This window comes from Poecilia reticulata, linkage group LG14 (assembly GCF_000633615.1).
Source record: "Poecilia reticulata strain Guanapo linkage group LG14, Guppy_female_1.0+MT, whole genome shotgun sequence".
Classification (NCBI taxonomy): Eukaryota; Metazoa; Chordata; class Actinopteri; order Cyprinodontiformes; family Poeciliidae; genus Poecilia; species Poecilia reticulata.
The window spans coordinates 10,478,873-10,549,954 of NC_024344.1; the positions used below are offsets into that span (position 1 = coordinate 10,478,873).

General features: G+C 39.6%; 4 protein-coding genes across 15 annotated transcripts in view; 1 reads left to right on the forward strand and 3 right to left on the reverse strand.

Moving 5' to 3' along the window:
- Positions 1-15,751: 15,751 nt before the first annotated feature.
- adamts15a (ADAM metallopeptidase with thrombospondin type 1 motif, 15a) lies at positions 15,752-32,425 on the reverse strand. The gene is made up of 8 exons (XM_008427675.2): positions 31,485-32,425; positions 25,414-25,546; positions 24,395-24,562; positions 21,780-22,063; positions 21,527-21,704; positions 21,230-21,402; positions 19,038-19,213; positions 15,752-18,904 (listed from the first exon to the last, which is right to left on the reverse strand). The coding sequence occupies exons 1-8, from the start codon at positions 32,397-32,399 to the stop codon at positions 18,109-18,111; spliced, it is 2,823 nt and encodes a 940-aa protein (XP_008425897.1). The 5' UTR covers positions 32,400-32,425; the 3' UTR covers positions 15,752-18,108.
- Positions 32,426-32,646: 221 nt separating this feature from the next.
- On the forward strand, positions 32,647-41,553 carry stk36 (serine/threonine kinase 36 (fused homolog, Drosophila)). Of its 4 annotated transcripts, XM_008427679.2 has the most exons (21): positions 33,530-34,164; positions 34,262-34,360; positions 34,444-34,584; positions 34,725-34,802; positions 35,327-35,457; positions 35,539-35,788; positions 35,972-36,065; positions 36,731-36,891; positions 37,003-37,160; positions 37,239-37,341; positions 37,551-37,682; positions 37,768-37,944; positions 38,041-38,132; positions 38,219-38,282; positions 38,509-38,607; positions 38,688-38,762; positions 38,843-38,960; positions 39,052-39,178; positions 40,300-40,480; positions 40,673-41,039; positions 41,147-41,292. In XM_008427679.2, exons 1-21 carry the CDS (start codon positions 34,018-34,020, stop codon positions 41,206-41,208), a joined length of 2,856 nt encoding a protein of 951 aa, XP_008425901.1. In that variant the 5' UTR covers positions 33,530-34,017; the 3' UTR covers positions 41,209-41,292. The 4 variants fall into 4 exon arrangements, with proteins under 4 accessions (XP_008425899.1, XP_008425901.1, XP_008425900.1 ...); XM_008427677.2 differs by lacking the exon at positions 33,530-34,164 and adding an exon at positions 32,647-32,766 and having other exon boundaries at positions 40,673-41,553; XM_008427678.2 differs by having other exon boundaries at positions 34,258-34,360; positions 40,673-41,552.
- Positions 41,554-43,530: 1,977 nt separating this feature from the next.
- On the reverse strand, positions 43,531-48,777 carry atf5a (activating transcription factor 5a). The gene is made up of 4 exons (XM_008427681.2): positions 48,098-48,777; positions 46,955-47,203; positions 45,485-46,673; positions 43,531-45,362 (listed from the first exon to the last, which is right to left on the reverse strand). The coding sequence occupies exons 2-4, from the start codon at positions 47,094-47,096 to the stop codon at positions 45,176-45,178; spliced, it is 1,518 nt and encodes a 505-aa protein (XP_008425903.1). The 5' UTR covers positions 47,097-47,203; positions 48,098-48,777; the 3' UTR covers positions 43,531-45,175.
- A 6,084-nt stretch (positions 48,778-54,861) lies between these two features.
- The window catches only part of phldb1a (pleckstrin homology-like domain, family B, member 1a), a 34,628-nt gene continuing 18,407 nt past the window's right edge, over positions 54,862-71,082 (reverse strand). For 3 of the 9 annotated variants that reach the window (XM_008427684.2, XM_008427682.2, XM_008427689.2), the window contains 16 exons: positions 70,478-70,606; positions 69,142-69,297; positions 68,234-68,344; positions 68,013-68,102; positions 67,785-67,901; positions 66,128-66,238; positions 65,816-65,974; positions 65,531-65,671; positions 64,143-64,262; positions 63,990-64,056; positions 62,775-62,919; positions 62,340-62,430; positions 61,532-61,678; positions 60,067-60,286; positions 56,584-56,669; positions 54,862-55,672 (listed from right to left, as the gene is read on the reverse strand). In XM_008427684.2, the coding sequence (XP_008425906.1) occupies positions 55,532-55,672; positions 56,584-56,669; positions 60,067-60,286; positions 61,532-61,678; positions 62,340-62,430; positions 62,775-62,919; positions 63,990-64,056; positions 64,143-64,262; positions 65,531-65,671; positions 65,816-65,974; positions 66,128-66,238; positions 67,785-67,901; positions 68,013-68,102; positions 68,234-68,344; positions 69,142-69,297; positions 70,478-70,606 (2,031 nt within the window). In that variant the 3' untranslated portion in view covers positions 54,862-55,531. The remainder of the gene's footprint in view (positions 55,673-56,583; positions 56,670-60,066; positions 60,287-61,531; positions 61,679-62,339; positions 62,431-62,774; positions 62,920-63,989; positions 64,057-64,142; positions 64,263-65,530; positions 65,672-65,815; positions 65,975-66,127; positions 66,239-67,784; positions 67,902-68,012; positions 68,103-68,233; positions 68,345-69,141; positions 69,298-70,477; positions 70,607-71,082) is intronic. The other 6 variants (XM_008427686.2, XM_008427685.2, XM_008427683.2 and 3 more) reach the window with 6 other exon arrangements.

The following is a 71,082-nucleotide window of genomic DNA, read 5'->3' on the forward strand; positions in this document are numbered from 1 at the left end:
GAGTTGTGTCCAAATGTATTTGTGTATACATTTGGTTTAGAAAAAGATATTTCACACTTTGTGATAAAAAGAGCTAGATTTACGGGTAAATAGGAGCACAGGACTTTGGGAGCATGAGAAGTCCAAGACCTTCTTGAGAAAGATTTTTTTCATTTATTCAAAAATCCACAAAGCTGTAAAATAGTCCTTAGCTGACCCCTASTCCACATATGATTGGTCACTGGGATGCTTCTCACTGAGGAGTGGAAATATTGTTCACATGTCCTTGATTTACCTTGGAGACACACGTTAGGGTAATTCAGCAAGTGATTATGAATAGCGTTTTCTTCATCATAGTCATGTTTTGGTGATCCAAAGTTAAGTTCATCYRCACATTCAAAACCCAGGGCCATAAGGAACAGCCTGTTCTGTCCCTGAGTGACCTCAGCTGTTTGTGCAGAGACTTCTCCATCTTCCAAGCTGAGAGGTTAGTATCAAGAGTTAGACATTCACAGAGATTCAGGCAGGTTCTGAGATGCGAAACAGCACATTTTATACCTAAAATAAGATGCATCAGAAAGTTATTATTCAGATTGTAGCAATAAAACCCTTTTTTTCTTAATTTTCTAAGAGCCTAATAATCTCCTGGTGCCTTTTGAACTTTTCTGCAAAGCGTTTCTTCCTGGTCATTAACTCTTCAATAGTAAGTATGTACATTAGAATTAGGTTTACTTTGTATGTCAATTGTTACAGTTGTTTTGTTTTTTTTAGTCTTGTGTGAAGGTGCTTTTGTTGTTCATTTTTATTTTAGAAACTGTTTCTCGGGTTCTTAACTTACATTTAACAGTGCTGAAACTGTTTTATTGCATGTGTAATATAATCCCACGAGCGCTCATAAGCGTGATCGTCACAGTAACTAGCCAGACCATGAGGCAGGAATGTTGTTCAGCGGAAGACAAGCAGAATTTGTTCTACAAAATTGTTTCCCAATGCACTGTGTCACGACCTTCACTCCAGGGACCATTCATAAATCCCCAGCCTGAACCTGGACATCAGTTATAATTTATTCTTTAAAAGAAAGTGTCGTGGACTGAAGGAACTCTGGCTTYGGTTGTGGGTTTTCTGACCACTAAACCTGCTTCTCCTGGGACATGTATCAACCTGAAAAACAGTAAAAACTCCCAGGGAAGCTTGCCAGCAAAGGCAAAGCTCCAAACCATGCCGTAGCTCTGAGTGTGCGGCTGGGAAGTACCGTATCAGTTCCCTCACAACTGTGCAATGAACATAAGCAATGGATTTTATTTAGAGGTGTCACCTTACTTCAGTTTGCATTTGTACTGCTAACAAGTCAGATAGTTTCTAGGTTTTTCTGCTCCCTCCACAGTCTTTTTTATTATTAAACACTGGRGAATAGTAAAGAAATATGATATAAATCTTCTTGTCCCATGACACAAAGCTGGACTTTGTTTTTACTCTTTGCTTTAAAGAGGAATAATACTTGAACCACAACTGTGGTTCAGGGACTAATATGTTAAGTTATTAATACTTCTGATGGTTCAGTGTATAGAAATACATTAAATAGAAAAACAAAGTTTGAACTAAGACTCAAATAAATTGATTTATTACTAACYWTCTCATGGTGTCACAGGGAAACTTGAGTTATTTTTTCCTACAAGTAAACCAATAAATTTGTCACGATCCTCAGGACTTCAAGCTCAGCTATATTGGTTCGCTTTGTCTTCATTATGTGTTTCTGTTTACTCCTCGGTTTTGGTATTTTTATACTCTTGATGTTTGATCATGCCTCCTCTGTATTCGTTTTGTGTTAATTAGTCATTTTCCTTCTGCTTCTCCAGCCATTCTACCCACACAGCTGTTTGTTGAACCAACTGTTCCTTGCTTTAGTAATCATTATCCCRGGACTTTTTTTTTTTTGTTTGCAATGGATTGTTTTTGCTTCCAGTACTTGATCATCCATCTATCCATTGTCTATAGTCGCTTTCAGTGGAGGGTCGCAGGGGGGCTGGTGCTTATCTCCAGCAGTCATTGTGTGAAAGTTGAGGTGCATGATTATGGAAAAAAAAAATTCTTCCAAAGCTGCTRCAGAGGGAGTGGTGCACCCAGTTATTAGATTTAGGCGCCRATTAATTTTTCACATTTGGTCAGGCTGTTTTGAATAGTCTTTTCCTCTGAATTAAATTATCACTAAAAATTATATTTATTTTAGTTATCTTTGTCTGTATGGGGGMAAATACATTCCCCCAGTACTGCAGTACTTCTTGTCTTTTCTTTTCTTTTTTTTTGAAAGTTGTATGTCTGTGTGAACTCTTTCCTAAATGACTCACCAGAGAGGATTTGTGGAACCACATACTCCGAGGGGATTATTGTCCAGTAAAGTTTCTGGGAAAAAGGAATCAAGCCCTTATTCGTCATGTAAACATCTCTGTATGTTGATCCCAGGGCTACAACAAATGGGAGCCACACAAAATCAACTTTGAGGCAGAAAGAATAAAGAAGTGTAAATAGTGGTGATAATAGGAGAACGCGGGACTTGTTTCAAACTAAAGAAAAACCTGTATTATTCAATTCAGTTCAGGTTTATTTAATCAAGAACAGCACAGTAAACAATGTTGCATGATAAAAACAAGGTAATCATTGTTTTGTACTGACGGTTTTATAGCCACAGGCCACGTGAAAATGTATATTAGAGAAAATGAGTTCTCCACAACAATAGGTTGGTGTACCTCAGTGCTCACGTATTTGTTTTTGCTTCAGCCATTGGGAACTGAAAACATTTTTTTCAGTTGCATGAACCTGTAGTTGCAGGACCTGCAACAAAKACAGGGGTCAATGATAAAACTATCAATCGACATGTTTTACAGGGTTTACAGCATTTTTTGTTGCCTTTGTTTGTTTCGCAGAATCATCAGAATTGGAAACACTTCAACAATCCTCCCRGCATAAAGCATTAGAACAAAAGCCTCCCTTTAAGTTTCAGTATGTAGCTTTGATAATTTTTTTTACATGTTTGTTAAAACTGTCACTATGTTGTGACAGTATGACGTAAGACAGATAACCTATGAAAAAAATCAAGCTCCTCTCCCAGTGCTCCCAGTRCTAACTGGAAACAACCAATCRGAGTCCTGAAAATAATAGAGGATCTGTGATACTGTGGGCCTCTTTTACCTCCAAAGTACCTGTRAACCTGGTGCATTAAATARCAGMTCATAAATATCAGTATATTGGGCCCCGCTAGGAAACATGCGTCATCACCGGGCCTTTCATAACCTGATCAAGTTCTGGCTGGAGTGTWCAAGGCAGTGACTATCTTGTTTAATGTTGTTTGCCTGTATTGCTCTTTTSTGTCATGTACAATTACAGTGACATTGTTTTCAAGGCCTTTACGACTAAAACAATCTAGTGGTGCTGCCTCGCTTGTACCGTCTCAAAGCCCAAGCTGTTATTCTTGGAGACACTTTAGGATTTTGTCTAAGAAGATGTAAATCYCTAATCACATATTCAGCACATCTGACATCACCATGCATATTGATTCTTGCCTTCTTTTCTGTGGAAAACCACAAAACGCTCTCCAGGTCACACGAATGATTCTTGGTGTGCAGCTGCTTTAAAACCTGGAATACGTAGTCTCATTCTTTTGTGCTCTGTTTGGCGTTACATTTGGCAGGCTGGCCTCTATTCATAACAGCCCTCTGAGCAATGGGCTCATAATTTAAGCTCAGGCCCATGTTCAGTTGGCGTTCTTCCACACAGCTTCATCTAAATGTGGGAGTGACTGACAAATGAACATAGCTCAATGTTGTCATTACCATGAAATAATAGCGAAATGGGGCCGTTATGGTCTTCTGTACGTCTGAAGGGGGTTTAGGTCATAATAAATTTTTCTCTCTATTCCCACTCTTGACCTTCAGTGTTTGTGCATCTTTTTAATCAGATTTTTGCGTCTTTCATAAATAGAGAGGCAGAGTGTTATCTCTGTTGCTGAAACCAGTTTTATATGTATTTAAACGTTGTCTTCTGGGTTTATTACTTGTTCCAGTCATCTTCCATCAGCCCTCTTGTGTTTCTTTAATTGCCTATAATTGCACAGTAGATTTGTGGAAGTCCGCAAATTTAAGATGATTAAAATCTTTTCAGAAAATCATGGTACATACCAAATATGAGTAGATTTCAATTAATTATCAGTATGATGAATATTATCTGGTATTCAACCAATTGCCCTTTGGACTTGAATCGTCCTAAAAGTGTAAAAAGAGAGARAAGGGAAAAAAGCACATTTTGCTCCCAGTTATGTACGGTAGAGGATTCATGATGCTGTGGACTGATAAAGATTGCAGTGGCATTGATAGAAGCATACTTCATTGGCTTCTGCAGTTTTGTGTAGCGATATACCTTATTTTAATAAATAGAATATACTTTATTGATCCCCAAGGGAAAGTTGCTTATTAGGTGACAAGCTACTCCATCCAAGGTGTTTTATCTTTGCAGACCAGTTGTTTTGATCACAGTCTGTAGTGACAGGATCATATCAATCAATCAATCAGGTTTATTTGTATCGCACATTTCAACAGCAAGGTGGTTCAAGGTGCTTTACATAATAAAAACACAAAATTACAAAGTCATAATGGAAACACCTTACAGTCATCAAAACATCACATTTTGATGAGCGCCATCACCAAAGTCACCCACATTAAACAGGCAGACTCAAATTGAGAATTTAAATTACTCAACAAAACTAGCTAACATACGTCAACAACAAAGTCGTCCTCAAAATTTGAATTTACAAAGACCTTCAATCTTTTGCTCAAAGGGCCAGAATGTATAATTTTGTTCATCTGCTTGATTTGCTTCCATGATAGCYGTCTCTGACATGCTTTTAACACCAGTGARAAAATGATCATATGCTGAACTTTAATATAGTTGAGTGTGAAATCCAGCCTCCCAGCAACGATGCTGTCACTGGTTCTCCCTACTTCAGTGTGACTCTTCTTTGGAAAAACAAAGTCGTTATTCATTGTCATAATCCCAGTAAATGCTCATGACCAATTTCACAGCTGCACAATGATGATGTGTTATAAATTTGATAAATCAGACTCACAAGAACAACAACTCAGGCTGACTCACCAAAAACGTTCGGCATCTGAAAGTAATTTATCAGTTCTGATGTTTGGTTTGCATCTGRCTGGTTTTATGCAAACATTTTAAGGAGCTTCACTTTGTTACTGAAATGGGATCAAAAATGGAAGAAAAATAAAGACTAGGAACAACACGTTGCATGGAGTACACAAATTATGACTCAATCATATTTGTCATCATTTGTCATTTACTTAGTCATTTAATCTTTATCGTGATCAAAGTCTTCACTTATGTCTGCCCTCATATGAACTCTGTTAGCTATTCCTTAATTTTGCGTCAAAGTACAAATACACTTCTTTGAATACTGCATACACTACCCATCATTTCCATAACAACAAAAATATTAAAATGTACTCATAATTATTTTGTTCCGCACTCATACCCTTTTGATGTTGCAAATCACATTTACTCATTTTCAAAGCTCTGGACACAGGTCATGGGATTTGGAATCGAATCAAACTCGGGCAACAAATTTAATGACTTTAACCACAACTTGATAAAGTTGTAAAGCAGCTTGACTTGAAAATACTTCACATCTTACACTGAACGTAGAGTGTTACAATGGAATCAAGTCAAATAGCAAGAGAAAAAACAACTTCCTTTGGCTTGGAAAAGAAGAGAAAGTGAAGGCTACGATGCAGCGTAACTCTGTCCAATGACAGTAAGGCATTGGACAGAGTTTTTAGTATTGTTCTAAGACGCATGTGTCAGGACTGATTCTTAATTGAAGATCTGGAGACAGTGACTGTGATGCGAGTGCTGCCAGATGTTGTAACACCATTTTATATGGGATATCAGAGCTGCCATTAATGTTTGGGCATTGTGTTGGATATAACTTCCTGCTCTTAAAATAGAGAGCACTTGTATTATATTTTAGAAAACTTTAGAAGCTTTTTTTTTTTTTATCCTTTCCAAAAAAAAGCCAGACATGATCCACATGAAATAATTTCTTTATCTTTGTTATTTATTTTTAATTAATGCCAGCACTACAAARAACTAGCATATAATGTAAGATTAGGGATTCTGTTCTGTTGGAAATTTAATAAAAGTTTTAGTGTGGGGCTGGTGTTGATTTGGGTGAGAGGCTGGAACTAATTATTTGAATAATCTGTGTTTCCACTCGCAAGTTTTTAACCCTTCCACGGTCTGAAGAGACAGAGTTGCACTGACCCTATGTGGGTGGTTACGAGTTTTTTTTGGTGTGGTTTTGGGAACTGATGATCTGACGGATMAACTCCACACACGTTTTGTCTGACAGTGACATCTGCCGCAATCCTCCTGAGCATCGCGCTACATCTATGGGAAGGTTAAGACTGTATTCAGAGGTTGGGTTCCTCTGGGTTCCTCCCACAATTAACCGAAAATTAATTGCGTGAAAAAATCTAGTTTTTTGTTACAGATTAGTTTACCCATGAATTTCTCTGTTTTTGATAATAATTGTAAAAAACAACAGTGGTATTGATGTTTCTGATATTTTTGAAGTTCCGTTTGATGGCATACGCCTCTTGTAAAATGATGTGTAAATTCTGGAAATGAATTATTAGTCAGTGAATAAATTAGAAATTTGTTCAAATCTGACTTTTGCTGATAAACATTCGCTCACTCCCTTCCAGATCTTTAGATCAAAAAGCAGAGTGGGGTTTGATGCCTTCCTTAGGAACGTTTAACATTTGTGGTGGAAAATGGGACTGAACTCACAAACCTCACCGCCAGATGATTACTGATGCCTGCTGAACAAGATGCATGTGTAAGCCTGAAGGCTAGTTCCTTATTTTCCACTAATAAGGATTTGATGCATTTTCTATGAATTTCAGGCTGTTTTGCAGCAGAAGTTTTTAATTTGCGGCCGTCTGTCCTTGATTGCTGTTGTTCATAAATCATTAGTTATAATTAGAGCTCTTGGCTGCTCATTTAAAGATTAGGTTTTAAGGCCAGAACCAGAAAATGTTATAATGACATGCTGTGTTTTTATGATGCACTTAAAAATATAACCATGACAATAAATTAGCCTTGTTCCGATTTGGTTCATTAAAATTTGAACCATATGTTTTTCTATACAAAGAAAATGTAAATAAAACATTTTTGTCTTAATTTCTTTCACATATTTGTAACACCTTTTTTTACTTAAAACTCATCATTAATATTCTTTTGAGAATTTGAGAACACTAGTTTTAAATACTAATTAAGTATTATGTAAACTGTGATGTCACAATTCTATTATTGTGATACATAAGCACCAGTTGTTAGCATCGAAGCATCCGTCGCAGTAGATTTTCGTAATGAAAACCCATTCGCAAATAAATGTGCAACTCTTACATTTTTACAGTGACATTTAATAGAGTCTGACACTGTAAAAATATAAAAATATATCCTATGTCTGCAGTCATGTTTGAGAAWTGAGTTTATTATTATTCTTGTAACTGAATACACCATCTGAAACACAATATACCGATTACATACTCACAGATGGATTTTTCAAGTATTTATTTCTGTTAATTATTGCCTGCTGCTCATACTGGGTGGATTTGATTCTAGTCCCTTAAACTCCTGGCGTGAAAGCGCGCTAACAGTACACATCATCCTGATCAGACTTTTTGYTGAAGAGATGAAGTGATTCAGAGTTGATGTGAAGGTGGATGGGGTTAACTTCMAGGCAWTCCTGGAATAAGAAAACCTGTAAGAGAATGCAAAACTTCGTAATGGAGTGAGATTTTACCTTCTAGCAGGACACYGACTATAAACATATAGCCAGAGCTACAATAAAATGGTATTAATGGCGTCAATTAATCAGTATGTGGGCTGTGTAAACACTGTGAGCACGCCTTCAAGATTTTGCAGATAAGACGGACATTCAACAGATTTCTTGTTTTCAGTKAAGTAAATCAGCAACACACTCTATTGCCTGGGGAAAGGGTGGACCAGGATCATGACTGATCACAGCTTGGCCAAAACCTGATGTTAAATAATAGGTTAAAGACGACTTGATTTCTTGAACAGCAACATATTGCCTTGGCTGGAAAAGGCTTCCTCAGATAATCACCATTCCCTTCGGAAACCACTGAAAACGCTGGTTTCTGGCTGAAACAAAACACAGATTTAATGTTATTTTGGAAGAAAAGTTAGCCTTTGTCATTTTTTACCAACTTGCTGTTGTCTATTCATTCCCATAATACAGGCAAAACAAACTTGCTTTGATATGGTTTGAGAGAAAGACACAACACAAACAGACCACCCAAAACACTTGGTTCATGGCAGCCCAAGCCAGGTTTCATCCTGCTCCTTCACCGTTGTGTTAAGGACTSTTGATTAATGCCATATTTTCATTTGCCCACGTTTGTCTTTTTGATCCAAATTACAGTGTGAACAATAAATGTCAGAACCCTGCAACAACCCCACTCCCACACAGTCGCGGTACTTCCCCTGTCCCAAAGACACACATGGTTCTATTCAACCTCTTTCTTTAAACTGGACCTGAGAAACCACATCATTTAGGTAAATGGAAACCCAAGAGTTGATGAGCAGCTCAAATAAAACGTTGTAGTTTTGTCTTGTTCAGACAAACAGAAGCAGCTCAGCTGGCTGCAAAACGTGACAAGTGCATATTCAGTGTTGTGCATAAAACGTTGTGTTTATAAGGACTCTAGTTTCTGTAAACTTCAAACTTAGTGCCATAATTGAAGAAATCCATAGGTGTCTCTCAACCACAGACAGCTGCTCTAACTTAAACTTATCATACACTGAACCATGCTGAGAAAGAAGTAAAGGGGGATTCCCCCCAACAACCCACATAATTATGGTTTTGACCCCATTGAAAGAGGTCAAAATAACACATTGGAGGGTAAAAAAGACACTTGAAAATTCTACGTACCTTCTTCCCTTACTTCAAAATACTAAATATATTTTATAAGCAAAGTGTTTGCATTATACGTTGAAATTTAATTAGGAACAAGCAGCTGTACATGCTGTTTGATGGCCCTTCCTCCCTTTTATGTCGCGTTTCTCACAGTTTCCCTGCAGAATAGGTTGTATGATGCGTGACTACATGCGAATTGTGCTGTCCATGTCCCAGAGGAGAAGACCTGGTTGTCTGACACCGACTGTTGGCTTCTGAAGATATATTATTGATCAAAAGTCCTTCCTTCCTTATTTTAAACGGTTTTTAAAATAAGGAAAGGTTTTTAAAATATAGAAAAGGAGACGCTATTGCAATGCAGTGTCCTTACAAAGCAGCTGCAGTTTTTGCAGCTGTTTTGCTARCTGCATTGGCTTTTCCATGCTGATTGCATTAAATGCAGTACGAGGAAACAGGCAATCAAGTCTTCCAGATGAAAACAACTTGCTTCTTTTTGTATCGACTCGCATCTTGTCTCTCCTCAGTCACAAGCGGTGAGAAACTTTACCGTCATTTCCGCTTCAGTGCACAACCTAATGAAAATAAAACCAGATCACCATTTGGAAAGTTTTACTTGATGATGTAACTGATGTGTAAGTGAGGTAAGATGTCATCTATTTGCGCCTGACTCTTGTTTTTGAAAAGTTATCTCATGAAAATGACTGTGTTAACCTGAACTAGCACTGCTCGGAGCTCTAGATTTAAATTAGGAGTTTCAGTGATGAACTGAATTCAGTTTTTATCTGTGTGAATTGAACTTCAGTACAGGGAGGAAGTCTGCTACTTACAAGACAACAGACTGGCAAGGGTTTCTTGTTTGTTTGTTTGTTTGTTTGTTTGTTTGTTTGTTTGTTTGTTTGTTTGTTTGTTTGTTTGTTTGTTTGTTTGTTTGTGTGCGTGTGAGTGAGGGAAATCCTCTGATCAAAATGGGTGAAAAACAGCAATTGGAACAATTTATTTTTCCCGTTGTGTCAAATTGTGACTCCAAAACTAAATTACATACAGAATCGTGATTTATGTGTACAGTTAAACCCCTAATTGCTCCYCATCGTAGAGTTAATGCAGCGTCTYATTTGTTTGGTCTKTATGTATCTGTGTAGTGTAATTGTAGATAATGTCTGCATTTTGCAATCTGCTGATAAAGGTTTTCATTCAGTCACTGACCCTGAGTGCTGAGTTAAGAAAGAAGATAATGGTAATTATTCTTCTCAAATTCGGCTCATGCTAAACTYTGGCCAAAAGACTGTCCTCAGTGAACCTACCAAACACTGACATACCAGACGAAAAGTTCACCCCGAGGTTGAGCGTTTATCTCCTGTCACATCACCAAATGGAAAAGCCGGCCGGCTTTTTTCCTTGAAGTTATTGTGAGTCAGATGCTCAGATTAAAGAACATGTTCTGCACAATACAAACAAGATGTAAAAATAAATCCAGRTATGTTTGACCTACTATGTTACTTTTTAATCTTTATGTATCATCTAAAGCCAAAGGTGAAGGSTCAGAAAGAGGTCAGTAAATCACCTTGTTGAGGGGGGAAGCTTAGAGTTGATTTTGTGTTTTGTTTCTAAGACATTTTAGAGGAAATCAAATCTCAAAAAGCAATGATATCGCATGGATATGATTTCATAAAACATTCCAGGGACCAAATTTCTCTGACTTAAACTTAAATAACTTGTATGTAGTGACTTTGTAGATAAATGTCGAAGTGTCCCAAAATGAAAGTATAAGTAACATGAAAATATATGCCGGTCTTCTCTGATTTGCTCCGTATATTTTTGGAAATTTTCAAAGCCAAAGAGGACAAATCATTTCCCCATCGCTGCCTGAATATGTGCAATTTTCTCCGACCAGATAGACATTTTCCTCACACGTCTGATCTTCTTGTTAAATATATTTTACTGTGACTTTTAATTCTACCTCCTGTGTCCTATTTGGACATTTGAAGCCTATGACCAAACAGATGAGGGCCAGAATATAGTATGTGAGCATCTGTATCTCATTTACTTGGCAACTCTGAGGGCAGCTTGACTTGACCTCAGAACGGCAGGAGCAGAAGGACAACAGCAGATGCAGTTACAGTGAAAAACACTGAATCATCTGTAAATGGTGAAATTCAAGTCAGAGATTTTCCAAGCTGGGCATAGCACAGCCTTTATATCTGCCTTTAGAGGGTGACTAAKAGATAGTAGATAAGGCACAGACTCAATAGAGGSCAGAACTTCCTTGAATCCRGTAAACTTGCCTGACGTACAGCAGAATAACGAAAACACACTGTCTGCACGTTTGMTACTTCCTTAAAAAGTGACTTTTTCAAGGRCGTTTCTCAACAAACACAGAGTGGGCCATAAGTTTCCATACATAGAAAAAAATTAATATTTCACATTGGACAACCGTTTTTATTTTTGTGGGACAATGTGTTATTGCTGCACGTCTTGGACCACTTYGTGGTTGATCTGCAACATTTCCAGTTTTCTGGAACTTGCAAATAAGTTTTGCCACAGTGTCGTGTGTGTGATGCTCATGTTCCATGTTTTCTGTTGAAGTTTCKTGCAACCATGCGACCGCTTCCCGATCCAGCCATCAGTACAATTTCAACTYTTTGCTCTTTTGTCAAACGCATCTTCTTGAGTATTTGAAATATAAAAGAAATATACATTCTACATTCTCCTACRTATGGAAACGTATGGCCCACCCTGTAYACCAACTAAAAGGCCAGATGGATTCATTCACGTGAGTAAGCATATTTCCAGACCAGATCTCAGCGTCTGAGGCGTGAATCATGTAATTAGACCCAATGTTTTGTGGTTAATGAAGCCGTCGCTGCATTCGCAACCCAAATGTGTCACTGAAGTGTCACACAGGGCAGCGCGGCTGCAATGCCCTGAATCACTGCGTTGCATTTTCCCTCAGCAGGGGTCAGCTGTCGGTCCATCATCACAACTCTGCAGGCAATCCAGTTCCTGCTGAGCTCAGCACATTCCCACTTAGATTTGGAAAAACTGGGCTTGTTGAGCTTTTGCACGAACCAGTTTTTAATCACGAGAGCAACATACAAAACAATACTGATGGTTTTTTAAATTTGTTGTGGTTTGTGGGCAGTTCGACTCAACCACAAATAAAATGCTTACATCTGATCAGAAAAAATACGTACCATTAGTCAAATAAAAAAGTAAAAGGCTGAACTTTTCACTTTTAACTGTTTGCAGACTCTGTCAGCCTTTTAAAACGTTGCATTATTTTGTAGCGGGTTGCTTTATTGGTCATTGATGAAGCATGAAAAAGCAAAAGAATTTAGAGTGTCGGGATATTTATTTAAACAGGAAATGAAATGGGGCTTGTTATTAAATGCCAAGCCCTCACAGCTGTGGAGAGCATAACACATGAGAAAATGGGACGTATTGTTTATGAAATAAATTACTGAAAGCCTTGTCTGCTTGTTCAGTTGTATACTTTCAGAATATACATATCTTTCTCACACATCGGAGGAAGATTTGTTTTTACACAGTCCACTGACAAAATATCTGTGTCTCTTGAACGTCTTCACATTTTGTCACATTTTATTGGTACATTATGTGGTAGGCCGACACCGAGTAGCATGTAATTGTGAAGTGGATGAAAATCCTACATTTTTTTCTTTAACATGGTGTTGCAAATAAAAATCTGAAACCGTGGGAAAAGGCTGGGCTTATTGTAGCACATAAATATGCTCTTCTAGAGCACATTCATGACTTTTTTCCACCTGTGAATATCTTCTTGCAATTTTTGTTAAACGTCGGATTTGTGAAGTGCATCACTAACAGGTCTTCTGTATAATATTTGCAGCTATGCTTTCCATTATATATATATATATATATATATATATATAATATTCAAGGTTGAGGAGTGGAAGGCAGAGGGAACAAAGATGATAAAACCTTCTGACACAGAACAGCCACTTTCTGCTCATTTTAAGAAAATATCTTTTTTCCATGACCTGTTATATGTTAGTTAGGCTTTAGATTTAATCAAAAGTATACAAATGTCAGGAGTTAATAAAATTTTCTATAATTGGCAGATGAATACCCAAGAATACTCAATGCCAGAATTGAAATAAAAATGTGCTAACGTAAGGGTATGCACTCATTTTTCATCACAGTTAAATTGAGACACTTTTTCTTCTCCCATCTTAACAGCTAAATTCAAGAAACTTTTCCAACCATACATTCCTCTGATAAGGCAATCTGACCTAATCAAACACATCACACATGCACCAAGATGGGTGTAAATCCAGGCGAAAGGCAASTGGTCAGACAAATAAATACTTTACAGGCTCTGCTTCAGTTTCTTTCCTTATCTTCTCTTATCTAGGTCAAACCCCTGAGAGTTTTTTCCTTCTTTTTTTTTAAATGCTGCTTTCTTTCACTAATTCAAAAAAATGTCTGAAATGAGACCGCCCGCAGACTCTCAGACCTATTTTTTAAAGGCAGACAGTCAGACACGTCATGTGAAAATTGCACAATTCAACATTTCCACTTCAGCTCACAGCTGCACTCTTGGACTGGTCACAGACATGGACAGGGAGAATGAGTTCACATCGCTGCTCAACCGGTGGAAAATACTTGCAGTTGCATGACTGAAATGTTGACTGTGAAACTTGTGCAATGTAAAGTGGACTTTATGGGTTACATGGGAATTGCTGCAAGGTATGCTGGCCACCCATGCTTTATTATAATACTTGTTTGCAGATGATCGTATAAGTAACTAACATAGAAATCAAACAGGAGCAGCTGATTCATGGGGAATGAAGAGATGTGTRCTAGTATTCTCCAGGTCTCACACTTGCTTTGCTTCCTGGTGGCATCAGGACTGGAGAAGGTTTCCTTCTTGAAAGAGGAGGGAAGAGCAGGACTTATGCTGTTCATGGAGAAACACTCTTCAACCTTCAAAAACAGTCTGATTCTGCAGGTCGCATGGCAGAAATCTGGCAGTAGTCAGTGCTGTTTTCTTGTATTAGTTAACTGATCATTAAATAAAATGCYGGCTCTTTTCCGTCTATCTACAGAAAGCTTTCCAGATACTCCTGCAGTCACTACACAGTGACAGTATAAGATGAGGCAGATAATCTGGAAAAATCAAGCTCCTCTGCGCCCCTGTGGTCCTACTGCCATCTGCAGAAATGCACCGCTTTTCGGTCAAAAACAACCAATCAAAGCCAAGAGGAAATGGTGAGRRTTGTGGGTCAGAATGACAATTTTTTTTATTTGCTTAAAAAATACAACTACAACTACTGTGGTTGTTAGATGTTGAAATAAASACTTTTAACATTCATTCCTTGAGTTATTACAAATCCTTGAAATAAATTTTCCTATGATGGATAACGTTTGATTTATTCCAGTATGTCCAGWWYSWCKTSWWRWRATSAYYWCYTYYTTYKTSSTSCTYYYTKCWRYAWTMWTSWTKKWWSWMMWCRAMRMMRYCRTCTYMYMAYMKTYWYWWYAKTWSYTSMTRAKMMKYMWYRASSMGCMRCWGSWGRWGRTKRKWMSWSYYRKCMKYYYWKSARRWAACMMCCCCCCCCAGACMGACCCACACAGAACTGCTGCACTCAACCCAGCAGATATGACAGACCMAGGACAGTCTGAGGGGCAACAGGCTGAGGAAGAGATAAGACACTGAGCATGATGTCATGCCTGATAGCSGAGGAGTCCAAACCCAGAGAGCAAGGAGGTTTCATTCTGCTTCTATGGAACGGGATATGAATAAATGTAAGAGAAGACTTCTTCCTAACCTTTGACCTGTTCCCTCACAGTATCTGGAGATCTTTTTATCCAAGCTTTTATGAAAGTCTAATTAAAGGTGGATAGTCCAACAGACTCTGGTCAACTGCAGGCCAAAATTGCAACTTTTGTTCGGCAACAGYTGAAACTAAACCCTTTGAAGTGAACCAAACCCTTTGAAAAACTTGTTTACCTCCATCGACTGTGGCGGCGCTGCATCAAGAACCCAGGGAGACGCTTCTTCACAAGGCGTAAACCAAAATAGAGTGGCATCAGATCTTAGATTTTGTCGTCTTTGGAAGAAAAACATGTGACAGGCCTCCTGCCAGTGCTAGACTCGTGTGTTTGTTTTGGTTGTATTTACCCAGAATGCCCTGAGCTGCAGTCCACTTCCTGCTTTTGAAGCAGTCTCACATGTTCTTGATATTCACGTGTTCATTGGAACAGCATCGGGATTTCCTTCAACCGAACCAAGACTTTTCAGGCAGACCAGAGTTCAATTTAAATTTTAATGCACATATTTTTTTTAAAAAACTACTTCCTGGGCATTTGACATTTTTATTTTACATGTATGTATATTTTATAAAATATACATACATGTTTTTGTTTTGATAAAATGGCTTGCTTTTAGAAAATATCTTGGAACAGAAGGGATTTACCACAGACTGATATAGAAGAGAYTTGCAACAATTTACAGCATAAAGCTTCCAACACACAGGTCTATGGTCTCTGTGGTTTCTGATACTTCCTTCTGGTGCTTTTTTTTTTTTTTTTTGCTAAAATGTTGCATAAGGAATCAAGTTTAAATTAATTTTGTTTTCAGATGTAAATTTAATCACTACCTGATTCTGACAGCCTCCAAATCTGAGTTTAGTAGCCACTGCTCTAAAGTGTCTGCCAGGGTTTTTACAACCAGAAAATGCATGTTGCACCTTTTACATCAGTAAAAGACAGAAAAATTAAAATACCAGATCTTTCAATTAATTGCTTTATTTTGGAATAAATATGCAGAAGTCAAAGACAATTACAAATACATGTGAAAAAAAAAATCTTTTTGCACAGAGCTGAGAAAATGTATACATAGTATACAGTACAGCTCATGTAAGTCATTGTTTTCTTTTGCTGTACAAAGTGCAAAAGCTGATTAAGAACATAGAAAAATATAAACGACTAACACTAATATAACACCCATCTTGTAGTTGGTTGCAAGATGGATCTTATATTATAGGGTTGTTTAATCTGGCCTCTTAAAAAAAGAAGTTTATAACAAATGGCAGGATTACATCTAGCATTCAGGAAAAACAAGTTAGCTCAGACTCTGGGGCCAGGAATAACGATATACAAGGATAACAACATTCCCTCTGTGTTTTATTATTTTATTGACCTTAAATTATTTGCGGTTTCTGTTCCAGACAGGCTTGACATAACAGGCTTTCGGAYGTGATGACATTGAACAGTGAAGACAAATGGCGGAGGTCAAACGAAGGTCGCAGATTAATGGCTCTAAAGAAGTCCATATTTTTCATACATGAGTGAATGTTTACCAGTTTGTATTGTGTCAGGGAAATTGAGAGGYTTGATTTTTATTTATTAATTTGTGTCAGGAAGATGTGTTTTCAARAGTTGCTCTAACGATCAAACTTTCTAAAATGATATCTGACAAACACAATCAGTACAGAAAAAGAGCTTAAAATTCGGTGGAGACGTGAAATGACCCAAAGGTTTCTTCAGTATTTAATAACATTTTAGCTAGTGTTACAACTATGCACAAATAGAAAAATCAGCTGAGGAGATGCAATTAAAAATTTGTTTTGAGATTTCTGAGATATGAAATACTGTTAAGGATTTTTAACCAATTTCTCTTTAAAAACTAGAAGAATAAGAGCAAAGATATTTTTACAACTCAACCCTGACTTTTATTAAACATTCCCATTACTGGACCACATCACTAAAAGGGCAGTCATCGTAAAACAAGTTTTACTATTTAAAACAAAGACAAAATGACTACACAGTTTAGCATTTTATGCTAACAATTAGCATGGTTAGCATTAATAACCGACTCATCAGTCTCATTGTGCATATTCAAGAGAATTTAGATCTTTAGCTTGACCAAATGATTTCCAGAAGATTGCCAACATTTTCAAATGTTCTATCAGTTAAATATAATATATATAGGATAAATGTAATACTCYGGTGTATGCGGTTGGGCCTTACTGTTACCCATTTTAAATTTTGCTCTTTCACATCCTAAATAAACTGCAAACATCTTAGGTTTGTCTCTCTGTGACAAAATTTTAAACACCTCAGTAATACTGAACCCTAATTCTCCTTCACTCATTAACACCATTACAGAGCATATCATGGTGCTGGTTGGAGAAAAATACACATTTTTTCAGTTTCTGACTGGTCAATCAAAAAKTTTGAGCTGTTGAGCTCAAAATTAGTCAATTCCAGTCACCAGCATCTCTTATTGAAGACATCAAATTTTGAAAAATCATGTATGAAGAATACAGACTTGATATGGAAGTAYATTAGCTTTAAAGGTGTATTGAGCAATAACAGAGCACTGATCTCAAACCAATATTTTAGATTATTGGAACATAATTAACCACATAATGAAGATTTGCCTTTAAATTGCTGGAAAAAATTAAGTGTCCTATCAATGCCGTTGACAGTCATTAACCTTTTCTGATTCTGTTGAGCTGGAAACATAATTACTATATTGCTAATAAATAACTGTTGCTACAGCAGTATCCGYATAACTCTGTGAATTCCATGATGTTTTTGTGATTGAATGAMGACACTGTCAGGAAATATCAAAAGTTTGCCAGCTGTCGGTTCAGATAATTTTGCAKATTTTTTGACACCCAGCTGACTTCACCAATAGTTTTAGGTATAGCTAAAACTCTGACGTCTGTGCAATTAAACTATTGTGACATAAAATGAATTGCAGACTCACTGGTAAAATAGGCTGATTGCTTAAAGATGGGCATTCTGTATCAACTAGCAGTGCAGGGAATCTATGTTTTATTTGACTTTCAAATTGCATAGCTTTCATCAAGCTACAGCGAGGTGATTTATTTTGAAAGCMAAACTGATGTCACTGAAACTGATCTGCCAGAACTCATTCCTTGGCTGCTGCTCTTTCATGTTCTTGTTTTTCTTCTGAGCACTCTCCATTAATATCCTCTGGCAGTCCAACAATGCAGGATGCAACAGCTGAAACCACTAGATATGGTGTAATACTAGCTAGTGGGTTCGTTTTGGTTCCTTTGAAACACAGAATTTTATTTATTATCAATWTTATTTTTTTAATATATAGTTTCACGTTACTGACAAGAGCTTAGGTTACAGAAGTCCAGCTCCTGAGGTTTACGTAAGCCCTTGCAAAGATCCCTGGGGAGCAGAAGCCCAGTCTGGTCTTTGCAGTGGAGAGGTCGTCTTTTGAAGCCCTTCCCACAGGTTCTGGAGCAGGGAGACCACTGCCCAATATGCCAGTCAGCACAAGGGTCTCCACAAACCCTGGTGGCAGAGGGTCTTTGTGAAGAATCACAGTCCAGCCCTGGCTTGCCATCTGATTTTAGACACTGCACCATTCTCCTCTGGAAACCACGRCCGCAGGACACCGAGCACTCTTCCCAGGGTGCAGATATCCATTTCCCGACAGGCGCATTCATCTTGCTGTAAGAGCTTTTAAGATTGTCTTCCTCGTCCTTCTTCATTTCGTCTTTTGTCAGGACGCTGTTCTCTGAATTTGCACGCTCCCCCTTCTTCAGCATTTTGTCTTCCTTGGTCTGACGGTGAAGGTAAAAGGAGTAGCGTATGCGGGGAGGCGTTATCTTGCCTGCACACAGCACTTCCACGGTCAAGGCCTCTCCTAGGGGATTCACGGCATGCAGGGTCTCGGAGAGGCCGGTGGTGCCGCTGTAGCGCAACAGGCTGTTGTTTACAATGATGTCTCTCTCGCCAGCGGACACAATATAATTCCCATTGAGAAGGTAATGCCCCTTGCTGTTCTTCACTGCCAAGTAGTTGTCATCACCCATCATTCCCTTGTAGCCTCGCTGACGGATGTCCACATTGGCAGCACCCACTGGCAACATGACAACGAAGTTGTAGCCGTGCCTGCATGCCAAAACATTTATAGTCAATGAGTGCTTTTGTCAAGGGTGAAGCTAATGAAGTTCTGCTGAAGTGAGAGTGGGGAAAAAAGGCAGGCACCAGAATCCCTTGGAGGGACGTCACTGGTTTTACTCACACAGGCTTGGTGAAGAGTCCCGACACCTTCTTGCAGCTCTTGTTGTCGCCTCCGCAGATTCCACACTTATCAAACTTCTTTGTGGAGCCAATTACTCTGTCACATCCAGCTTTGATGCACTTTCCTTGGACACAAACGCCTGTGGAGTCTGGCGAGCATGGAGTCCCATCAACAACCTGCATTATACAAACAGAAATCAAGGTCAACTTTCTATACTTAATAAGCTACGTTAAGTACAACTCTTACGTCAATAAGAGCAAGAAAAGCTATTCTATTAAAAGATAATAGTATAGTACACTGTTGTCCTGCCTTAAGACACGTTTCCACTACTTCAACCATTCCCAAGGTAGATTATTAACCCCTGTGTTTCCACAGCACTTACCAGTGTACAGATAAATTAACGATGTCTTATGTAACCAGAGAAAGTCCCCAGTCCATAAGTTGTACTTTTTTATCTAGCAGGAACCTTTCAATTGAGTTTTGCATAGGAAGATCACCAACTTTTTAAATAAGTGGAATTTTTTTCAGCTTTGTAAGTACAAGTTTACATCTCTCTACTAGCATTAGCTGCAACACATTTTAAACCACTGATATGTATTTACAAGTAAAAACAACAAGCGGTCTGGTGGGTCACTGACAAATTTGTTTAATCATTTGCCAATCAAATGCTTATCTGGTTAGTTCYAGTGAAAGTTTACATCATTTCAGTTMTGAACTTATTTACATAATTATTCATGTATTACGCTGCTCGTCTGTATGGAAGATTTAAGCTCCTTTGACACAAGGCTTTATTTAATATAAATGTCTGTGAATCTTAAGTGATTATAATCCAGTTTTAAAGAGTGAACACTATGAAGAACARCTAGCGAGTGGTCAGAGCTGCCTCTTCTTTTCTCTCCGCCTTAGTAATTATCGTAGTTTGTAATAACTCTGTAAGTTATAAAGTGCAATTGCTGTGACAAAATTATGAGTCATAGCTTTATTGCAGAAAATCCCAGCTTATAATTCTGCATTTGCAGCCTCTTTTCCACTCTCACCCACTGAGGGAGACCTTGACAAAACTGTAGTAGGAGGAGTTACTGCTTAGCATCTGCTGATGTAATGAATCTGTTTTGGACTCCAAAGTGGAAACACTCACAAAAGAAAGTCTGTCAGGATGATGTACATTTCTATCCCAATTTTATTTTTCTTTCTTCTGTGAACTCTTAATACTTTTTGAACTGACTCCAACACACCAATTTATGCTGTAGGATTAGCTGTCGGGGGGGGGGAGAGTATATTTTCATTAATCCCATGTCTCTGTGGGTAAAATATCCAGTGGTAACTCAGAGCTTTACTCCTTCAAGGACTGAGAGCTGGAGAGAGGAGTGAACTCACTGCTGCTGCTGCTGCTGCTGCTCACCGGACGCCCTGCAGTTGTCCCTCCATTGCCTTCCTTCTCTCAACGTTAAGATGGATGTGTTATGCAGAAATCTTCACATCCCTTACATGTTTTTTCACGTTTTGTGACACAGCAACCAGAAGTTTCTATGTGTCTTATCGGTACAGTGCATATAAAAACTTTTTGGATGTTTTACCCTCTTTGCTGCTTTTACAAGTCAGTCATGATCATCAATTATATATATWTTTTTTGGGTCAAAAGAAAATTGTACAMTTTGTAAATAAAAYKTTATCAAAGTCAAAACTGATTTCTTGAAAATTATACACTGTATTTTATGTGATAGGGCAATAAAAGGTAGCGAAGTGGAAGGCAGTGGTGATGTATTYACAGACAAAAATCCAGCTGAGAAAATCAGAGAAGCAACCAAGTGGCCCATGGTAACTCTGGAGGAGCTGCAGAAATTCACAGCTCAGGTTGGAGAATCTGTTAATAGGACAAATATTATCCCATAAATCTAGTTTTATGTAAGAGTTGAAGGGAAAGCCATGTGGAAACTAAGTGGTTCAACATTGCACATCACTGTGCTCACCATTGTGAAACATGCTGCTAATGTGACAAAATGAGAGAAAGTTCAGAGTTTAAATGGTTTTGAAAGACACTTATCCTGACCCTTAAATTAAAACCTGAGGTATTATTTGTCCCATGAGCTACTTTGTCAACAGTTTGTTCTAAATTGTGTTCAACAGGAAATCTAATCTAAAAAAATAAAGTAATAAAATAAAGTACAAGAGTAAGTCCAGTATCTGCTTACCTTGGGAGACAGTACGTAGAAGTAGCCAGTCCCGTTCGCCCTGCAGATGAGTTTGCATCTGTCCTTTGGTGAAACTCCAGAGTATTTTGGCACCCACACCACAGACTGGGCAACACGGTTACTGCTGAAAGTCTGRCCAGAGGTCTCACAYTGCTCTTCTCGGTAAGTCTTATCTACACAAAGAGATGGACAAGGACAGAAAGGCAGAGATGAAGCTGCTGTTGGGCATGACTAACATTGGACTGGGTTTTCAGTTCAGACTTTCGTTGTTAAAAATKTTCTTTGAGTGACTCCCACCTGTCTCAGGGCAGCGGTTGAGGCTGCAGGAGCGATATTTGACCCGCACTCCTTGGCAGTATTTKCCCCCATTTGAAGGGGCGGGGTTGTTACATTCCCGTTTAGACAGCTGGACCCCGCTTCCACATGTGCGGGAACAGGAACCGAATGGACCCCACTTACCCCAACGACCATCCAGCTGAAAGAATAATATCCATTAATCACACCCTGTTGTCTACTGATGAGAGTTRGTGAATCCTCCCTTCAGTCGCACCTTCACAGTTTGTAGCTGTCTGTCAGAGCAGACGCCTCGATCGCAGACCTGCCCGTCGCCACAGCGGGTCCCGTCTGCCCAGGGGAAATGCCGAGTCATGCACACCAGATGGCCGCTGGACTTYCCTGTGCACCACAGCCGGCTGCATGGCGGCTGCAGGAAAGGGCACGGCTTGGAGCCTTCCCCGAAGGCGAGCTCACACTGACGGTCGAGGTCGTAGGAGGAACCGGGCAGCACATCTGGAAGAGCTAATGTTTTCTGAGGCTGGTCGAGCAAACAATCCCCTACAAGACAGAAGCTTTGGTAGTTAGTAAGAGTAMGTGAGTGAGACAATTTTRGAAACATCTTATGACGTAGGACAACATTTTACTAGTTTTGCTAGGCAAACAAGATCACTTTTTGAAAAACTCCATGTTAAGGTCAGAACTTTATCTTCATCAYAAAATATGGCAGAGTGAGTATCATGTTTGTGCCACCTTTGCTATGTTAGGTCACAATAACACAGTATGAAAGAGTGAAATCACTATTGGATCCCAATTAAATAACTTTGCGTGCTTTGGATTGCCATTGTCTTTTGTCTCTAAATAATAAAAATGGTTTTGGTGTGGCCAATTAAAAAAACAAGTAGATGAATTAAAGCTGTTTTCACAGATAATGGAACTAAAGTTTCCTCAGCTGTTATCACAAAGCAGTATGTTTTAGTCATGAGGTCTTATTGTACAGATCTTGTTATATTTAACTGAAACAATCTTTTTTTTTTTTTTTCAGCGATGTTCATCACTGGCAGATTTTTTGCCTAAAAGATTTGCTTTCTCTCCGGTTCACACACAAACAGACTTTTCGTAGAAAAAATGAAAGAAATGAGTCCTAAAAGCACATTCCAAAATCAGTCAAATAGAGGTCAACTTAAAACATGCTCACTCCTTCTCTACTAAACAAAACAGTGAAATCATTGTGCTCGTTATCTTTCCACATCTTTCTTTCCTTTGTCCTCACCGTGTTCCCATTAACATCCAAATTTAAGATCGAGATGTGACTGACTGAGACGAAAGAGTAATGACGGTCATATAAAATGCACACTAAAATGTTTTATTTTGAGCCTAGCACTGCTTTAGCCATGCTCAATATCTACTTTTGAACTCTGGTAAACTTTATTGTTATAATATCAACTCCTGCCGATGTAGTGAAAGTATTTTGTGTCTTTAATTTTCAATTCCTGCCAAATATCAATGGTTTCTGAACCTTCTGCTACAAAACTTTGCAGATGTCAGTACATTTTTAAGAAAAGAAAATATAGAAAACGATACGATCCACACTTATTATCCCTGTAATAATTGCTTAGTTTTTTTGGGAGGGTTTTTTTTTTTTTTTGCTTTGTTGGGGGGGGGGGAATGGCACTCTACAGCCATCCTGGCTCCAGCACATCCATAAGTTCCCCTAAAAACCCACCAGCCCACCCTTGTTGCTCAACATGCAGAAACATTTTGACCAAACGTGGTTAAGACTTTTTTGTGATACGGGTTTGAAATTAAAGGCAGCTTGTAAATTATGCAAAGATCAAAGCACTGTCACCACTAGATACAGATGACACGCGAGAACTTTCCAAGTAATGGGGTACTTTAAGAAGGTGGTTTTGATTCCTTAGAATCGTCCACAACTTCTCCTTGTGGGTAATCTTTGCATCCAAAAGCAGTTTTGTGCAGAGGGGGGAAAAAACCAGTGACTGAGTCTGAACTGCTGTTGCATTCCTACTATAAAGCTAAATGGATAAGCAGCAGCTGGCCGTATATTTGTTTCATTCCATTTCACAGCAAATTTGGCAGAGAAGCCAGACAAATTAGCTGATGGCTAACTGCTATATATACACTCGCTCTACACCCAATAAACTGAACCGCTCCTCTTCCTTCCTATTCTCCCTCTGAAGAGCAAAGAAAACAGTATCTGTGTAGCGAGATGAGCAGGTAGCATTATTCTGGAAACATCCATCCATTTGTGGCAACAGCTTTTAAAAGTTAGTGTCAAGAGAACAGATTGTAACAATGCCCTGAAATAAAAGACACCATTTTTAGTTGTGTTAAGAACAATTGTTAGTCTTTCTCACAAATTTATATTGTAGTATTTTCGTTTTGAAAATGGAGGTTAATAGGAAAAACAAAAGATGTTTGCCTATTTGTAGTGAACCTGCATGGGAAGCGTTGGGCAGAGCCATCTCGTCTCCAAACCACAGCGGTGGCTCTCGCAAAGCCAAACCCTGTAATTTGGGACACATGTGGGTGCAGTTTTAAAATAAAAGTTTTGCGTTGCTCTAAGGCTGGGTCCTGTGGTCTGGCCTGGTTGGCAAACAATCTGCATCCCAAATGTATGAATTGCTTTTTTTTTTTTTTTTTTTGCAATTTTCCTCTGAGCTCAGTAATAGAAAAGGTTTGGCTGACGCAAGACTAGAAACCCAGGGTCTGATGTTTGTTTAGTAAAAACTCCTGTTATCTTGAGGAAAAGCATAAGAAAAAGTCAAGACCTTTTATTTTCACTTGCATACCTAAAGGTCAAATCTTAATGAGGTTCAATTCAAACACATTAACACTTCAAGATATTATAAATATGATCGAGATCCTCACCATGTCCGCTGTCCAGAAACTCGGTGATGATGGCAGCGCTGCAAGGAGACCAGGGACTGGTGCGGTTGATCTGGATGAGCGTAGGGGACATCATGTGGTTTTCCTGCAGCTTTCCAAACACGTCTTCACAGGCCTTCACGTTGTCATGTGGCATGTTGAACACATGGCCTGTTGAACACATGTCAGATATCCGTTATACATAAAGTGCCTTGCAAGAGCATTCAGGTCAATTGGAGGTCTTTGCATTTTGTCATGTTACAACCGCAAATGTCAGTGTGTTTAATTAGAGTTTTTTGACATAAAGCAGCACAAAGCAATGCATAATTGTGAGGTGGAAAGTTTAGGATTGCTGCTCTGCTGGGAGGTGAATAGAAACTTCAGCTTCTAACTGGTTTTCTTCCAGTACTGCCCTGAAGATCCATCTATCTTCCCATCCACTCTCATTAGCTTCATATTCCCAGCTGCTGAGAAAAATCCACACAACATGATGCTGACACCACCATGTCTCCCACTGGGGATGATGTCTTTAGTGTGATTTGCAGTGTTATTTTTGCTCATAGGTTAAAAAGTAAAGARAAAAAAAAGAAAAAATGTCATTGACTCAGAGCAACTTCTTCTTCTACAACTTTCTCTCTAATCTGTCTTGGCATTTGTTTACGAATGTTCTCTGATACCTATATAGAACAGCTGGATTAACAAATGAAAAATTAAATAATACACAGGTAGACTGGTTTTCTAATTAAAAGGAAATTAGTCACAGCGCATGTGATTTAGGGGTATCAGAGTAAAGGGACTGAATGGAAATGCATGCCACATTTTCAGAGCATTATTTAATATGTTTAATAACTATGCAGCAGCTGGTGTTGGTCTATCAGATAAAACCCCAAACAAACGTGTGGCTGTAATGTGACAAACTGTGATTGACTATGGCAGATATCAGTCATTTTTGGAGGACAAAACCATCTGACTGCACAACACACGTGTGTTTTGGACGAAGCCGTGTCAGAACCGGGTATTACCGAGCTCGTGAGCGGTGGTGAAGGCTGAGGGCAGGCCGTCGTCTTCGATGACAGAGCAGCTCCTCTTCGGGTCGCACATGGTGCCAACGTCTGCCATGCCGAGAGTGTCGCAGGTGGAGGCTCCACAAAGATCCTGCATGAAAACAGCAACACGTCTGAGCAGGGCACGGGGGGCAAACACAAGCCAAGCGAGAGAATCGCTTGCATTAGCAGATTTTTCGGCCACGTAGATGCACTGGAAACCTGTTGTAAACAATCAGGAGCTAAGGAGTAATGTCAGAAGTGGAACCCCATGAGTTATTATTATTTTCCTTCTAATGCTGTACCAAAAATGCAGCACGAGAAGCAAAGCTGAAATGAGGAAGAAATACGATGCCTGGCTCCGTCGTAGGAAATATGCTTCCAAAGGAATATCGGCATGGCTTGCCAGATGGTTACTGTGTAATTAAGGTATAAACATTGGATTTTAAAAAGGCTGCGCCTGTCGCACTTTAAATAATATTTCTTGGAACATTAAGGCATAAATTCAATTGGAAGAAGCAAAATTGGTATGAAAACATGGCTACAGATTACCAGATGATACAGTTTATGGCGCTGTTGCCAATCATCAATCCGTGTTTGAAAACAACTAGAACAAAATGTTTGAGCCAAACTCATGAAAAGGACACTACATACCAGAAAAATATAGTTGATAGAATTTCAAAATCATCTTGGATCAACAATCCACCACGATGTCCAAACAGTGCCATGTTGGATTACTGTCAGCTTTTTAAACCCTTGAACAATTTGCTGCTAAGTGGAAGAAACCAAATATAAAGCGTAGAACCCCACACAGGACTGAAGAGCCAAAGTTAAAACATTATATCAGCAAGTACAGTTAAGATCAAAATTATTCATACTGCAGTAATCCCTTAATTTTGCCACCATGTTTCTTCTGCCTGGAGTTAAAATTGACATTTTGTCCTAACTTGAACCCTATGGAGAGATTAGGATGATGGCAAGGAGGCCTTCCGACCTCTATCACTTAAGATAAAATGTCAAAAACCAGAACAAAACATAACCTCAGCCATTATAAGATGGGCTGCTGTAATTTCATTGAAGATTATTCCTCTGATTATGGAAACACGTGTTTTAAATCAAAATGTGAGTATCTTTTCAGAGATTTCTGTTTAATTTCATATCAGAAGCAGACTTCTTGACTTTGCAGTGACACCACATGACTGAGACTGACAGACCTAAAGAAATACCATGACCGAGTATGATGCCATTACACTTAAAGTAGAATGATGTTATTCAAAAAGTGGGAATATTAAAGATGATTTAGGCTTTTTTTATGGTCTCTGTGTTAGGAGCTGTGCTCTGGAGACTTGGAAAAGACCCAGTAATGCTCAGTATTGCCTTTCACCACCCAGTCTTTAAATCTTCCTGGTGAGAAACAGTGTTTAGAGCACACCGTCTTCTATGAGGTAACTGTCCCAACCTATAATATTTCCATGCCAGAGCTGTTTCCAGTTGACCCATTTCTCCATTGCCGAAGTTTTAAAACCCAATACTTGACTGCGTGTCCGTTTCAAACCTGAACCCCATAATCACAGGACTTTTTTTTCAGCACCGGTTGCCACAAACAGCTGCCCATCTGTCCGGAGCTGAAAGAGGCCTGCAACCCTCTGCACTCCTCACAAACACCAAAGCCCTATGGCAGCCAGCATACGCCACCGTCTGACCACGTCCAGCCCTGAAAATCCTGGGATGAGCTAAATGCGAACATAAAACCCGGTGCCAAATGAAGACCTTGAGTGCTATGACAAATATTTCCAAGAGTAAACCGCAGAAAGCACGATTGTTGGCCAGTAAAAATCTAGTCCAGATGTGCTAATGTGTATCGTTGACATGTGAAAATTTGGGCCAGCTAAGTAGAAGAATAAGAAATAACATAGCAGGAGAGAAGAAATTGCCATATTAGGGAGTTAGTTTTTTGCTATGACTTAATTCACCCCACTGGTGTAGATTTTTGCTTCTTTTTTTTTTTTGTATTCAGAAACAAACACCTCAAACTAGAAATATGTTAAAGCTGTTCATTCCTCTCTTAATGTTCTCAGTTTCTTCCTTTTTTGTGCATAAACGTGTGGCGCTGCTGACAGGATCAAGGAGGTTTGATTGTCCAGTCTGTGTAAATTTTGTGAATTTGGAGAAGGGTTGTGTTTTTGTGGGGCTGTTTCTCAGGACTGTGGGGCTCTTAAATGTTTTAAAAAGCTAACTGGTCCTTGTATAACCAAAGCAGGGGCTGTGTTCACATTCTCCACAAAAGGTTGGGATTACTCCAGATGTGTGGGTTGGATTACGTCAGGGCTATTCCTTGTCTTCAGTCCTGTTTGTCTAGGTGGATCTCTAGAGATAATTGCCATAGAGGGGATAATCTGTTTTGTTTTTTGCAGATTATGTGGCTCTGTTGGCATTTTTAGGTAATGCCCTTCAATGCTTTCTTGTTCTGAAGTGATGGGAGATGGACAGATAGATTTGGACTTTGTTGGGGTGCTTTCTCTCTCAGCCCTTCCAAGAGGCAATAAAATAAAATACCATAAGCTATTAGCTATGGTGCAATATTTCTCCCAGGGGAAAAACCACAAATTTATGATTCGATTTAATCTCTTGGCTGCTTTTGTACAGTCATCAGACTGTGTAGCATAATGACACGAGTAGTTTTGCAACATTCTTTTAACGGTAATCATGCCATTAGCAGGGTTTAAGCCCAAACCACAGTTGCCTCTGGACAACATCAAGTTGGTCTTCATAAAACCTCCAAAATTACTCTGTCGGTTAGTTAACAGCACACAGTGGAAGAGATTTTAATACCAAATAAGTGTTATGGTAAACRATAAAAAACACACTGACTAAACTTTACAGTCAACACTGACCWGRATCGACAGAAGASACTCCAAATGTTGCCCGTGTGAAAGAAGATATGTGGAAAAACTAAATTGTAGGGTATCTAGAGCTAAACTTCTAAATGTTCTTAGTCTCTCGGGAGGGGAAGTAGCAAATTTCCCAAATTTTGTTCAGTATCTTGGAAAAAATATTCATGTCTCAAACACGAATGTGATCTGTTAGGATTTTAGGTGACAAAACAAAACCACAAAACTGCATAAGATGCAAAAGGATGAATGTTATTCAGATTTGACTGACAAAAGCCATGCTGTGGGGAAGCTCTTTTTGGTGATGGGAAGAAGGATGAAGTGAAATACAGAGGAATTCTTGAAGAAAACTACAATAAAATAGTTTGACACACAGATGTCAAACTGTGATACACCCTTCTGGGCAGTCTTTCCTGTTACTCAGAGGAGGTCCAATTATTTGCCAGAAAAATAGACAAGTTGTGCATAATTGTCAGTTAATGAGCCCCAACAGACAGAAAGATGATTTGTTTACACGAGATTTGGTCACCAGTCTAACTCCCATTACTGGAACAAGGCATTTACAATGTACTTTTCAGCATTTTCTACTTTCAGACATTGTAGCAATTRTGTTGAATAAAGAAGAAAGATCTGACAAGACACAAGATGACTGAAAAGCATATCAACTACTGTTGTCAGTTTTACATGCATGCAGTTATATTGGATTTTCCATTAGAAACCTCTGAATTTTCCCAAGTTCAGTTTTTAAGCTAAGAACTGACGTGCACAGATGTTCTCCATCTAATCTGACAGTGCTTTGAGTTATTTWTGAAGAGAACCGTGGAAACAATTTCAGTTACTCAAAGTGCAAAAAGAACAGAAATATTTTCCTTCCCCTTTGCAAATGTTTGCTGCTTTTTTTCGTGCGCTGTAAAATAAAATCCCGATAAAATGCATTCAAGTTTGTGGTTGGAATGTGACAGAGAAGCTGGAACTGAATTAGAAATGTCCTGCTTCCATGCCTTAAATGGTAAAACATGTTGAGTTACAACAAATTCCTGATCATATTTGGGAAACTTCTTAAAACTGTCCTTTGGATTGATTTGATTGTATAAAAGTTATCCAAATTGAAAACTTATATTGCTTTCTTTTGGTCATAACTATACACAAAATGTACAAGAATATCGGTCTATTTTTGACCAAAACCTAAGGTTTTGTTTGAGCTGGAACATATTAAGCAGGTTTTGTGTGTACTGTAGGTCCTGGCCATGCACGCTGTAATAATTTTCTTCCATTTCTGAACATTTAAGTTGCTGTTAATGGTTTGTACAAGAAGTCTCTTGTAAATGCTGCTTTTTGTGCTTGTTACAGTCCTTGATTAAAGCAGATGAGGTCACTGAAAGACATGCTTACTGAAACAGAGCTGGAATCCCTTGTCGCCTGCCTTCCTGCTTTATATAGCAAATTGTATCCACATTACTCATCGTGGGCCGGCCCTGTGCACTTTATTAGGGTCATCTGAACTGGCTGTGTAGTTTGTAATGTCAGCTGCGGAGCCAAAACAATCCGGATTTTATAAAATACCTAAGTGTGGAACTGGAGCAACCTTTTCGAGTTCCGCGCTCTGGAGACTAAGGGAATGTGGTGCAGAATCAACACAGCACAGATAATGAATGCGAGAGGAAGTTTATGTCAGTCGCGATGGTGTGTTGTAAAGAACCAGGCTGTGTGAACTGTCTGCAGCTGTGCAGAGTTGCTTGTTCCTGACTCGGAGCAAGCAGATGTGGCAAACACGCTGAAGGATGCGACTCTGATCAGTTCCCTAACCGATTCAGTCCTCCCTTCAGGGGCCGGTTTAATGAGGCGCAGGCAGGATGGTGGGCAGGGCTGGAAAAACCCCAGCTGGAGGAGAATGGGAAGGGCTGAAAGAAACAAGATGCTTCCAACAAGTGCATCCCTGAGGACACTGACGTTCAATGTTTGGCAAAAGTCAGAACTATACCAAAGCTCACAGCAGAAGTGGCCAAAAGTAATTCAACACCTTATATTGCATTTGGCTTTTTATTCTGGATGGAGCTGCTTTTGGATGGATTCTACTTTACTTTAGATGAAAGCGTGGCAAAGTGTCTCTCATGTCCTAGAGATGATGTCTCAGTATAGGAAGCTTGTTATAAATGGTTTAAAATTTGTACCAACGTAGTGTTTGTTCTATGAGGTTTACATTGGTGTTGGAGGTGGGTTGTGACTATTGCCACAAAGATGGGAATTGTGTTTCATAGCTGACCAAAGAACCGACGAGGTTGATTTTGACAGGAAAACTGCCATGCATGTGAAATTTGCCTGTGTGCATACATTCTTTTGTTTTCATTTAAATCTGAAAACGTAGGTATGCATTTTTGTTTTTAGCCCTCCAGAGTCAATACTTTACAGAGCCACCATTTGTCATCTTGCAGCTTCAGGTCTGTTTGGTGTATGTCTTTACTTGTCTGTCCTTTCTTCTTCACAAAATAACTTGAGCGTAGTCAAATTAGACATAGGATGTCCGTGTACGTAAATTTTCCAAGTGTTGCTACAGATTCACAAATGGATTTTGGCCACATAAACACATGAATATGATTATATCGAAGGCTCTTCATTGTAGTTCTGGTTGTTTATGATCATTGAAGTGCAGGAAGATTAAGCTCCTCCTCTTTCTGAAAGACTTTTGCAGCCTCTTGCATATTTTTTTTTTCTTTCTGAATTCATCTGAATCTAGGTCAGCGTATCTTCCCATCAACTCTGAGGAGTTTTTCTGCTCCTGCTTAAAAGAAACATCTCCACAGGATCATGCTGCTACCACCAAGTGTTACCATGGTGATTGTGTGGTCAGAGCAATGTGCAGTGTGTGCACAGCACTTTGCTGCTATGTTTCTTGGTCCCACATTGCATTTTATTTAGGGATAACAGACTAACGGGGCATGAATAAATAGTACAACAATTTTCAACAATTTTTTAAAAATAGTTTCACATAATGTTTTTCTTACTTTATATCATTTTAATGTGCAAATAAACAACTTGTTTTGGTCTAACATATTAGATTCCAAAACAATATAAGCCTGTGGTTGTATATATATTGGGGGGGCGGAAGGTTATAGGGTGTAAATACTTTTTCTCGCCTTATTGTGAACTATGCTATCTTACCTGTCTTGTAAAGAGAATAGCTGTGTCCCAATAGTCCGGGTGCTTGTCGTTGTGTTTGTTCATCTTCTTTTGCCAGGTGCAGAAGTTACGCAGCGTCATGGCTGCGTTCCCGGACACTTTGGGACCTTTGTCCTCCTCGGATATAATCACGATCTTCACCACGGTGATGCTGATGGAGTTGAGGATGCTGGGGTGCCTGTACAGCCTCGCTGCGACCGACATCAGCGTCAAGAGGTAGTGCTTCAGGTCATCCCCGTGGAAGCTCAGCATGGACTCGTCCGCAGCCACCAGCGTCTCCACGTACCGGGGGACAGACGCGAACCTTTTCGCTCTGCCCATCTTCTTCAGCATCGTTTCGGTCACATTGTTGAGGTCCGTCGTCTGCTTGTATTTCTGCAGGGATTGCGCATCTAAGGGGCTCAGATCGCTCTCCACCGCGCACCTGGAAGTGGAGTTCTGCTTGAGGTCGTTGCTGGGTCTGCGTCGGACGACGTGCGCGTCTTGTGCGCTCCGGGTGTCATTGCGCACCGGGCGGATGAAATATTCCCAACCCTGGAAGCCAAAGGCACCATTCAAACCCTTGCAGAGGCTTAAAGCAGCATATGAACCTCTGTCACCGTTCACATATCCAGAGTAAAAACACCCTCTCAAGTCAGTGCTGACATCAGTGTTGGAGAACCAAAACCCGTCTTGGACAGAGATGGAGGGAGCAATGAAATCTGAATCTTGCTGTAAATCGATCACTAATTCTTGCTGGAAAGCCTGTATCTTCATGACACGCTTTCTAACACTGATATCCAAGTCGTTGTTAAAATCATCCCTGTCGTCATCCAGCCTAATCGGAAAGCAAATCTCACTTTCCATGCATCGAATAAATTTAACAAAGTGGAGGAGAAAAACTGTCCTGACAAACATGTCGATGTTTGCATCAAGTGAGGAACGCTATGACCAACAGAGCAAAGAAAACTAAGCTGAATGTAAGATCTCAGCGGAAGCGGAAAAGTGCACAGATAAGGGTGAAGAGCATTATCCAAAGCGCAGGGCTCTAACACAATGCCACCGGTCGTACAAGTTCACTCAGAGTAAACTCCTCCCGGTCATGATCCATTTTCATGTTCCACCTGTAAGCGCTGAGGCGACCACTGCTTTCTGAGGACGGAGCGATTCTGTCATATGTTAAAATATGGACACACAATCTCTCCTTTACCGGGGGCAGTCTCTGGAGGCGCTCATTGGAYGCACAGTTCAGATGAGGACTTCATCTGCAGTTCCTCACAACTCTGTAAAGACCTTCTTTTCTCGACTAAAGTTAGATTATGCTTAAATGTTCTGGACCGATTTGAATATCCTTTAAACTGAATTAGATTTATAAATTACATAGACCTACCTTGAAATGACAATTGCGGTGAATAGATGCTACGTAAATAAACATAACTGATTCTATWTACTTATCTAAGAAGGGGTGTAACACATTTGTTACAGGTGGGACAAGAGACCTATTTAAAAAGATCTTGTCTAAACATGCAAAGTATCACAAATCTACTATTGTAACCTGCTTCTATGGGAATTTGTCAGTTGGCAGYATAAATTATAGGGACCTGAATATGGTACGTATCACTAACAGCAAAAGCCAAGACGCGCTTGCTGTTCGGATAAAACACTTGCGCCCTCTGGCGAATAGCTGAGTAAATAGATGCTCTTCGGTTTTCGTTTGCTAAATCCACGTTGCAGTTGGCACAGAGGGAGGCTGGGCGGAAGAAGATAGGTACACGAGCAGGCCTGCAATTTTATAGCAATTAATAATATGACCATTACGGAATAATAAAGCTGTTATCAGTCATTCAATCACTTTATGTATAATATTTTTATTCMGTCCATTCCAAAGTGTTTGACTGAGGTTAAAGCAGACCCTTACATTTGAAATGATAAAACTAAGTTAAAAACTAAGAAAAACTTGATCATATTTATAATAAGACAATAGAGAATTTCAATATTTATTAGAAAAAAAATGCAGATGGAGGCTAGATTTTTATAACTTTTCTAATTTTCTAATTTTGCTTTTTCTAATCCCCCTTGACTGTTTTATAGGTTTACTATTATTTTATCTTTATTTTGTTCAATTACCTAATCAGTATCCAGTCAAGTTTTCCAGAGTTCCGCTAATAATCTGATTATTTGAGTCAAGTGTGTTGAAAGATTTTGTTCTATTTCGTTCTTATGACTGTAAAAGTGATGATAATCACATTTACAACCAACAGCGCCCTCTGACTGTTGTAGATTTCGTTGTAAGAACGCCACAGAGCGCTTTGTTTTCCTCATGAAGGAGCCTGTTGCTAGGAACGCAAACAGCTGTCGCTGGGCTTAGGACCCCCGTCCATTTTTACGTCCACAGAAATGCCGGATTTGAATTTTTCATTATGTCGTAAAATTATTTTAAAAATATATATGTTTATTGTTGATATAGTGTCGTAATCAGTCCAAACTATGATAACCTCTAAAGGTTTACGCATAAAAAGTCAAATTAAACGAGTTAATGATAACTTTTATTGCGAGGCAGTTAAGTAGGTCCACACAACCGTTTCTTCAGTTACTGAAAACACAACTTAACATTAACATTAGGCTTTGTCAATCTCCAAACGTAACAAAAAGCATCGTCGTTAGTCTTAATAACTTGTTTTATGTAAGTTGTACGTTTTGCTCATAACGTTGACTGCCACTTGTGTTTTCACATAAGAGCTACATTATCATCACAGTGTTTGTTTCGGTTCGACCGTTAGCCCGCGGTGGTTCAGATGGATTCTTACCACGTACTAAACCTGGTCGGAGAGGGCTCATTCGGCCGAGTTTACAAGGGGAGAAAAAAGTTCACCGGCAAGGTAAGTTTTCCTTTATCGAAACTTTTTATTCCCATGTTTGTTTGACTCTTCGTCTCGTTCATTTTGTTGGTTTATATCATTAGGTCGTAGCTCTAAAGTTTATGCCGAAAGTGGGTCGGACGGAAAAAGAGCTGCGAAGTTTGAAGAGAGAAATAGAAATTATGAGAGATCTTCGACACCCAAATATAGTCCAGCTCTTTGACAGTTTTGAGACTGAAACCGAGGTACTTTTAACTCTCTGTTTAGTATTGTTGTTTGTACACACACGCACACGCAAAATATATCAAAAAGTATAACCTTTGTAAGAATTTGCAGTCTCYAGACCATTTGCCTTGTCAAAAAATYWATTGTTTCGTTATRATAGGTTGTGGTTGTAACTGAGTATGCAGAAGGCCAGTTGTTCCAGATTTTGGAGGATGACGGACACTTGCCAGAAAGCCAGGTATTCACTACTCAAAGTCATGGCGTGTGTGAGATCCAGAGGCCCACAAACATTGGGGGCTTAGACCAGACCAGAAAATGTTTAACTGTCTCATAACAGCAGAACCAACCACACCTATTCACCTTAGACTTTTTACAGTCTATTATAGAATATTTTAAAGTAAAATGTTTGTTTGCTGTATTTATATAGAGTATTTTACTTGTAATGTTATTTTTGGTTGTTTTATTACCTAACTCTGATGTGTGAAATAACGGAGATATAAAACAGATAAAGCACATGATTACCTGAAGGATGATGCACGTCTGTGACCTCATTTTTTTTTTAGGTTTTCCTGTTTCTAGTTTTGTATTCTGGACGCTCATTCTTTCAGATTATGACAGAATATGCTGTCATAATCTGATTTTTAAAAAAAACAATTATTAAAACCATAAAAATGAAAATCATGAACTTTAGTTTTGCCTATGATGACATTTACTCCACTTGATTGTACATAATGCATATTTGACTCCTCAACATTTTCCAAGGTGCGAGAGATTGCCTGCCAGCTGGTCTCTGCTCTGTATTATTTACACTCCCATCGCATCCTTCACCGTGACATGAAACCTCAAAATATCCTGCTAGGAAAAAGCGGTGTGGTGAAGCTCTGTGACTTTGGGTGAGGTTTTTTTTTTTTTTCCTTTTTGTGTTTAAATGCAGCTATTTCCAAACTTCTTATTTACTCAAAATCTTGCCACAGGTTTGCCAGAGCGATGAGCGTCTCCACGCTGGTCCTGACTTCCATCAAGGGAACACCGCTGTACATGTCGCCTGAGATCGTAGAGGAGAAGCCGTACGACCACACCGCTGACCTGTGGGCTCTGGGCTGCATTTTGTATGAGCTCCACACGGGGGTGCCACCATTCTACACCAACTCCATCTTCCACTTGGTGCAGCTCATTGTGAAAGATCCGATCAAATGGCCGGACACGATGAGCGACAGCTGCATGGTGACAGTACAGCCGTTTAACATCCTAAAGTTTCCAGTCTAGTCAAGTAGATTGAACTGCTGTGTGACAAGCAGATGGAAAAGATATTAATCAGCATGTTACATTTCAGAATCGTCCTTACACATCCCCACCAATACAATCTTATCAGGAATAAAAAAACATACGTTTTCATGTCTTTCACAGAGTTTCCTGAAAGGTTTGTTGACTAAAGACCCACAGAAACGTTTGTCATGGCCAGACCTCCTGCACCACTCCTTTGTTGCTGATGGTGTTTTAGGTAATCTTTAAACCTTTTCTTTTATCATAGATGATATCTGATGATTTCTCTTCTACAAGAAAAATTTATTCATACCATTAAAACACACCTGACTAACAAAGTAAGAATTTCCAACTCAGGATTTTTTTTTTTTTTTTTTTATTTTTTAAGACAATTCAACATTCTTGAAAAACACAGCAAAGAAAGAATAACATTTCTGCTTTGTCTTTTTGTGTTGATGTCATCACAAGAGGTGCAAAGATTAAGCTAGATTGTTTTCAAATCCGTGCAGTATTCATTTGAAATGTTACACAATCTCATTCATAAAGTTTGAAGGAGGCAACTGTTCAACTTCATTGGAGGAAAAAATAAAAAACACAAAGAAATTGTGTTTCTTTGTGTTGATATCATTTATATGTTGATATCAATAATGATATCAACATCATTGATATTTTGCTGTCTGTTTTCTCACTGTGCAGGCAGAAGCTTGTTTTTGAAGGGTAGATTTTATCTCCGTTAAATATTTACAACAGATATTGCCAAAACAAATAGAAATACTGACTTCGATTTATTTTTGTTGGTAACAAGCTTTACATCTTGGACCACGAGTTTAATAGATTTTCCAAAGCTTTAAATAGTTGCTTACATTTCTAAATTGAATAAGTTTGTTTTCGTGGCGATGGCAGTGCTGTCCGACACAAACCTCTTCAGCCCGCTGACAGTCACACCCAGCCCAGACGTGGTGGCCATGAAGCTGAAGCAAGTGGCAGAAAAGTCTGTGCCGACATCAGGAGAGAGCATATTAATGAGAAAGGCCAGGGAGCAGATGGAGCTCCAAAAGAGAGAGGTTAGCAGTGACGGTGCTAAAGCTAGCCAGCGGTAAATTTTAGTGTGTTTTTTTTTTTTTTTTTAGATCATTTTCAGATGCTCATTTAACCTGTTTGGTGTCGCTTAACAGAAAAAGAAGGAAGGATGTGAAAGAGTGAATCCTGCTGCAGTAATGGCGTCGCCTAAAGCCCTCTCCATTGAAGTCCCTGCAGCTTCTGGCCAGTTGGCCACGGCAGTCAATCAAAGCATGAACCTGAAGAGTAAAACACGCGCCACACCAACACAAAGGTTTGTTTCAGGAAGCATAGAAACTAATGAAACATGTACAGCTGAATTATACTGTTACTCTGCTCATTTTCTCACCAGGGGTCAGATCAGCAGAGACTACGAACAGGAGTTTCCCTCTGTTGAGGTCGGGCCGCGACTCGTGCGCAGAGGGAATGACGGACCAGCCACACTTCGCAGGCAGGTCAGCAGCTTTCACTCTGCTTTTGCAATTACAAACTTCAATATTATAATATTTATATTTTGTTTTGGATTTCATGTAACAGGTTATCATAGAAAGTGAACCACAGAGCCGCCAATCTAATGTCTGTTCAGAGGGATGTGGATACTTTTGCTGTGATTTACAAAGTATTGAGACAATTGTCCTGGGAAAATAATTTCTTCTTCCTTCAGGATGTTGCTACTGAAAGGCACTGTGAGAATCGTGTCCAGGAAACAGACCTAAGCAGGCAGCAGAAGAAGCTCGTGAACTACAATGACGTCATATGTCAAATTAAATCCAGCATTAGAGCATTTCAGGTTCAGGTGAGTGATTTCATTTTGTTTCTACAATGAATTACTTGGCGATTCTGTCCTAACATAACTTAAAGGTTACTCTTGTTCTGTTCAGCTGATAGGTGTCGGTGTTATAAATGTGCAGCAGATTGAGCAGGTGCTAAAAGTCCTACGTAACTTGATCGTGACCCCTGACCTAGAGAAGTCTCACCACATCAGCCATGAACTTAAACTACCACAATCCCTCTTTGAGTTGATCAGAGATTCTGTTTCAAACTCTGACTTTATCAAGGTTACTTTTCTGTAATACAAGCACACCTAAAATAACCCTTGTTTACTAGAAACCTCCTGATTTTTTTTTTTTTTTTTTTTTGTATTTTCTCTTCAGGAGCAGAGGAATGTGCTTACTCTTGGAGAAATTATTAAATTTATTCTGTTCTACTGGGAAAGGCATCGTGGTTGGGTGGAAGACGAGCCCAGGTTTTATTCCTTTCTTTTTTGTTGAGTACAGCACAACTACAGGCTGAATATTTATTTACATACCTTCCTCTGGTTTCACCCTGCAGACTGGAAGAGTTCACTGAGCCGCTCAAGACGATTATCAGTCAGTCAAATCTTACTGCTCTGGCAGTAAGTACTCTCTTCAATCAGTCCAATAAGCACATTTTTATAACATGTTTGGATTTTTGGTTTGTTGTTTGGAAGTAAAAAGTCTTCTTCATCTGTGTTGATTTGACCATGACTTGTGTTTTTGTGTTCCTGACAATATTTTATGAGATCAAGCTGCCCCTTTTAAATCAGATAAGATTTTGATGCTTTTTCTCTGTTTTTTTTTTTGTTTGTTTTTTTTCTTTAGCCGCTCGCTGCTTCTGTTTTATCTCTCTTCACTCTACATGGTGTTGATGTTTTTGTTGACGTGGAGAATTTGACTTCCCTGCTGAAAATACCTCCCTCGGTACCAAGCAATACGTCATTCATTACAGTCTATTCTTTCCTGCACTTGTTTATAGCATGTTTGTTTCTGTGCACTCTAAGCCCCTGGTTTTACCGCCTCCTGGTTGGGGACTGTATGATGGCCTCCTCTCTTTACTCCTACACGCATTGTCTGAGGTGAGGCGCCGGGTAAGACGCACTACATTTTCAGCAATAAATCTCTACGCATTGTGAGTATCATTTATTATTTTCCTCAGGATGACAACGCTTCGGTCTCATCTAAGTTAAATCCACTTGTGTTCTTGGATTTGTGGAAAAAAGTTGGTTCTTCGCTCACAAGCCCAACGCCAAACCTGGACTTATTTTCAGCAGATGGTAAAACCCAAATCTCAAAACGTTTTTTTTTTTTTTTTCCATTTACTATTGTACATGTTAATAATGACTTTTTCTTTCTTTCTTTTTTCAGGAATTTACTCCTTTCTGTCTATTGCGCTGCTCATCTTCACAAAGGACCTGTACTCATGCATTCCTCTTTTTTCTGACAAAAAGTCTCAATGTGTAWACACGCTCTGCTGGTTGCTCAGCAACGACTGGTTAGTGTTTTACAACGCCTTGTAAAGTACTTACACCCTCAACTTTTCAGGTTTTTCTTTTTATAATAGACCAGTACCAAGTAGTGTGTTAATGTGATGTGGAAGGAAAATGATGCATAATTAAAAAAAAAAAAAAAAAAATTTTTTTTTTTTTTTTTTTTCAAATTAAGATGTAGAGTTTATTTCTCTGAGCCAAAACCTTTTAGAACCGTCATTTCTGCCCATTCTTCTTTGCAAAATATCTCTTGCTTTGTTTGGATGAAAATTGCCTCCAGTCTCTAGGCAGATTGTGCTATAAAATGGCACAATCAACTAACTATGTTGCCTTCAGTTGGTATGAAAATGGTGCATATGTTAAAAATAATTAAAAAGAAACTGGAAATTGGGAGTCTGTCTCTTTAACTCTCCCGCAGTCTTAAGAAATGGGGTCATTAGAACTCCACAAGTGTTTTTTTTTACTCTGTACACGAGCCGGTGGGGTCACACTGACCTTATGTGCGCTAATTACTAGTTTTTTTTTTTTTGTGCGTATGTGGTTTCGGGAATTGGCGATCTGACTGGACAACACTCCCCTGTTTCCCTGCTGTCCGACCGTGACATTTGCYGCACTCTTCCTGAGCGCCACACTAAGAAGCTTCGGCTCTTTCTGACACTGCCTACAGCATGTCTTCACGACATTATGCTGCTTTACAGCCATTCTTAGGAGTGTCAGACTGAGAAGTAGCTCCTATGTCAAGTTCACCAGAAATGCTKTTCTACCACGTGTTTGATAATTGCTGCTGCTGCTAGTCTGCAGGAGCTGTGCGGCGCAGACTTTAGGTAAATAGGCGGTGTATTGTATTAGCAAGCATTTAGGCACACCTGAATGATTAACATGGGAAATTTAAGGATTTCCCAACCTTGGTTTTACATAACAAACTTCTCCACGGTTTCTTTTTTTTTTTAATTTTTTTTATTCCTTCCACTTTTCAATAATGCACTATGTTGTGTTTGCCTGTCACTTAGAATCCCAGTAAAATTTTCTGAAGTGTTTTCCTAATTAAACCATTTTGGATTAGAAGTCATAAATCCACAGAGCTCCAGCACTGCGAGCTAACAGCATCATCATTTATACCCTGCAGTCCTCATTTATCAGCCAAGCCTCCCTGTGGGACAGCCGACACGGAGCTGAGCTGCGACTCTCTGTCCACGTTGAGCTGCCACCTGCTCTGCTTTCCGTTTGCTCTGGACCTGCCGCYACACACCATGGCCGCCGTCCTGCAGGTGTATGACAGCTGTCATGTTGCTTCCAGCCTCCTGCAGGTCAGTGGCCTTCTCTTGCTCCTATAAAGACCTCAATGGCAAACAAAAGTCTGATGCAACACACAATGGCTCTTGCAYCGTGCTCCTCTCTGAGAAGCAATACTTTACAATTTAACATCTTTGCACTTTGCAAGTCAAATGTTGGATGTGTGACAAGCGCTCAGATTTTTTTTTTTTTTTGTGGCTTTGCAGGTGATTCAGACATTCCCTCCTTCTCAGCTGGAGCTGCCTCTCTCCCTGCTGAGCCGTTTGCTGTTGTGTGATCCTGAGCGCTCCGTGTCCCACGTCGGAGGAGGTGCTTCTGGCTTTTTTTCGTCAACTCAGAGCAACCAGCTCTTCCCGTCCAAAACTCCCACCGCTGTGACCAGAACTGCCAGCTCTCTGCTCTCTGACTTGCTGCGGCAGGATGAGCTGTGGGACTGTGCTGTGGAGCTCCTGAATCTCTTGTCCCAAGTGGCCCGCTKCTCCTCTCAGCCCGCTTCCCCTCGGGTATCTGTCGAGGCCGCGGCGCTGCAGCAGGCGCTGACTCATCCGTACGACCAGATCAGAGCTGCCACATGTAGGTTTGTGGGGAATTGGGAACCATTCGGGGCTAATGGAGCGCATAACCTGCAGGCTGACATTTTCAGACAGATGATAGACGTTCTTAATGACTCCTGCACACAGGTGCGGCGGACGGCCTGCAGGGCGGTGGGGAACTGGCTGGGATACGTTGCAGCAAAGTTTAAAATGGGAGGAAGCTGCAGTGACTCTTCAGGGTGGGGCAAAGAGAACAATGGCAGTAAACAAGCGCATTCACACGTCGGAGCAGCTGGTGACGCGGTGACGGAGCAGATGTTTGCAGCCAGCAGGATGCAGTGCAGCGGGGAAGTTAACGAGAAGAGGGACGTCAGCACTGCACCGTGTCCCTTAGAAGTGTGCTGCACAATGTTTGGACGACACTTCTGACTGCTTTAARCATGAAGTGGGAATAAAAACTCCACAAACCCCGGTAAAAAAGAAAAAAGAAAAAGCAATTTCCCAACATTTCCAAGCTGCAGCGACCTGCTTGCTCCTTCAGCTTTTTCTTCGATTTAATCKCTCAARWMTTWKTCTGTAGSMGTCAAACTTATGTTCAGCTTTCTAGCAAACRCCTAAAGATTTTAGTTCTTKACAAATGTTTATGATTTTATCCACCTGGAGRAAGTCTTTTTSCATCTGAACAAAACATCACCAGATCATGATGCTGCCACCGCCACATTTCACAGTGGATAATTGTATTCTTGTAATTGATGTGCAGTTTTTGTCTTTGTTCCCAAGTTAGCCTAAAGTTCAAGTTGGGTTTCTGCAAAATGTAGCACATTCTTCTTCAAGGTTTTAGGTGATTTTTGTCCGGTCAAAATCCCTTTTTTATTTATTTCTGGAAGAAAATGTTTGTGTCTTTCAACCATTATCGTTAATGGTTGAAAACACATGGAAACATGTAGACCAGAACTGCCTGTTGGTTCTTTACTGTTGATTATTTGCAACATCTCTACAAGCAAACTCTTTAGCTGAAGGATGCAAATGYCAAGAAAAACGTCCCAAAACTGCTGACCTTTWTTTAATGTTAAATAACTTGACTTTGGTTAATGGCAGGTGTAAGAAAACCCGATACTGAAACTCAGTGGTTCAACAAAGGAGCTTAGGATGTGAACAGGCAACAACCAGGTTACTGCAGCTTTTGTATTCTTCTTTACTTGAACCTTGTCACTCATTTGTTTGTTTCCAGTTTCGCTGTAYATGAATAAAAATCTCATTAAAATCAAACATTTAAAGGATTTATCATTCTACTTTACATCATGAAAGCTCTGCATTTTAACAAGCAGGTGTAGACTTTTTMTATATTTSTTCCACCATGAACTTAGTCACGCCTCGACTATTTGTTTACGTATTAAGTTGTGTTTTTCGGTTTGATTATTCCTTAAAACGTTTACAGGCGCTAAGTGTCAAACACTGCGTTAACTTCAGCAACAGCGACAAATGCCAGCGAGATCAAATATCTAAACGTAAAACGAATTCAGATTGCTCTTAATTGGTTGTTTATGTTTAACAACTATTTTCTAATGACGTTTTCTCGCGTTTAAATATCAAATGAGAGATTCAAGGTGAAGCATTTCTTTTTCTAAGTAAGTCCTTCAGACAGTCAGCGCTGGCTCAAAATGGGAAWCCGTTTAGCAATCACGTTCATTTAGACTTTTCAAACATGCATTTTTGTTTTTCTTCGAGGCGATAATGTTTAGAAATTAATACGACAAAACACAATACATTTAAATCATTATGTCATTTATTCTATATAGGCAACTGCAAGATTAAGATGATTTGAGTGCATTTKAATGTCTCTGTTCTTTACTTCTAAATGAATTAAGGGTCGTTTATTGCAACAAAAAAAAATTTGGGGAAAAAAAGTATCTTTAATAAATATTTTAAACCGCAGAAAGAAACATATTTTACGTCACGGAGATGTGATGTTTACTGTCACAGCGGAGTTGTTTTCAGTTTTGAAATAAAACAGCCGGATCGGGCTGCCTATGCGGAGTTTTAGTGACTGGTTTTATTATTATTATTATGTGAACGGATTGGACCGTAAGTCATTTTTCATTCACTTTTTTTTTTTTTTGTTTATTCTAAATAGATTTAAAGTGCTAGTCTAAGATCCTTTTGTATAAATAAAAGTGCCCAAAGGATGAACGCACGGAGAAAAAACAACTCATCGCCAAGTTTAAATGATTAATACAGAAAATGCTCGTTTCATTTCTTTGCATTCGCTTCCATTTAACAAGAAACTAAAGACTCGAAGACGATCAGATTAATAACGTTGGGTGAAAATTAAACGCGTTTGGTTTTCTTGTTCTTGTCCTGCGGCCCGTGCTTCWATCTACAGAAACCGAAATTATCCAACTAAAGGAAAGGAAGAAAACTATTCAGGTCAGTCGTTTTTAATTCAAGTCCTGTAGGTTGAAAGCCATTTCTATTCCGAAAGGTTTAAACACACACACACACACACGAATTAACACACGGGTTCAAGTTAATGAAGCTTTTTATTCATGTATGTATTCCTTTTTTTTTAATGGAAAGTTTACACCACACAGAAAAAAAACATACATAGTGGATACATCGCTTCAAAATTACAAAGAGATACAATGAGTTGTCGGCCCGTATTTTTGGTTTAAACATGTTTCGTTGATAGTACACCGCAGGGGGTTAAACATCATGAATCCCAAGCCAAAAAAAAAAAACAAAACAAAAAAAAAACAGACAGACAGAAACACAAAGTGCAAATAAATGATTGTCTAAAAATTAAATGTGCAAAGAAAAAAGGAAAAGCTTTGTAAAGTAATGTGCAAAAGAGTTTCTATTAGAGAAATAAATGACTTGCAAAATATTTCACACGGCCTAAAAATAAACATTCTGATGAATTTGTTTCTTTTTTCAACATTTTTTTAGAAAAAAAAAAAATCAACGCACTACTCCCTGAACATATAAAAAGTTACAAATTAGTGCAGCTCAGCTGGAGGCCTATAAAACTTATTGCCTTAAGCAGTTTAAGGAGACAATCCTCATTTCTGAATCTCTAAATATTCTGTTTCAGAGAAGGAAAAATACATTAATGGAAGAGCATGCAGAGAAAGGCTGCTAAAACACCACTAATTACAATATGTGCACCCAGATATAAAAGTATGTTTTTCAATCCAAGAGGAAAATATGAAATCCCACAGAAGAGAGAGAGAGAGAGGGGGGGGACAAAACCGAAAAGCTTCAAGTCTGTTATCTCCTGCCATAATTATCTACTGATGTTTGTAGATCTGGAGAACAGATCATTTATCCTGAGCTGCAAAACAGATTTATTTATTTATTGCAAAGTAAACTTTACAGCCATAGCACAACAACATCTCAGTTTACTTTAAAGCATTTAGGATTACACTTGTTTTAATTGAACATTTCTTGCAGCAGTTGCTGCAAAATGTTGCAGTGATTTGATCTGTTGTATTAAGTTATGAAACACAAGGGGAATTAGATAGTCCCAAATATGATCATTAGAGCAACACAAGTTGTTTAAAATATATCTGAAGTCGTATTTAAATAAGAAAAAAATATCAGACTGTTTCACAGAACTTTCTTTAATTTTAAAACTTAACAGTTCYGATAAGTCTATGTTTCACCAAAACACAAGTACTAAYCCATCTACTTCCATAACTCTTACAGCAACTTTATTTCAAAAGTAATAATTAAATAGGAATWAAARGAGACTCTTCAGATTCTATTGCTGACATCAATTTCAATGTAAGGCTAAAAATAAATATGTAACCTGCTGTTTAAATGACATTACAACCCCCACCACAAAAAACCCMAAAAAAMCCCAAAGTTATTCAGTAGATTCAGAGAAAGAGGAAGATCTGTTAAAGATGATTGTCAGGTAAAGCATTGCAGCGCCACAGTGAAGGCTCAGGTGATTTCAGTGCCAAAAACAAATGAGAAAGAATTGATTTTAAAATTAGGAAAACAATTCACATCAGCAAAGCATGCAGTGGCCCCCGCATCATAAAAACAACACCAACGGAAAAAAAACAAACAAACAAACAAAAAACATGAAACATTCAGTTCACGAGAAAACAAATAAAAGTTGCGCATTTTCTCGGCTTTGCCCGGTCTGAGTGTACTTGCAGTCGTGCGGCGTTACGCTGTTGTGTCCTGCTTGAGCCTTTGGCTGCGTGCCTTGTAAACTTCGATCAGCAGGTCTTTGACGTACTGGATTTCACGTTCCACGGACTCTGCCTTGTCTCGCAGCTCGCGGTTCCTCCCCTCCAGGCAGTGCAGCTGCTCCTCCAAAGAATCTAGCTCCGCCCTTTTTCGCTGGCGATACCTAAGTCAAGCAAAAGATGTTGAGTTTTGTTTGTTTGTTGCTTTGTTTTTGTTTTTTTTATCGCAAGTCATATGAAAATTGTTGGTGCTTTTAAAGAAATTCAGTAGGAGCAAAGATTTTACCTATGAGCGGCGGTTTTGTTCTGATCCCTTTTCTTTTGCTTTCGCTCGCCGCCTTCGTGTGGAATGATGTCTACTTCGTATTTCACAGCGCAGTGGTCTTCTCTTAGCCTGCATGTCTGCCTGTGCCCTGAGCTGTCCAGATTCAGACTCTCCCTCGCCATCAGGAAGCATTCTGGGGCCTGATCGTCAAGGTAATTGCAGTGTAAATCGGGTTGTAGCATCTGCAGACTCTCCGTTTTCACCTGCTCGTTGATGTTCCCCAAGAAGCTGCTGAAGGCCTCGGACTGAGGCGTCGTTGGAATGTAGCAGCTTTCACCGCTGTCGGTTTTCCAAGACACGGTGGCCTTGGTCACCTCCACGCTGGCCTTGATGCTGCTCAGCACCTCGCTGTTCGCGGTGCCTCCGCTGACCTCCCTCATGCTGTACATCATCACATCCTCTTTCTTCTGAGGAGGGTCCAGTGTTACACCAAAGCCAAACCCGCCACCAACGACCTTGGCGCCACTCATCACGTCTTGGGTAAAGCAGCAGTTTTTCTCGTCTTTGGATAAGCCAGCACATCGTCTGACCTCGATCGCATTGCCCAGGCAGTAGCTTTTCCCCACCAGCTGCTCGTCCTCCACGGAGCCGTAATTACTCGTCAGGGCCACAGCAGAGTTACCTGAGTTACTTCCTTTGGAACCCAACACGTTGCTTTCGTAGCCTTCGCCGAACCTCACGCTCTCCAGAACTCTTTTCCTACCACACCCACTGGGGCGGCTGCAGCTGTACGGGGCATGTCTAGGAATTTTGGATCGCCCTATGGGCCCACCACAGATGCTCAGCAGGTCCAGCTCCCCGGTTGCCAGGGTAACAAGAAGTGGGTTGGACTCTGATTGGGTGGACGCAGAGTACGAGGCGTATGGCAGTTGACTGAATGGCTGAGGACCCGCCGGCAGTGGACCCCTGTCGCATTTTCCCAGCCTCTGCCCTTTCTCTGGCAGTGGCTCAGACAGGAAGTAGTCCTCAAGCTGGGCGAGTTCCTCTTGCAGCAAAGAGGTCATGACCTCCAAGTCAGAGGGCACCTGGATATCATTCTGAAGGGGTGAAGGGGGAAGGGAGGCATTGGTGGAGGAGGGAGGGGAAGGAGGATTTGGGAGGTACGAGGAGAAATCCACTTCTTCCGTCATCCAGTCAGTGAGACCATCACCTACAAAGGAGGAGGAAAAATGTTTGGAACAATCTGTTAGATGCACAAAATGTTAGAGCTAAGAGGAAAAACAAAAGTTTAAAATATCAAGCTAGCAGTGCAGGCACAATTTGATCGACAATCGTAAATGCAGAACATTTTTCCTGAAGTCGCCCGGCAATATCGACAAAACAATCGTAGCTAGTTTTTTACTTACTGTTCAAGAAGGACGAATGTGCTGCAGTGCCGAGCCCACCTGAAATGGGGAAAAATATAAAAAAAACGCACTCGCTGCGACTCACCAATTAAATGCGGGCTCTCCTCTGACACCTCCCCCCTGCACCCCTGTGATTGGCTGTGGTTAGCCTGTGGGTGAGAGAGAGCGAGGGGGTCTGCCGGGCAGACACGAAGAGTCCTCCAAACATGAGCTGATGTTGCCATCATTTTGCCTGTTGACGCCTTGATTTAGTCCGAGTCCGAGCACACGCTGAGAGCGAGCGGGGTCTGACAGATGGGCCACAGAGAGCAGGGCAGGGCGAGCATAATGAAACCTGCAGGGACAAGAGGAGGCAGGGATCAGAACGCCGTGCAACTTAGAAAACATCCGGATTGTTCAATCAAGTCATGGAACAACCAGTGACAGGCAGTGCTTCCTTCAGCAAGTAATGTCCACACAATGACATGTTTTGATGAGATGTGACAGGAAAGAAAATAGCTACAAATCAGAAGAAGTTACATGCGAATGCCCTTAATTAAAGAACCAAAATGCACTACCTCAAATAAAAGCTATTGTAGCAAAAAGTGATAYGGAAGACACGACTGTCTCCTTTGGATATTTAACTGGCCCTCAAAGCAAAAGTGCAAAAAGTGCACTTCACATCTGAAAACACGTGGGACCTTTCAGTAGTGCTGTCATGGGCACCACTGTTGATGTAGAAACTCCACAGTAACCATGTGTCTCAAGTGAGAAGCACCCTGGTGGTTAAATGGGATTAATGCAGATCAACTGCCTCCAATCCAGGTTCATTTTAAATTAATCCTCTGCTTGATCACTTAAACGGTTCAGATTACAACAATGACAATTTATAGGCTGTTACCAGGGAGTCGTTTAATTTTCATAATCTTACACAATAACTGGGCAGTAAGTAAGTAAAATAATTTAAAACTATTGGGACATACAACTGAAAAGTGACAATATATGCCTGGATTTATGGTACATCTAAAAAGCTGAATGCATGCATTTACACAAAAGTACAGTTTAGCAAAATATATATATATAAACTCTTATTGAAGTAATCACAAAAAACAGTGACAACTGGGCAAACAAGAAGTTTAAAATTAAATAGGAATTTTCAAACAAAGTGGGAAGTAAACAAGTCAATGACATCCAATGGTCAGCCATAACAACAACAAAAAAAAAGAAGAAGTAGAAGAGTTTGACTTACTCCATTCTTGCGGGAAAACTGTAGAGCACTTGGGGGTGCGTTGCTAAAGCAAAGCACGACTTCGTTTCTGGTCCAGCGACGTCAAACAAGAACTTAAAGAGCCATGTTTAGCTCCGAATAACCCGGAACGACGCACAAAAACAGAGAGGAAAAGATGCTGCTTTGTTGTGGTCGACCTGTAAACTGAGGAGCCGACTGACCGAGACAAAGCATCAGTTCATTCACACCTAGCAACCGACTGCGTCACCGGGGTAGAACGTGTTGTTGTTGTTCTGTGTAGATCACTCCGCCCACTCCCTCCGCGGAGGACCACCGAAGGACGGCCCACTCTCCCAGCTGTTATTAATGACTTGTTTCAAAAGTTGTGATTCCAACATCTCAATTAAGTCATTTAAGACGCATTCATAGTTTAGTTATGTCAATTCTACGTCATGCTCTTGCCGTGAAAACACAGAACGTTTAGTTTTAATAATTCAGTTACTGCAGGGTTTTGATGAGATGTAACGGTGACAAGCTAGCAACGTCAGTTTCTAAACTCAACGGGGCAGTGCTGTTCATAACCAGCAACTTAAACAGCGTCTCTCCGTAGTGTACATAGAATTCAGTTTACCATAGACCACGGTATATTGTTGTAGACGTACTATTTTACTTTTCGTGTTCAGTAGGGGGCTGTTGCAGGTCCGTTGCATCAGTGGTTTTCGCTCACTGTGATTGGCTGTTCGACCTCTTACTGCCGCGCTCTCATTGGCTGGAATAGGGTCGCTGTGAAATATGATTGGATAGTGGTAGGCAAGGCGAAGCATCAATGTTGTCTTTTTTCCCTGCAGTGCAGACGGTGCACATGTTTCATGTAAACAAACCGGGTGTGGTGACAGGTACAGCACTTTTCCACACTAACAAAAAGCTGCACTTTAGGTTTCAGTTTTAAAATATTAGTTCTTATTTTTGATAAACAAAATTGCTTTTCTTGATTAAATATTGAGTTAAATTTTCTGATTACATTGTTTTTAAAACAGCTTTTAGCATTATAATTCAAATTTGGACTTAAATGATTTTACTTTTAATGCATGTTGATGGTATGTTTATCCCAACTAGCTCATCGTTCCACAAGCAATTTGTTGATGGAAATGTCAGAAAGTCAATGAATACGACCTTAATTGTTGAAGATAATAAATTGTTATCCAAATGCAGGCTGAGTAGCATTTTTTTCTTGCTAATTCGGTGAGATACAGCCCACATAGTGACTGACAAGGTCTATCAATAATAATTTTGTTAGAATTAAAGCTTTGTTTTTCTCCTCTCAGCAAATCCCAAAGCTGAGTGTATGCCGTTCTTCTGTTGCTATAGCAATAGCGGACACTGCCCTTATTTTAGACTTGTTTTCTGGTTGCTGTTGCCATGGGATTTGCATCTCTCTCTCTCTCTCTTCCCTCCTTACCTACTGTTCTTCCCTCAGATTACCTCTATATCACCAGACGTCGTCTCCGTCTGACCATTCCTCCATTTCATTTGCTGAGTTGCTTTTCTTCGACATGATCTGTTTGCCAGAATCAATAGGTTTATTTACAGTTCTGCTCAAGTGACAGATTGATAGGCCAGTAAACAGTTTGTCCACTGGGAAGCTTCCAGCTCAGATAATGACATTGTCTCGACAGTGGAGCCGCTGGTGCTCAAAGCAGAAATTTAAAATGCACATTGCTGTAAAATACTTCTTTTGTTTTTGCTTTCTTGTCATACTTGCAGCTTTCAAACTGTAAAAGCAGTTTTTAATACTGGGCTAAGATAGCCTGAGTAAATAACCACCCAGGACAAAAGCACTTAAAAGCACTTGATGGTCTTTGGTTAGGGTTATGATTTAACAATTATAAAGAGGCTGGACAAAAATGGCATCCAATGGACAGTAGGTCAAACAAAACTCAAATAATTATACACAGATCTTTCTCTCCTTTGCCAAAACAAATCATCATAGAATGAAGAATGTCTGGCCAATGGTTTTTGACCTTAAGCTCAGTTGCACTTGAGTTACGCAACAAAACAATGATCCAAATCACATCAGCAAGTCAACTCAAGCAACTCAACAGATGAAAAAAGAAAACAAAAGTTTTTAGTGATTGGGTCTAAATCCATTGTGATGCTGTTGTGTAAACAAAAAAAAAATGTTGTGCTCAAAAGCACTTAAATCTAAATGAGAGAAGCCCAAAAACATCTTAATCTCATAGTCAGTTATTACAAACACTTGAAGGTAATTGTTGGCCAGATCATTTATTGCGGTTAGAAGCCAATAACTTTTTCACAAATGGGTTTGCAGGTCTGGGTTGATTCTTCCCTTAAATAAATGAAATATTGTAATATCTTTGTCAAGTAATGCAACAATAAACATTAAAATGTCATGAAAACAGAAGAAAATCTGCGAGAGGACAAAGACTTTTCTCAACTCTGTATTTCTACTCTTATGTCTCGATGATTTAGAAGCACGTCTCTATTGAGCCCAACATGTTGTATCTGCCGTATGAGAAGCAATTGGAGAGATTTGTAGAAAGGCAACCTGATGCAATCAAGATAAATGTGGTCGTAATGGAAACCCGATTGAGATAGTAGTAGCTGGTGAAGTTGGCAGGTCTCACAGGAAACCGCTGACTGCTCTCTCTGTTTGTATTAATTGGCCCACTGAGAGCTTCCTGTTTATGTGTCATGAGAGATATAGCCAAGGTGCTTCTCATGACAAGATCGCTGCTTTTCTCCGTTGTCGCCACCGTGAAGAAGAACAATTTGTTTATTTTTTGTTTTATATTTAGGTAGACACATTCTTACAGCATCTGTAGGGCTTACAGGATGGAAAACATATTTTTCAAGTCACACAAACTTCTCCACAACTGGAGTCAACAAAACCAGCTTGGACACAGCGAACAAGATCAGATCAAACTGATCCTCGGATGTGTTTAAAGATATTTGAACATAACTCTTCCATAACGGATGCCCGGGCTAATTGAATATTGTGCATGCGCCGAGAAGTTGGAAAAGTCTACGCTTGCATGCCAAGTGCATGTATGGCACGTTAGTGAGGGTTACAGCATCGTTTCATCATCATCTCTCTCAGAATTTATTGTCCTCAACTTTTGCCCCTCTTTGAACACATGAGGAAAACATGTAGTGCAGTTACCACTTGTGAATGGAAGCCCCCTCAGAGGGGATTTGCGGATGTTCCTGCTTGTGTTCAGTCGAGTGACTGCTTGCGTGTTTGTGTGTTTGGCATGAAAACAGGTAATCAATTCTCGACAAGGTAACAATTTAATTTCCTTCATGAATTTTAAAACAAGACTAACCTGCTTTGGTATCGAACCATGACGAAAGCGGTGACTCGCGGGGTTGTGCTTATGTACTGATCCTCGAGGACGTGACGGTAAATTAGAGGTGTATGATGTAAAAAGAAAAAACAACAACAAAAAAAACTATTAAGTCTTGCTTTGAGATCCCACAGGATATCACTTATCAACTCAAACTCCAAAGATTTGTTGATCCGGCACAATAAAGTAAACTCCTGAAAGTGACGGTTGATATCACGTGTCAGCAACTAGATACACATTTAAATTTTTTTTATGCTGTGGAAAATGGCAAATGAGATGAAAAAGAAAAGAACAGTTCAAGAAATAAAGTTAGTGTGGCACCAAGTCCCAGAAGGTCCACCAGGTTATTTACAGCACTCAAGAGTGTGATTCAGTGGTACAAAACCCCAGAGGCTCATCGTCTGTCACCTTTGAGCTTTACAGCTGATGTGCAAGATAGTTTCATGACAGCTTGAGACAAACAAAAAATCATTCCAGTGATGAATATCCGTGGTCTTTGAGTTATTTATTACACTTCAAGTTTGTGTTGCAGCTTTGTTTTGTGTTTTTACAGTTTTTATGTACTGTAACTGGATACTTTCAGGGAGAGTTTTTCATCGAACACATGCTGCCGCGCATGTGTGCCTTTCTCCTTTAGGAGAAACACATTTACATTTTCTCCTTTAGGAGAAAGGCCAAAACTAATGTAGCTTTGTGTTTTTATTTAATTCCACAATTCAAGAGAAGCAAAACTGTTTTTGTTGTGTTAGTTTTGCAACATCTATGAAATGGATGAACTTCGTGTAATTCAGCTCCAGATGAGTCATTTATTTAATTTAGGTGCCTTGGAGCTGGGATGAATCTAAAATCTTAAGGATAGTGTTGATCTGATCATGGATTGATCTGAAATATCAGCTTCTCTATTTGGTAACTACATTGTGTTGGTGTGTCACACAAAACGTAAATAAAACACACTGAAGTTTTCACTTTTAAAATGACAAAAGTTCAAGAAAATTTATCCAAAGTAGAGTCGTTTTTTTTTATTGTGACATGTAAAATTAATAATGTCCAGCGGGTGGTTACATGTATGCTGTTCATGCCTTTCCTGTCTTTATGCTTGTAATTTCTTTCGCCCTGTTAGAATATTTGGTAACTTTATTTGACTGACATGACACTGTCATAAACATGGCATAACACCTGTTATAAACATGAAGGAGTCTTAATGAATGTTTATGACTGTTATGAAATGTCAATCGGTAATAAATGACACTTTTAGTGCAAAGTTCACAATTTTACAGCACTTTTAATGCAAGTTTTAGTACAACTTTACGTTAAAACTTCATGACAAGAGTCAGACATTCATAAAGACTCTTTCATGTTTACAACAGGTGTTATGTCATGTTTATGACCGTGCCTTATGCACACCCCTTCAAATAAAGCGTTACCAAATATTTTTCGCCAAATATTGTGGCGTGTTTTTGCCATAAAACCAAAAAAAAACACTGATTACACGACCAAGTACCGTGTTATATCTTGCCTCTTTCCATTCATTACAATGAGGGATCTACATAACGCAGGAAACATCAGGAGGAAGTTCTGCCATTTCAAATGAAACCTGCTTTGATGCGTGACGTCTGCGTGTGTGTCTCAGTAAACAGAAGGCGTGTTTAGGGATGGGCATCAGAAATCTCCCCTCTTTAATCACCCAAATTAATCTGAACTCACATGTGGATTTGAAAGCTTATGAATCGGGAGCACCCGCTGCGAAGGCGGTGCCTTTGACAGGGAACTGCTGTAAACTTTCTGCCTGAGCTGGCAGGACGTCTCTGTTTCATCAGGAATTTTTAAGGGTTGTTTTTAGGCAAGCCTAATTTCTCCCATTAATGCTGACAAACTCAAATGAGAGCGGCGCTGATTTGCAGCCTATCTTATGTGAACTGGAAGGCCTGGGGGTGGGGGGCGAAGGCCTGGTCTACTCCTATGAAAGAAAGTAGAGATCACCCTGGGCTCATTAATATTTCGCCAACAATAAGGCGAGATGTCACTCACGCTCATCGCCGCGGTAATGAGCTCACATTGCCCTCTTAAAGGATCTGTTTACTATGCGGCCGGGTGCTCTGGAGGCTCAGAGACACACTGATGTGTGGAAATCTCTCCCAAGGTCAGAGGCATGCAAATCTTCATAAGGTCGCAGACCGTCTCGTCTCTCTTCTCACCTGCACGGATCTCAAAAAGGACAGCGGCTCATTTTCATAAATATTACACAACATGTTTTCACTTCGACTCAGGGAATGGGGGATTAACATTTGAAGCGCTGAATCTAATTGCTATCTGTCAGGAGCAAGGTGTGTTTTCACGATTAACTACACATCTGCTAAATATTCCTCCGATTACTGCAGGTGAATTAATCATACCGTCCAGTCAAATGTTATCATTATCAAAGCTCCTCATTCGCTTTTCTTTTTTCTAATCTATGGTGGATGGGATGTGAAATAGGTGCAGGAGAAGGAGGCTCACTTCATGAGGAGATAAGAAGTATGTTGTGCTGCATGTGTGGGGTTCAGATTTCTCCATGTTGAATCATGCATGTTGCATGTAATTTCATTTTCTCTTTTCATTATTTTTATGTAGCTCACCTACTGCAGACAAGTCAAGTAATTAATTAGGCTACCAGATAAAAGAAATAAAAAAAAACACAAACATGTTGGTCTGACTTGAGTTGATCTGCTCCAACTAGTATATACATTTATAAATAAAATAAAAGTTAACGAGCCAATTAATACAACACACCACCTGAATGTTATGTAAACGGATAAGGAGCGAGGATTTGAAGAGAACACCTTTGTGAAAGTTAGTAGCTCATTAGAGCGAGTGAGGATATTTACAGAAAGCTCGTAATTAATGACTTGTTTGTGTAGCTTCTAATTAAGGGAGGAAGAACATGGTTGTAACTTTGTTCAGTTTAACCAACGTGTCCCGTTTGCTGCCGGTATGGCCGTGGGGACAGAGACGCTTTGCTTTTATTTCAATTATTTTACTGCTGCGCCTTGGGGTTTTTTTTTATTATCGTTTTCATTTCCCTGCCCTCTGTCAATCCTCCACTCAAAGTGGAAACCTGAAATGTCAAAAGTGATTTTGTCACTTTTAAACGATTCAGATCATCGGATAACTGTAAACAATAAAATATAATCTTGGCCAATTAAAAAAATAAATAAATCCTTTCATAAGTGATAATTTCATGTATGAAGGGATTAAGGCTATTCTGACATTACATTATGATTACATTTACACATAATCAGATTTCATGGCATTATTTTTAATAAAGTTATAGGGGGAGTAAAATATTTTCTGCCTTGACACCAGTTTCCTAAACTGCCAGGACAAAACGCTAAACTTAAAAAGAAAAAACACTAATATGTTATTAAAAACAGAACAAAAACATTTGCTTTATACATTTTTATTTATATTTAATGTGTATTTTAGAATATCTTAATAGCGCTGTAAATGTTGCTTTTTATTGAAATTTTACGAGAAGTATTTGAGATTTTTATATAAACTACAAATGTATCGCTCTGTTATGTACCTGGATAAATAGCTTTTGGAGCAATATATAAATACAGATGTATTAACAAAAAATCATTCACTGTATATTTGTATTTGGCACCAAGCAAAGTTACATTTTACTTTGCAACATACATTGTTCGGCTGAAATGTTTTTAGTGAGCTTAGTGTTGCGAATATTAAATATTTTCTCCATCTGGATAAAATGTTAAAATATATAAAAACACTGCATGCTTATATTATCTTTAGAGGTGTAAACAATGATGTTTAAAAAAAAAAAAATTAAGAAATCTTGAAAATTGTTCCGCCTGAAATCGTTCAAAGCACATTCAGAAATGACTTCATGTCGATAAAACGCGCCTCTGTCAGGACCGAGCCCTCGTTCAGTTTACGGCGTCGTGAAGTTATTTCCTCTCCTCCTGCCCTCCGGACGTTCACTCCATCCATGTCAGCTCCAGCAGGACGCAGGTCAGYGCGCCGACGTCCACTTTGCTTCCTTTTCTCCTCTTGTGATCATCATCATCCTCCTCCTCCTCCTAGCATCCGTCTCTCAGCTCATAAACTGCGTGTAGCCCTCCGCGCCCGTTACTATGACATCCATCCAGATCCTCATGGCCTCCGCAGACGGGGCCACCATGTAGTAAAGCCGGTCGTGAGTTTTCACGCAGAAGGTCAGAGCTGGATTTGGACTCTGGGTCACAACAAGAGGAGATTTTATTTTACTAAAACACAGAAACTGTTTTTCATTAATATCCAGAACGTGTTCTGGCATCCCTGGTGAAGAAGATCTGTAAATAATTATTCTCTAATTTGATTTTTTCTTTTTTAAATCCAACTTTTATGCTGCATGAATTTACTGAGTAGAAGTTAAAAAAAAAAAAATTTCAACAGTGAAATTTCCTACATTGTCTAAAATAGATTTTCGACCATTAATTAAGTCCTTAATTCGTTCTGATTTAGGATTTATGTCTGGGGTCTGAAATGGAAGAAGAGTGATTTTGTGTTTGGTGAATGACTAATCTACTAAAAGGTCAACCTAGCCACCAAAATATTTGTAAATTAAAAAAGAAGGTTTTTAAAGAGTTTCTGGTGAAATGCAGTCYAACAAGTCCAAACCGGCCCGCAGCATCACAGATCCTCCTCTGTATTCGGCCTCCGTTTTCCCAACAGTTGCAGCGTTTGTTGCTGAAAATCTCATCAGCCTGGATCTTATCGAACCGGATCCAGTCAAAGTCCAGATTGTTTTTATAGTACGAATAAGGATGACGATATTTGTTCAATCAGCAATTTTGTTAAAACAAATAATCCTCAAAGTGACATATTTCACACAACTTCAACAAAAGATGAAGTTAAACCTTTTGACATTTTTGTCCTAAAAGTTTCTCTTTGTCTAATTATCTGTGCAATTTCACTCAAAAAGAATTTTTTTAACACAAATCTGAAGCTTATCAAAGATTTCATCTGCTTAAAAAGAACACCAACATAAAAAAAAAAGAAGAAAAAAAAAATTCAATTTCTCACAAACCATTGAATTTGTAAAGAAATAAAATTAATGTAGAACGTCTGAATTTAGAAAAGTATTTATGATAGAGGAGCGTTTACCTTGGCGGCGCTGCGCAGGTGATCATAGTAAACCTCTTCAATGGCCTGGAAGTAAATGAGCCCTTTCAGCTTGGTCTCGTGCTTGTCTGAGACGAGAAAAAGAAAAAATAAATATATTAAGTTACATTACATCTTGTTGCACTGATGCAAGAGCTCTGCCAGACTGAACTCCAAACAGGAGAATCAGTGGGTGACGAGAGGAAACCGTGTTATGACAAAAGGAGAACAGGGAAGTGTTTTTTTACCTACTGAGAACGGTAGAAAATATTACAGATGCCTTAATCTCTACTTTAAAAAAAAAAAAACATACGGCTTTATGAAAAATAGCACAAATAGAAGTATAAATGAGGGGTAAGAAAACTAATAAGGTTTAAATTTAAGTATAAGTGGACAGAATGGTTTTTATTCTGTTGCTTTTACTTGTTTTTTTATTTGTTTGTGCATTTTAAAATAATAATTTGAACACTTTTTAATCAGACAGATGTTGCTTCTGGTTTGAATGAAAATAATTTGGGGTTTGAGGACTTTCAGGCTTTGCTGCGAATAAGCAGAAAGAGGAACCGAAACTCAAATAAAAGACGGCAAGAACGGACACAAAAACAGAAATAAGGGATAAAAGTCTTTTCCCCAGCAGCGTCTGATCCATGAATAGGTATGAGCAGAAGTGTATCAGAGCAAAAGTTAATTAGAAGTGCGAGACTATTTCCAGCTATGCCTCAAGTCTTTGCCATCCTATTAATCTGACTTGTTTTCTTCGGTTGTACTTTCTGGATCGTCTGTCTTTCTTTCCCCTCCCTCCCTCCCTTGGTGCCTTTTTGCTGATGGCGAGGGTGAAAATTGGCATAAGTGTTAAGAAGAAACTCAACTTTTATGTACCACATTTGATGTTTTTTTTTGTTGTTGAAAAGAATGAGCTTAGAGCAGGTCAGGGGTTCTGTCAGATGTCTGGTCTCAGTTGTTCTTTCACACACAGTCGCTCCACGCCAGAGTCGTGTTGTTGCAGCGAAGCCTGACGTTGAAGTTCGTTACTTGTCGTCACTGAGCTGAAGGGCTTCTGTGGTTTTCTGGGCTTTTAAACCTGAAGTGAAATTTCTTCAGAGAAATTCAGCCTTCAGATTTCTAGATGTCTCGTCCAAACAAATCGGGAGTCGACCCTTTGACTCTCCTCAAAAGAACGGAGATGGAAACATCCTCCAACAATTAGCGGCGGTCTTTTGAGATGCCTTCCACACTTTGTTCCCACTTTCCCTTCTTCATAAGTCAAATCTGCTTAGTAATGAGATAAATGTTTTTGAAATGTGAGTTTCGTTTTATTAGTCACGAACAAGCCAGGAGCTAGCCTCCACCCTGAGAGAAACACATCCAGAGAAACTATTGCATCTTGTTTCATCACCGTCATCACCATCATCTTCGTCAGGAGTGAGCGGGTGAAAAGGCTAGGCGAGTGAATGGAGAGAGCAGCGAAAGGAGCAGTGGTGTCAGGGATGGAAATGTGCTTGGATTCCGTTTTGAAATTGATTGTAAAATAATGCTTCAAAACATGTTTGTGAATTATTCAGAAAACCACTTTTGCGCCGGATTCTGATGGACGTGAAGAACAAACTGCAGCAGCCTGAYTTWGTCTTAAAACGATAAAGGGCAGCGGAGAATAAAACTCTGCTTTTTTAATTGAGAAAACGTCTAACGTTAGAGCAAAGTGCAGAATCKTTGGAGGACAAGCAGTGSCGTTTTGTGRKGAACAGAATGGGAGAAGCCCTAAGCRAGGATCTTTGAAAGTTAACAGGTTAAATCAACACAAATGACCAGGAACGGACTGAAACGSTGTGAAAAATGAAATCCAACATCAATCATTTTAGTGAGTCCGGTTAATGCAGAAAGCAAAATATTGGATTCAATGGAAGCTGAAATGTTTAGGCCTTGAAAGCAGAAGGATTTTTAATGATTTTGGAAAGCAGCGTTACCCAACACACAGACATGTGAAATTTAAAAACTTTGTAAACAACACTTTTTTTTTTAAATTACAAATGAGGCGATTTATGCACATCAAACTAAGAACGTTTGCTGCCAGATCCTCTCAATCGATGGCGTTTGACATGAACATTACTGCTGCCTTCAAATGATGCTYAGCAGATYTTATGTAACTTCTTTGCACTTCCACTGTGGCCAGCTWCATTTTTTTCTCGTCTCAGAATGTGGTTRAAATTTTTCAGGCAAATTTATTAAAAATAATTGCACAAAAATAGCATGAAAAGTGAAATAAAATGTGTATTACCAGGGATTTCAATACAAATTCAACACAAAAATCCCTCCTTTGTTGTGCTAGAATTCTGCACTTGAGCACACATTGGCAAATCAGGTGTGGTTTCAGACACAACTGATGCAACCAATCAAACGCTTCGTTGGTTGCATCAGGTGGGCTCGAGACGAAAGCCCAAAATTATTCATACCCCCTGGCAGATTCAGGTTTAAAATAATCTGCATTCAACCAATAAGTTTATCTTAGAAATAAATGAGAGGCATCTCTAAACATGAAATTAATAAAGTACAGTCAGAGCAATCAGCATCTTAATTGCATTGATTTCACGAGTTTTCACTGGTATTTTATCTTTGGTGATGAAATCAGAGTTATGGCCTTGTTGCCATCACCCTAATCTTTTTTTTTTTTTTTTTTTTTGTCTAAAAAGTTGCTAGGATGGAAACAGTGAGGTGACTGTTGGGCGGGTCTGTCAGTCAACCCTCTCTGAAAACGAGCAGTGGCTGATTTTCAGGGAAGATTATGCCTAAAATTGGTTTCACATGTAAACATAGGCCAAAAACGAAAGAAATCTGGGTCGATTTATTGGTGCTCTCCTAGTTTGGAGACTCCAAAATGATGACTCAGTATTACTTAAATCAGAAAAAAGAAGTTGGTTAAATTAAAAGATTACTATGAACCTAAATCTGCCAGAATATGGACAATCTTTGATTTATCTGTGCATGTTTCGAATTTAACTTGTGGAATTAACACAGAAAGCAAATGTCTGGTTTCTAAAACGAGTTTTACCCTGATTTACGTCTTCACCTGAACTCCACACTAAAAACTGATGTTAACACATCACCTTCTGCGCTAGGACACAAATAATAATGTAACTCAGCATCATAAACGAACTAGAACTGATGTGTGTGTGACCCTGGTCTTGTTTCTATGCACTTGAAGCATTTAAATTATGCCTGATAATTTATTTTCCCTGTAATTGCTCAAAAACTCTACTTTTAAAATAATACCTTGAGTTTGAGTTTAAAAACAATTTTTTTTCCCCACTATAAAACATATTTAATGTGTTCTCTGTCCTCATAAAATATGTTGCATTTAGTGATTATAATGGGACAAAATGTTGAAAGGTTTTTAGGGGTGGATACATTCATGCAAAGGACTGCATAGATATATTTGCTCATGTTTATAATAATCAATATTCACACAAATCCGGCCCAACTCGTCCTCACCGACGTAATAGCAGAAGTTCCTCTTCAGACGGTCAAAAACGAACCAGCGTTTCTTCCACGATTTGATCTTGCCTCCCATCTTCACCAGGTGGCCTTTGCACATTTTCTCGGTGAGGATGACGAAGGGGCAGGTGTCTATGCAGTGACCACACGACTCCACGTGGGCGCGCAGGTCAAACTCCTCCTTACGGTTYGGCAGGTAGCGAGTCATTGGACGGGCCTGCGACAGGAAAGCGCCACATGTTTCTTACTGAACTGTGAAAAGATACTAAATGGTGCTTAAGCAGAAAAAACTGTCTTACTGTTGGCTGCAGGTTTCATTTCATATTGTCATTCATTTAAATACATTTCAGTAACAGAGACAAATGTAAAAAAAAAWAMAAAMWSTTTTTWAAATACTAAATAAGGTTYTCTTCTTGGATGTTTGCTAGATGAAGTTGTACTCTGGATCGGTTTTACGCCTCCACTCTGTCTGCTTTTGTAAACCTCTYCTTTGCTGCAGGAAACAGCAATCTCATAATTAAAACARCAAATCAATGCGTGTTTCCCCGTCCTAGGGTYAAGGAAGATCAGCCAGATCAATCTCCAGCAGTACTGTAGTTGTGTTTTGTGGAAATACAGCACAAACAGAGAAAAAACTGTGGACTTTCATGAAAACCCGCTGAGGGACAGCGCGTCTTTGGATAAAGTCGTAGGGTGCAAACACAGGATAATAAAAATTATTTAAAAAAGGGATAATTGAAACCAAAGCACCAGACTGGAGACTYTTATCATTTTGTTTTTGGTAAAAAGACAAAAACAATAAATCAGACAAATGAAAAYTATTGAGTTTCTTTTAATCTATCATGCGATTAATTGATTTATTGTTTATTATGACAGGCCTAYGTGTCACTTTCAAATGCAGAGAAATGCAGACGCTGCAGCATCTGATGATTGTTKSACAAACACGGCTTTAACAAGATGCTGTGGTTCTCTAACAGCTTGCAGACTTTATTTTTAAYCGTTTCAAGCGGGTTCCTCGCAGGCAGCAAAGTAAGCTTTTCACTGTAGAAGTGAAAGCGTTTCTACTATGACAAACAAACTGAATAATGMTACCGAGATATATTCATCTTTGTTAGTTTTAAGGCTTTTTGTTCACTTTTATAAGGGCTTGCCAATAGTTTTGGAAGGTAGCGTAGAAAAGCTGATGTTGGCATCTTTGTTTGATTTTTCCATAATTACTGCTGGTAAACAGAGTTGCGATTAAAGCCTAGTGTATGTTATTTTATCCATTATTTTCCACCCTACCCCTCCTCATTTCTTTTTGTCTTTCCCTCTCTCTCTCTCCCCTCCTCTCGGTCCTTCTCCTTTCTTTGACAATCTTTGATCTTCCTCCCTTTATTGCCTCGCCTCTCATCCTTTCCCCCCCTCAAGCCTCTCCTACCCCTCCRTCGCCTCCCTCTTCTCTCCCCACCGCTCCACTGACCTGGGAGAAGTGCTTCTCTCTCATCTTCACCTCCTCCTCCACCAGCCTCCGCCTGTGGGCCGACTCGTCCTGAAGCCTCCTCTCGGCCTCCTCTCGCCTCCTCCGCTCCTCCTCCAACATCTGCCGCCGAGCCTGCACCTCCCTCTCCTGGGAGCGTCGGGACAGAAGAGAGCGCGGAGAGCAGAMCGAGGGGGAGAGACGATAAGAGCGAGATGGGAATATATGTTAATGGCAGGCAAATATTGCGATACAAAGCAGACGACTGTCAGAGGATGCACCTGAGAATTCAAGTCCCAATCCAGGGTTTTGTAAAACCTATCCCTTTAGTCTGTGTGTGTGGAAAAGGGGAAGCTTTGCTGACGTAAAATGATCCTTTGCAGCTTTCAGATACTTACTCACAGGTCTGCTTTATTTCAGCATTAAAAAAAACTGATAAAAACAAAATATTTTATAACTTTATTTCAGAAAGTCTTCTGTTCGCCTTGACGTCTCAGGTAGATTTTAATCTACTGAAGTAAAACAGGAGATTTTCCTTAAACATCGAGTCGCATTTCGACTACGCTGAAATACGTTGYGATTTTTATCAAATAGTTTTTACCATTACTTCAGTTTTGTTCTTATTAGTATTTAATGATTTAAATACATTTTTTTCCACTCGTATAATAATATCTCTATCATGAAACAAAACGACTAAATACTGATGACAAATGATTGTGTTTTCATGTTTGTGTGCTTGTCAGACAGCAGACTGAGATGCAATGTGTTGATTTTACGTGAAAGCCCTCCAGCTGTAGCGTGGGGAACTCACTCTGTTCTCCATCAGCCTGGCTTTCTCCTGCTGCGCCTCCTTCAACATCTTCTCCATCTCCTCTATCCTCTGGGCCTCCAACCCACAGGCGCTACAAGTCACACAGGGGAAGTTCGCATTGATTACACGGCTATGACAAGGCTTCGGATGAGCAGAGGGGGCCAGAAGGAGGGGGAGGCCAAAAAAGGTAAACAAACACGCCTGGAATCAGAACAGCGGGAGAGCGAGAGCAAGACGCCGACTCTTCATTAACGCCGCGGTGGAAACTTAACTCCAGAAACTTGAATGGGTTTGGCATGGCAACAGCCAGCGCCGTCACGTGAGCAAAAAGGCGTGTAACAAAGCCCGCTGTGACAGGAACAAAGCCTAGTGACCTTTTCTTCAAACAGAGAGGGCAGACTTGGGTGTTCCCATGGAAACAGGGCAGTCTCTCACCTTTCCGGAGTACAGGCGGAGTTGCCAGTGGAGACGCTGGTCTCCAAGCTGTCGGAGCTCTCCAGGCTGAGGGTGTCGTACGCCTGGGTGCCGCTCGGTGGCGGCTGGTGGTGCAGGATTGAGTGATGGACCGTCAGAGATGGATCTGTGGAGACACACGGGGGAAATAGAGTTAGTTATTACAGCCTACAGCGCCCTCTGGTGGCATGAACGCGACACGTGTCAGTATGCTTCAGTTTTAGTTTGACGAAGTATTGATTTTAAGTAATTTTAGAATTGGAGATATTTATATTTTCTTAATAGAAAATTATTAAATAGAAAATTTTTAAACATTTATCTTTATTGCTGCTGTTTTTAACACCGTTGTAAGAAAGTCCTGGATTCAAATCTTTCTGGCGYTCTCCCTAATTGTTATGCATTCCTTATATTAACATGCTTCACACAGTTTTAGTTAAATATAAAGAGAATAAGTATATTCTCTCTTCCCATGTGCACGCAGGTTCTCTCCAAGTACTCCTGCAGACCATAAACAGGACCGTTAAGTTAAATGGTCTTCCTCAATTACCTTTATGTATGACCCAATGAAAATACAGAAGGATAGTTAATTTATTTTTATTTATTATTTTTATTTTTCATCTCAGTTGCAACAATTAGATCCTTGTCTTAATACTATTTTGTTTCTTCATTTCTTTTAACGATCAGTTTCTGTGCTTTTCAGTTGTTTTTCATCTCTTTGCCTTGTTTGTTCCTTTTTATATACAAGAAAAATATTCCCAAAATAAAAACTGATTGATTGTCATTAGTAGTGAGTGTAATGTTACACTTTTCAGCCAAAACCTTAAATCGCCTGACAGATGGAGTGAGTAAAAGCCTTGATCTCTTTACGTTTTTCTTTGCTCATATGTATTTAATGCGCTGTGGTTCAGTCGCCCACAGAGCTGCCATCTAAACTCTGACATTTCACAGCTTTTATAGCAGCATAAAGAGGGCCTCCACTAAATTAAGCASTTTGTTGTAATGTTCTTGCTGATAAATCTGTACTTTTCAACCCCGTTTCTACACCAGCAGTGTGACATATGAAAGCAATAAAGCCGATGCAGCCACATAGCTTTGCGTTGCGGGTGGTTGTAATGAATCTATACTTCTTCATGTGCATTTCTTTTTACGCACAAACTGTGTGGTTCAGGCTGGCAATTGAAAGAGGGAGTCACGTACCTTTGCACTGCAGAGCTGTTTGCTTCCTGGAGTCCATGTCTAACAGGTTTTTCTCTCTCAGCATCAACTGTAAGCCCCATGAAAGACAGAAGACGGCATCACGCTGTGAACGGCTGTTGAGGCCTGATGAGAGTTTAGAGGCATGAAACTGACCGTCGTGGCGGCATTTCTGTCATGCATGACGCCRCTGGAGAGAGAGAGGAGTGCAGCGCTGCAGATCTGAGCAGGCGATGGTCCCTGTCCAACCTCACCATCTGATTTAGACTTTAACATCTTAGAGGAGAAAAACAAAACAAAACATGTTTCTGTGTTGGGTGTTAATTGTTATYGTTTAGTTTGCCCATCCCACTTTTGGTTTACAGATGGAGAAATACCAACTCTGGAATAAATGAAGGGTCCACTGCACCRAAACTCATTGAAAACTTAATTGTTATTCGACCAAACAATGATTTCTGAACTCTTCCYGAGTTAAAACATTAGTATTGTTGTGAATGAATACGAACTTGTTTTCTTTGCATTATTTGGGTTCTGAAAGCGCTGCATCTTTTTTGTTATTTTGACCATTTCTCGTTTAAATGCTAAATTTCTGCTAGGAATTTCAGAGACATGTCAGTAGCTCATAGAAAAAAAGAACAATGTTCATTTTACTCAAACATAAAAAGTAAAATCAGAGAAATTTATAATTTTAAGTGGTCGCAATCTTTTCCAGAGCTGTAAACTTACTGTTAAATGACAAGCAGCAYCAAAAGTGATTGTGTAATTACATTTTTAACCACTAGAGGGCTTCAAACATCGTGGTCCTCTAACCTTTTCAACAGGTGCAGCTTTGGTAAATATTGAGTTGTCCAACAGCCTCCATACCAACAGATTGTAAAAGTGATGCAACAAGACTTATGCATTCCCATACTGTTGTGATATAACAAGGAAAACATGAAAGGAAAGCATTCTTATTCATTCACCTTGCATTATTGGTTTAATTTGTATTTGAACAAATTTCAAGTTGGAAGAATTTACAGAAATCCAATATGGCTTCCTTTAATTTTATTTACAACCACATGAAAAAAGGCTCTTTTGAAGACTTTTATTCTATAAGGTTTCCACACTAGACTATCTACTTTTGATGCGGTGAGATACATTGTTTTAGCTTGTGTTGCTATAGTTGGCCAAACGTTTTGAAGGGATTGTTCAAAATGTTTTAAATTGGCTTTAATATCCTACAGTAAATAACTAAGTATAAATTTGATACTGGCCTAGTGTCGAAAATCCAAATTCTGACTTTGAAACTCAACAGACAGTGGAAAAAGTTTTCGATTCTCTGTTGGCTTCGATTTCTACATTTGGCTTCAATAGGGCACTTCATTTTCCAGTGGCAAACATTGATAGTGCATGAATGTATAATTTCACTTCTTGTTTATCTCTCAATCATGCCACAATGTGTAAAAAGATAACCTGCTGTAAATCCAAGCTGTGTTTCTGATTAAGAACCACATTTCTAGGAGTAAATGAGGAGCTTGTCCTGTTAAGTGAGTAAGTGAATTTACCTGCCCATGTCTGCGTGAGGAAAAAGACTTTGCAGGCAGCGGTGGAGGACATGACTGAGAGTCTCCAGCAGCCATGATGTCCTGGTACCAGCGCTCAAGATTAATGGGAGTCATTGCATTCCTGCTCAGCTCAGCATGGCTCTGAGATGATCACAAGCATCCAGCCAAAGATTAAGAAAAGCAAACCACAGTGCAACAGCTCAAAAAAAAAAAGATATTTAGACAACATTCAGCTGTGAGAAAGAATGGAGAGCAGTGACAAATACGCTTCTAGAAGGGACAAACCTGTGCAGACAGAAAGGAGGAAGGACCACATGCAGCCGAGTGGCACGTGAAGGAGGATTCGGATGAGGCAAGTTGGAATGATGGAGTAGAGGTGGAAGAGGAAGGCTTAGATCTCTGCATCCCAAAGATCTGGCTTAGCTGACTCACTGTGATGTAGTCCTTTGCATGGATGCAGAKAAATACGGCATATATTTGCATAACAAAAATGGGGAGCAGAGTGTGGAAAAAAAAGTGTCAGAAGGTGCATCTATTCAAACATTTAGGTCTTTCGTTATTGGGCAATTCATAGAAAAGTGCAGAAATGCAGAGTACCTCGCACGGCAGAGCTGGAGATACAGTTAGAGAGAGGCAGTGGAGAGCAGCGGGGGAGGAGGAATAAGGATCTCCGTACATCCGATAGACATCAGACAGCCTGAGATACTCCTGCACGAACAGCCACAGCACAGGCACAACAGGGCTGAGGACAGACCCACACTGACAGGCGCCCAGAGATTTCACAAAACATGACAACGATGCAACCCGCCTCTATATTTGAAATTACGGCAAAACTCATGTCCCTTAAACGTTTTTATAACTTTAAACCAGTGTTTCTCAACCCTGGTCCTCACCAACCCACTGTGCTGCATGTTTTAGATGTGCCTCTATTCCAGAACAGCTGATTCAAATGATTGCATGACCATCAAGTGCTGCAGAAGCCTGTTAATCACCCAGAGATACAATTCAGGTGTGTGGCAGAAGGGAAAAACCTAAAACATGCAGGACAGGGGGGCGGTGAGGACCAGGGTTGAGAAACACTGGTTTAAGCAATTTATAGAAATATCAAGATATCAACTTATTTTATTGGGATTATAGTGATAGAGCAACACAAAATAGAGCAAAAATAGAGCAAAATTGTAAAAATGAAACAAAATATGGAATTTCCTCGATATGAGATCAATAAGCAGTGGCATGTGCATTTGCATTCAGCTCTTCTGTTGCTGTTGTACTATATTTCACCGCAATGAGGTTTCTGTGTTTCTGATATTGCTTTGCAAAATAGGTCGTTCTCAGTCAGACTGCATGGAGAGCCTTTAAGCATCCAATCTACACAGTGGACCAATCAGAAAACAGAAAAATAGTTTGATCAAAGTCGTTCCGTTGCAGCTTTGGCTTTATGTTTGGGGTTGCTCCATGTGTTTTCCAGCAATTAAAGGATTGCTCAGTATTTATCCACATCCATTTTCTATGCACTCAGCTCTGACCAGCTTCCCACAGCATCATACTGCCACCACAGCAGTATGATCCACTGCATGCCTTGTGGCAAACTGTAATCCTGATGCCTTACGCATTTCTTTCAAAAACAGCGTTGAAAGAAATGCCATTCTTCCACACAGACAACAAACCAAACACTCTTTGGTCCAAGAGGAATAACTCAAATAATCAATAATACTTGCTCCTTCAGCCACCTTGTGTTGCTTGGCTGCTTCTTCAGTTAATTTTCAGATCTTTCTCACTCAGTCTGGAGTTGTGATACAACAGATTTCAGATGACAAACTGAACGGTGCTCAAAGTTTTGGGATTTTAACCTAAATCTGGTTTATTCTCCAGAACTTTATCCCTTATTTGTTCGCTGTAATTCTTAACTTCTGCAGCCAGATGTTTGAAGTGAACTTTATTTAGGGGTAGCATGGAGCTAATACAAATGCAAGCCACACTTTTGAGATTTTCATTTGCCAAAGACTTATTTGAAAATGAGAAAAAGATTTAAGGGATATGAATACTTTTGCAAGGGACTGAAATCCTAAAAAATAACAAAAAAAAACAAAAAAAACACACACATATTTTGAGACGAATTAAATCTAAAACATCCAAGAAACTCAAACCTTCCAGTACACACTGCAAGCCAGCTACTGTCTTTAACATTATGCTAACGCACAACATGCCTGACGTTACTGGGGTTTCTCTGAAACTGGGACGTCCTCAGAGTTACCTCTTGCAGCCTGACAGGACAGAGCTCAGGGGAAGGGTTGTGAGAAGAGGAGGGACAGGGGCTATGAGGAGGACCGTCCTCAGAAACAAGGTCAGGCTCGCTGATGTGAAGCGATTCCTGTTCAAAAGGTTTACCTGAGTCAACAAAACAATCCACWTGTGCGACAGGTAATTGTTGTCCAGCTGAGCTGTGGTTTGGTGGTCTGGTGTCTCACATGTACCTGCTCACCTCTTTCATGCTGCCGGAGGACTTTGGGAAGTTTCTTCCTCCTGTCAGGGTGTGGTACCGCTTCTCAAGGCTGCACAGTGTGTCTTGCTCCTGGGAGGAGGATCCAATACGCTCTTACCATGTCACCCCAATGCATTTCCTTTAGACTATGAATTAACTACTAATTTCTGATGCAGAATTAAGGATTTGTATCAGTCAGAGTAGTTCTCCTTAATCCCCACCTTGTGTAGAAGCKGCAGCGTTGCTGTCCGGTCTTTGGCAATTTTCTCGCAGTCGTGGGAAGCCTGCATCCCCAGCTGCTTCACCTGAGCTTCCAGAGCAGCCATCCGCTCCTGTTAATTCAGATGTTTCTTCACTTTGTGAGGAGATTCTACCAGTTGAAAGTTTACATACATACACATATGTTTAACCATTATTTGTTTCATATATAAACGGCTGATTATACAACATAAAAAAAACAAGAAGTGGATGCACAATCTTGAAGACCCAGCATTTAAATTAGACATATTGACTCAAATATTCAAACACAAACCAGTAGAACTTTGCCTCTTAGCAAGCTGCCATCAACAAGTTTTAGGCATAATTTTTTACTTGATTTTTGATATTTCTTATGAGAAACTGAAGAGTTTGTTTAACTTTACCCGGCTCAGACTGAATTTTTGAGCATATTCCATAAACATGTTTAATGCTAGATTCGCTCCTGAAGCTTTTCCTACTTTTCTAAATGCTCCAAAACCGTGACGTCTTCCAGCCACCCTGCTGTTGATTTGAGGCTAAAGTTTGAGTTTAAATTCCCTTCACTTGATACGATGACCGAGCCACTCAGCATGATGCCACCTCTGCCATGCTTGGCAGTTAGTTCAGCTTTCTTAGGTTTGAAAGCCTCACCTTTACTTCTTCAAACACACTTCAAAACTTTGCYTAAATAGCTCAGTCTTTGTTCCAGCTCACATTCAAACTTATGCATCCAGTTCCTGCAATGAAAATTAACCAACGTTTTATGTTGCTGAAAATAATAACCGTTCAACTGCATCACTAAGAGATAAAAAATAATGACCCTCATTTTGATGAGTGTGTGTAAACTTATATATTTGTTTTTTTTCCCTGCTACACGCCRCATGTGCCCCACCTTCCTGCTGGCGACACTGCTGTGATATTCGGCTCGCTCCTGGATCAGCTGCGAGCAGCGGGCCTCCTTCCTCTCCTCTAGGCGGCTCTCCTCCTCCAGCTGGCAAAACTCCAGCTCCTCAAACTGCTTGGTCCCACACTCCAGAGCCTCGGCTTTCTGTCCACATACACATAACAGACCAGATGAAGCATGCTGTTTAAAACCAAGCAGGCACGAAGAGAAAAAGAAAGTAAAATGAAGTAAAAGATTAAAAACAGTAACTGGCCTCGTCTGTGCGTGAGGTAATTCATAAAAACCCTGTTAAACGATGGAATCAGCTCTGCTAGATGATGTTCACATCCTAAAAATTACATTTCAGTATTTATTTAGCTCTGTGCAAACCTCCTCAAACTATGAGGTTGCTACGTACATTGTCTCAAGTTATTAAGAATAAGTATTGGGGGATAAGATGCTACTTTTCTTAAAGAGAAAACTGATTTTTGYCGGGTAAAAAATTTAATTTTTTTAGTAAGAACTTTCATTTCCAGATTTAAATAGAAAAAATGGGATTAGACATCAATATTTAAACATTTCTAGGTAAAGAATTCAATACTAAATGGACAGTCAAATTATTATTTTTTTACAAGACTGAATCACACTCTGTATAAAGAAACGAGACAATAACGTTGTTGCCGTGACGAGAAAGTACCAAACACAATCCCACAAATTCTTACTATTTAATTTTACTTGAAAAAAAAACAATAATTACACCAATAAAATGTTTCAATTATAGTTCATAGTGTCAGACTGTTCAGCTGTTAAACAAAATAGCTTTTTTTATTTAATACCCCAGTAATAAATAAAAGAGAGCTTAATAAATATCTTCTAAAAGAAGTGATTCCATATGTTTGCAGACTTGAAACCAATAAATCTGACGAGTTGTTTTAAAAAGACTGTTGATTCAAGTTATTGTCAGTAAATGCATGCACACTTTTTTCTTTTAGAGCAAAGCTGTTAATAACATTAGTGCTTGTTAAAAATACTACAGATGCCACTGAACAACCATAAAAAGGGAACTGCAGTAGCTGGGAGACCAAAGCTTCAGCTGCAAAAACATTGGTGGCTGTTTTAAATAATAATTAAAAAAAAACTGACCTTATTTGACAAACCCCACATGTTCATGTGGCAAAGCAGAACGGCAGGAAATCTAAATTTAAATTGCCCTTTTTTTCCAAGTAGCTCTGAGTTCTCCGAGGGCAATACAGTGTTACATCTGTGATTATTTCTGTGCAGGTAAAACGGTGCTGTAGCGTTCAGGAGAGCATAACTCACTGTTCCCAGCCACGAGAACACTGACCCTGCTGAGCGGCTCCTGTAACTGTTCCCTTAGAGACAAGGGGCACATATCAAACTGCCTCTTCAGCTCATTGTACTCATTCCTCTGCTTTTCCAGGGCCTTCCGCTCAGCCGACACATTAGCTCTGCCCTAAAAACACACAAAGACAGACACACCCATACACCCACACGTACGTTCACACACAACCGTGCCCACATACCAGGGAGAAGAAAAAAAAAATCAGGGGCAACTAAAAATCCATGCAGTCTAAAGCAGATTAGTGTAAGGCAGTTTGTTTGGGGTTTTTTAAGGAGGCAGGAGTTAGAGGTTGTAAACGTGTAGCTCTGTTAAACTGGGAGACGGGTAAAGCAGCTTCTGTAAACCAGCGCAGCACTTTGAGATGAGTGGCAGAATTTCTACCGTTTGTTTGTTGTGCTGCGCGGTTTTACTGGGTAGTCGGCGGACAATAACGGTGCCTTGCAAAATTAATTTTATCTTGTGAACTTCCTACATTTGTGTCCTGGCACAATCACAAACTTTGAAATGTTTTATTGAGACTTAGCATATCTGAGAAATCTGATGTGGATTCGATGGAGAGGATCTGTGGTCATACATTTTAGAGACAG

What these genes read in the sequence shown, in the direction of transcription:
- atf5a (XM_008427681.2), bottom strand. Translation starts at nt 47,096, where the DNA reads ATGATGGCAACATCAGCTCATGTTTGGAGGACTCTTCGTGTCTGCCCG. An exon ending in GGAGAGCCCGCATTTAATTG is followed by an intron (nt 46,674 to 46,954) that starts GTGAGTCGCAGC and finishes CCTCCTTTGTAG; the next exon opens with GTGATGGTCTCACTGACTGG. An exon ending in AACAAAACCGCCGCTCATAG is followed by an intron (nt 45,363 to 45,484) that starts GTAAAATCTTTG and finishes TGCTTGACTTAG; the next exon opens with GTATCGCCAGCGAAAAAGGG.